Below are 72,089 nucleotides of genomic sequence, written 5' to 3' on the forward strand. Positions count from 1 at the left end.
CACGTCCGACGTGGGTTCCGTGGAACAGCAGAATGGGCCGCAAGGGGAAGAAAACAACTATTGAGGAACGAAACATCGTTGTCGCCCAATATCTGCAACACAAGTAGTATGCCGAAATTGCGAACATCACAGGACGAAGCCGAGCGACTGTGCAATCTATCATTAAGCGATATAAGGACAGACATGTAGTAATAGACAGTGAACGACACGGTCGTCCACAGAAGCTTACAACAACAGAGACCAGAATGCTACTAAGAATCATCAAGAGAAACCCGAAAACGACAGCGTCGGCACTATCCGCACATGTACATGACCACTTCCGAAAGGACATCGCCGCAAGGGCAGTTCGTACCATTCTCAATCTTTCGGGCTACAGAGCCAGGGGCCCTACATCAGCAAAAAGAACAGGAAGTGGCGAATGGAATTCGCGAAACAGCTTGTATCCAAGACAGCAGACTTCTGGGATACTGTATTGTTTAGTGATGAAAGCAAATTTAATATCGTGCACAATGATGGTAAGATCTTGGTCTGGAGAAGACCGAATACAGACCTCGACCGAAACAACATTCAACCCACGGTGAAGCGCGGCGGTGGTGGAGTGATGGTATGGAGCTGTATGTCAGCCTCCGGTGTCTGAAAATTAGTGTTTGTGGAAGGTACCATGGACAGATTTTTGTATATGAACATTCTCAAACAGAACTTACAACAGTGTGTTGATGCCTTGGGTCTTCCTAGAAATTATTACTTCCAACAGGACAATGATCCCAAACATACGGGCAAATTGTCCGGCTGTGGTTGCTCTACAACACTCCACACACTCTTAAAACACCAGCTCAGAGTCCGGACCTGAATCCCATCGAACACTTGTAGAGTGAGCTGGAAACACGAGTGAGAAAACACGACATCCTTGGCAAGGCCTCTTTGAAAGAGGCCCTCCTTCGAGAATGGGAAGGTACCACGTCGGAAATTACAAGAAAATTGGTCTATTCCATGCCACGGAGGTTGCGAGAAGTAATACATGCATACGAAATATTAAACATGTTCTGACTTTGTTAGAAGTACCATTTTCTGTTGGTGTATGAATACTTGACCCCCAGCGCAGTAGAGAACTTGGCAGACGTTTTTGTATTTTGTTTTGTAAAGCCTTGTTCATTCTCGTTCTATATACCAGCATAGCTGCTTTGGCGACTGGCCAATGTGTATAGTGCATATCCAATTAGTGTTTTTGGTTTCGTATTGACAATAAAGGCAGTTTACTTTTCCACGCTCTGTGTATGAATACTTATTTCCATTACTGTATTTCGGCAGTAAGATCAGAGCTGGTTCGGCAGTCTCGAAAAGACAGACATGTTGTCTGCATTGCTCGGTATCTGTTAAGAACTTAACTAGCGATCTCTCGTTATTTGGACTTCTAATTGAGAAAAATTTGTTAGTAAACACAGAGTTCATTGTTTTGCTTATTTTCTATGAAAGTGTGAAGAATGGAAATTATTTGTGTTTCATGAAGGGGACTATGATTTTGCAGTTTCTCGTATTCTGCTAATAAAAAGCGAGTGGCATCTCGTTTGAACAAATCAGTTCATACTTAACTACTTGTAGAAAACCAGTTGCTTGCTACAGTTTATTTCGGTCTCAAGATAACGGACTCACTACCTTCGAACTGTTTCCTGCACAGGGGACAACAACTACAGAAGACAGCACGTTGGCTAACACTATTCAGAACTTATGCATCCTTCTGCAAAGCCTCGTCGACAGTTTTGTAAAGGCCTCGACGCTACTGCTGTTATGGTAGGCCGAGTTTGTGAGTTCGTGAAATGACTTCTGGTGTAGTACACCGCTAAGACAATTTCTCCCTGCCACTATTTAAAACACTCCAACACGAGTGATTTCTTCTGCTAATTTCTTGCGATTTCTTACAACTACACTACTGGCCATTAAAATTGTTACACCACGAAGATGACGTGCTACAGACGCGAAACTTAACCGACAGGAAGAAGATGATATGATATAGAATGATTAACTTTTCAGAGCATTCACACAAGCTTGGTGCCGGTAGCGACACCTACAACTTGCTGACATAAGGAAAGTTTCCAACCGACTTTTCATACACAAACAGCAGTTGACCGGCGTTGCCTGGTGAAACGTTGTTGTGATGCCTCGTGTAAGGAGGAGAAATGCGTACCATCACGTTTCCGACTTTGATAAAGGTCGGATTGTAGCCTATCGCGATTGCGGTTTATCGTATCGCGACATTGCTGCTCGCGTTGGTCGAGATCCAATGACTGTTAGCAGAATATGGAATCGGTTGGTTCAGGAGGGTAATACGGAACGCCGTACTGGATCCCAACGGCCTCGTATCACTAGCAGTCGAGATGAAAGGCATCTTGGTTCTAGGCCACGTCTCGATCCCTGAGTCCAGAGATGGGGACGTTGGCAAGACAACAACCATCTGCACGAACAGTTCGACCACGTTTGCAGCAGTATGGACTATCAGCTCAGAGACCATCGCTGCGGTTACCCTTGACGCTGCATCACAGGCAAGAGCGCCTGCTATGGTCTGCTCAACGACGAACCTGGGTGTACGAATGGCAAAACGTCATTTTTTCGGGCGAATCCATGTTCTGTTTACAGCATCATGATGGTCGCATCCGTGTTTGGCAACATCGCGGTGAACTCACATTGGAAGCGTGTATTCGTCATCGCCATACCGCCGTACCACCCGGCGCGATGGTATGGGGTGCCATTGGTTATACGTCTCGGTCACCTCTTGTTCGCTTTGACGGCACTTTGAACAGTGGACGTTACATTTCAGATGTGTTACGACCCGTGGCTCTACCCTTCATTCGATCCCTGCGAAACCCTACATTTCAGCAGGATAATGCACGACCGCATGTTGCAGGTCCTGTACGGACCTTTCTGGATACAGAAAATGTTTGACTGCTGCCCTGGCCAGCACATTCTCCAGATCTCTCACCAACTGAAAACGTCTGGTGAATGGTGGCCGAGCAACTGGCTCGTCACAATACGCCAGTCACTACTATTGATGAACTGTGGTATCGTGTTGAAGCTGCATGGGCAGCTGTACCTGTACACGCCATCCAAGCTCCGTTTGACTCAATGCCCAGGCGTATCAAGGCCGTTATTACGGCCATAGGTGGTTGTTATGGGTACTGATTTCTCAGGATCTGTGCACCCAAATTGCGTGAAAATGTAATCACATATCAGTTCTAGTATAATACCCGTTTATCATCTGCATTTTTTCTCAGTGTAGCTATTTTCATGGCTAGTAGTGTACCATCCGCAGTGCTCATCGGTCCCTACTCGGCAGTACATCAGCTTTGCCTGGTCCTGGATTATCTGTGGTTGTTCCTTCGGATTTCCAGTTCACAATGATATCGTCGAAGCCGACTTGAGGAGTTTTACACTGATTAAAATGTTCGTGATGATGTGTTGTTCAGGTGATATCGAATGACTAGTCATTCCACGTTCGAAGTCAGGAAATCCTCCTGGCCCGATCGATCTGTTGTTTCAGTGCCTCTGCTGCCAAGACGACACACTCCACCTCCTTTATACCCAACGGGTGCGTCTCTAGTGACATCTGCAGACCAGTTGCACATCACATATCATTGTTTCGATGCTTTTGACAAGGTAATGCAGATGTAAATGCAGAAGTGTAGAAATTGTCGCAAGTGAATCTCGCGTTCTAAAAGAACGTGATAAAACTTGCATAGAACACTGGGACTATTAGCAGTTGACGCTTTTCTATATGTTACGTACTTAGAAGTCTGTTACGAAATGCAGCAAATCTTGTAGCTAATCAGTGAATGGTATAAAGACTGGCAGATGAATCTCAGAAACAAATAAAAAGTAATGCACGTAAACCGACTACATCATCATAAATCGGTCACTTTATCATTCACGGTCGTCACACATCGGGAAATTTGTGTACAGCGTGTGTGAAACTGGGACGACCATATAAATCTAACCGTGGTAGAGCCAGTTGTCACAGAGAGCTTTATCAGAAGAGTCGCAGCTAAGTAATATACCGCGAAGGAAGGCGATAGCAAAACGCACGTTCCACTGATTGAATTTTGTCCGTCGGTATTGGACTCTTACTCAGTAAGATTTTCGGTAGAGGTGGAGAATCAAAGTAGAGTTGCGCGATCATTCACATGTAAGTTTAATGAACATGGAGGGTCGCGAATTAAGAAACGTCAACTGGAGGCTTACAAAAAGTGAACTTTGTTTTGCACAGAGCCTTATTCTCGAAATTCCGAAAGTGCGCGTTCCATTAGTAATCAAGAACTGTATTACTGCTTTGGCTTACATCTTGCGTTATGACCATGAGGGTAGTGTTAGGGAAATTCGGATACTTACAGAAGGCTATCAAAATCGTTCTTTCCACGCATAGTTCGCAGAAGAAATAGGAAAGGAAGAAAATGAAACTGGCACCCAATGAACCCACTTTCATATGCTATGCGGTAGCTTGAGTAGAACAAATGTAGTTTTCTACTGCAAACTGGTTGTGTTTCGAGAGATATGTGAAGTTCTGTACTCGACGAAACGTAAAAATATAGCTGAATTACTGAATAGTAACTGCAGTTAGTCATGCCATACGACACGTAGGAGTAACAAAGCAAGGGAAAATTTGCTGATATAACACATGGCTAAGACTGGAATGTTCGCATGTGTGGGATTTTACCACCTACATCCATAATTTTCGAACTACTGTGAAGTGTGTGGCAGAGACGTCGTGCGTCACGGAGAGATTTACTACTGAAATTTCGAGAGAGTGATTTCCGGGAAGAATCGGACAACAGTTACTTCCTCCCATACAGACCTCGCGCAATGACTACGACGAGAAAGTTCGAAACATGAGATCCAATACAGAGGCTTACCGACTATCCTTCTTCCCACACGTCATCGCGAGTGGAACAGGGTAGGGGAGATCAGTTCCTAGTAACAGAAGTATCCTCCGCCTCACACCATTAGGTACAAGTATGTTGTAGATATAAATTCAGAGGATACTATTCCTTCCACTTACATATGGAGTACGAAGAGAATGGCTACTTAAACGACTCTGTGTGGCCGTAATTAATCTAATCCTGTCCTTATGATCTCTACGGAAGTGATAGGTAGGGTAATGTAGTGCTCAATGAATGCAGCATTTGTTTCTTCTGAGGCTATGATTTATTTGGTCTGTCTTTCTTTTCAGTACCGGTTTCGCTTTATGAGGCTATTTTCTTCATAATCCTAAATCGGTTGTGAAAAGAAAGAAAGATTAAAAAAGTAAAAGGCTAACTAGAAAAAATGCCACTTTCATTCAATAAATATTTTGCTGTGGCACCCTCCACGAAGAAGACGAATGTAGTATATTCCTAGATTCACCATTTAAAGCTACTTCTTAAAACTTTGTTAGCAGTCTTTCTCTGGACAGCTGGCTTCTATCTTCAAGTGTTTGCCAGTTCAGTTTCTTCAGTATCTCCGCGATACGCTCGCATTTTTCAAAAACTCTCTTGCCTTTCGTGCTGCCCTTGTCTACGTTAAGTTCAATATCCTCTCTTAGTTCTACTTGATACGGGTCCCACACACGTGAACGGTATACGAGGATGGGTGGCACGAGTGTTTTGTAAGCAGTCTCCTTTCTAGACTGACTGCACTTCGCTAGCACTCTGCAGATGAAATGAAGTCTGCCGCCTGCTCTACCTATGACTGAGCCTGTGTGATCGGTCCATTTCACATCCCTACAAACTGTTACATTCAGGTATTTCTATGAGCTGACTGTTCCAACTGGGAATCGTTGGTGTTGTGAGGTGCAAAGTTTCGTTTCTGAACATTTAAACCAAGTTGTGGAACTTTTCACTAATTTTAAATTTTATCAGGATCCCGACTGAATATTTGAGCAACTTGTTTTTCAGTCAGTACTTGGATTCTTCGGTTCAAACCACGCAACTCAGTAGCGGAAATGTAAGGTCTAGGATGGCCACAGACAATCTGTAAAAAGTTTCTGGTTACTGTTAACACTGTCTGCAAGATCGTTAATATAAAACGTGAGCTGCAAGTGCTCCAGCACACTTCACTAGGGCACAGCTGGAGTTACCAATGTTGGACATATAGCGTGCACTAAGAAGGATGGCGCGATGTGTTACACTCGTGACACTGTTCCACAAACATCTTTTAATATCCCTAAACTGGTGCACGCTCACTTAAACATACATATTGCTCGCATCACCAGAAAACGCAGGAACTTGTGGTCTACTGGTAAAGCACGTGCCTGCAAGCCGAGGGAACATGGGATCGAACCCCAGTCAGACCACGGATTTTTCACTCTACGTTTATTCTAACCTTCACCTTTCAACCTTTTCAAGAGACGTCAGGAACGACACATGGGTTGGCTTCCAAGCTAAACTATAAGTCCCCTTTCCCCGATAGAATTGTTGGGATGGGGACAGACAAGTCATTGGAGTGGTGGGCAATTAAAAGACTTGCACCAGGCGTTTGAGCCACAAGCAGAATCGTTTTATAAATGTACACACACATGTTTTAAGCAAGGAAACTGTTGTTGTTGTTGTTGTTGTTGTGGCCTTCAGTTCAGAGACTGGTTTGATGCAGCTCTCCATGCTACTCTATCCTGTGCAAGCTGCTTCATCTCCCAGTACGTACTGCAGCCTACATCCTTCCGAATCTGTTTAGTGTATTCATCTCTTGGTCTCCCTCTTCGATTTTTACCCTCCGCGCTGCCCTCCAATACTAAATTGGTGGTCTCTTGATGCCTCAGAACATGTCCTACCAACCGATCCCTTCTTATAGTCAAGTTGTGCCACAAATATCTCTTCTCCCCAATTCTATTCAATACCTCCTTATTAGTTATGTGATCTACTCATCTAATCATCAGCATTCTTCTGTAGCACCACATTTCGAAAGCTTCTATTCTCTTTTTGTCTAAACTATTTATCGTCCACGTTTCACTTCCATACATGGCTACACTCCATACAAATACTTTCAGAAAAAGACTTCCTGACACTTAAATCTATACTCGATGTTAACAAATTTCTCTTCTTCAGAAACGCTTTCCTCGCCATTGCCAGTCTACATTTTATAGCCCTCTACTTCGACCATCCTCAGTTATTTTGCTCCCCAAATAGCAAAACTCAACTAAAAAAACCGAAGAGGCTAATACACACTTCCCCGAAGGATATGTATGTTGCAATAAGAACTACCGTCTTGTACTCGTATGCATCTCTCGATGATCACCGGAGTGCCGAAGTAAATGAAAAACTTCTAGCAGATGTCTTCGGAATATGTTTGCTCCACTCCTAAATCAGATGTCTTATTTATATTTATGAAGGTATTTGGGACCGTATCAACAACTGGATTCTTCTGTTCAAACCTACGCAACTCAATAGCGGAAATGTAAGGTCTAGGATGACCACAGACAATGTCATTAAATGCATGATTGAAACTTTCAAACGGAAGATGACATGCGAGTGATGGCGCACTCACATCTTATATCTTCCTCGATGGTTCTTTAGCAAGCGCGTCAGTTACATACTGTATTCTTACATCTGTATTCTTAGTCTACCCCGCATCGGGAGGTTAGTAAACTGTCTCCAGAGTATGTTAAATTTTCACGGACGAATGAAGTTGTGCTACGGAAATACAAAGAGACACGGTACAACGAATTTCTGTACAAACTGTGAATGGACAAAATTTTGGCTCTTGCCGTTAACAGTACAGACTATGTAGTATATAATTTCCATTTCACTACTGAACGATATAACTGATGTCATCAGTATCGTTGATCAGTGTTGTACAGAAAACCCACCAAAAAGCCAGGCCTACGTTTCGTGGAGGCACCAGCACGCACGGTGTTGTATCGCAGCTGCTATCTTGATACACACATGTTGTTGATCTTGCAGCACGCCGCATTCAGCGTCAAAGAAGACAGATAGCGAAGAATCTTCTTATCTATGCTGCTGACGCAAGCCGCCGTGTGGTCTTGCGTGTGCTTCAGTACGAGACTTCCTGCACGCGCGCATAAGCTACTGCATCTACTAATAAACCTGTGACCTCTGTTTCCCAGCGTCTGTGTAGTGGAGAAAAATATAATCGGTTTGAAAGATCACACAGTACACTGAAACGAATGCCTTTCACTCTTAGCCGAAAATTCTGTGTGTAGGTTTTAAGTAAAAATGTGAAATAAAGTGCCTTATTGGGAATGGAACGAGGGTACCTGCTTTTCAGGGAACAGACCGTCGTTAGAGCACTGCTACCAACACATCACACAATTTCACCTTGTCTCATATGATCACTGCGGATTATACCGTTATTAAGAAAAACAGTAACACATCGTTGTTGTCGTAGATGGTTGATGGATGAGTTTTTCTGACGCTGATACTTGTTCTGCCTCCCAGTATGTGTAAGTCCCAAGGTCTGGGACTTAATCGATCCTAGGATTTTCCTGTCACTTATCGCTTCTTTCAGCTCTGAAAAAGATTAGCTAATGTGAACAGTCTCAGATTGCACTGTGGCTCGAAGTTCACGAGGTTTGTCGCTACGGCTTCGTTGCATAAAACGTCCTCGTTTTTATTGTCACGTGCCATCAAGATAAAATATGGAGCTTTCGACGCAATCCTCCAACGTCTTCGTCAGGAACAAATGACTGTCGCGCCTGCTGCTATGGTGACCATCTGTAGGCCATACACGGCTTGTGACTGGTCATTGTACATCATTATATCACGTCAGTTTCACAAACAAACAATGAATAATATTTGATGAAACTGAACTATTGTGCCACGCTTCTACATAATGAGCCGTCACAGAGACCTCTTCATTACAGAAGTAAGCTCTCCACTAATTTCATGGACCACTGGAGCCACGAAAAGGATGTTTCAAGAATTCTCGGAAAGACCTCTTGGACGGACCAAGCACACAGGATGGGTGAAGCGCATTGTCCGATTTCAGCGGACCGAGCTCTAATCCCCAGAGGGTTATTTTTTGTTAGGAAATAAATCCTTTTGGAACCTGCCGGACATGAATTATTATCTACCCCTGAATTACGCTCGTGGGTCATGATACGCAACGGACCGTTGCCAATGGTTAGTTACTTCGCTTCCAAACCCTTGAGTGTGCCTAACCAGGAAATAGGAACCCGGTACAAGCTGAAGCACCCTATCTAATTGCTTCTAGGACAACAAAAATTTTATTTTCATTTTTTCACGTAATTATTGACGGCATTTAAGAATATAAAATGATGTCATAATCTGCTCTTTGAGAGGTATAATATCATGTTAAAGCTTAACACAGTAGACAAGCATTACCATGGCTGAAGGAAGTGTAACTGCCGGCCCGCTAATACAAGGACTTTATTCATTTAGTATTTCAGAATGAGAGCACTTACCGACTTCCGACAAACTTTAAACATAATTTCCAACCCTTAAAAATCGTTTACTCGCTGACGCTCCCTGCAAAATGACGAAAGGAAATAAGTTTATCGTTTACTATCTTTTTGCTGTTATGAAGTCAGATTTCAGCATCAGACAATTTAATTTATCACTTCTTTACTACCGATTTTAGTGGCAACACACTTCGCGGAGAGTATCTGCATATATCTGTGCATGAAGATGCAAAATTATATCGTATTACTTTTAGTCCTATTCATGCAGCTACAAAGGTAGATCTCAGTCTCACCAGAAGAAAATTGAGATCCTGTTGTACATAACTTACCAACTCTACATAACCCTATCTTGGTTAGCTTAAACTTTCGAATTAATCTGGTAATTAGAAGACCTAATTTAACATGTCTTTTTATGATAACAGTCAGCTTCACTGGCTGCCGTTGTTTGAATTAAATATACGGTTATTCTACAATCATTAGAACTGCACCTTTCGGTCGTGCAGTCATTTACGGATGACTATAACCTGTCAAGCAGCCTTACTTGGGTTACGGCAGATTGTTATCATCCAGAAATTTGTGTTGGCTGTGAAGTGCATTGCAACTAAAGCATATCACGTCACATGGTGCAGTCACTATTACATATCTACTATGGACTAAAACAGCACTGGAGTTCGTTTGCCATCTCCGTAACGCTCTCGCGCCGACTCAACGATCCCGTGACGCAACGAGCAGCCCTTTGTTGAATCTTCTATTAATAAAATCTGGTAATCGTCCTAGACTAATGAACAATACCCAAGAATCGGTCGAACAAATGTTTCGTAAGCCACTTCTTTCGTGGATCAATACAGTTTCTTCAGATTCTTTTGATAAATCTCAGCTTTGCATCTACTTTTATGCAATTAGATTTATGTTGTCATTCCACTCTAGGACACTCCAGATGGTTACATTTACGTCTTTAACGGTTGTTTCTGTTTCCAATTATTTATAGCGAACAGTGTAAAATGATCAATTTATGCAGAATATGATACATTTACTTAGGTTCTGGCTCAACTGCCAGTCCTTGCACGAACTGTCGTTCTTCTGTAGGTCTTCCTGCGTTTCGCTATAGTCAACAGCATCTTCTAGGAAAAGGCTTCCACTACATCATTTACATCTATTGAAATTTTAACGCTGACTGTGGACACCCTCGAAGCTACCTTTACAGCTATCTGTTTCGTTCCGTTCAGTTAGATCGGTAGTCATTTGCCAATCCAGTCACAGATCTACCCCGGTGCTTGACAAGCTCATATTTTATTGACTAAACGGAAGTGCGGATCATACTGAACGGCGTCCGAAGGTCAAACAACAGGGTGTCAACCTTAGCGCCGTTGCGTGCGGTTCTCGGTATGTCGTGGACGAACAGAGCGATCTGAGTTTTGCAGACCTGAGTTTACGCTATCTATGTCGATGTTTAAAGAGGAGATTTCCGGTTTCTTAAAAGTCATAAGCCTTGGCCAGAAGGCATGTTCCATAACTCTAAAACATATTGTTGTCAGCGATTTTCGTCTGTGATCTTCTGTTTCCGTACCAGTATTGTTACTGATCGACTGAACAGATGCCTTCGATCCACTTACTAATTTTACGCATGATCAGAACTTCTTACGATTTTTAGTCAATTACTGATTAATCTTGGCCGGCCGCGGTGATCTAGCGGTTCTGGCGCTGCAGTCCGGAACCGCGGGACTGCTACGGTCGCAGGTTCGAATCCTGCCTCGGGCATGGGTGTGTGTGATGTCCTTAGGTTAGTTAGGTTTAAGTAGTTCTAAGTTCTAGGGGACTTATGACCTAAGATGTTGAGTCCCATAGTGCTCAGAGCCATTTGAACCATTTTTGATTAATTTTGTTGTCTCTGTTTGCTGGTAGGTCCTTAGTCAAATTACATATCCATCTGATATTTCGAATGGATGTATTTTGTTTACTTAGTGAAGGCGCGAAATCAAATCGAAGGTTTTATGGATGCTATGAAAAACAGTGTTACCTTGGCCCCTGCTGTCATCATTCGTTCACCAAGTTGTCAAGATTTACAAGCGATTTTTCTTCAGATACACGTCTTCATAGATAATCATATCTCCTTTCTATGTTTGCTGCTACTATCATCCGCATCGCTATTGATTTGCACTGATTTAAAAAATGCACTAACGAACTGTGCGACATAAACGAAAGTTGGTAGGCGTGTTTCTACACCTGAAAGGTGATGCCTATTCCAATTTTGCGCCAGTTGCATAACAATGACGCTAATTGCGTCACTATGAGGATGCAAATTAGATTTGCTTCAAATACACGCTGTAGCGGTCGTGAGCTTTAGTTACCTTTGAGACTGGGCTGTTGAGTTGGTGTCAGGCAACAATGCCTTTAAGGCGACAAAAAGGCCGTTAACAACACCTCACTGAGTTTCAAAAATGGTTCAAATGGCTCTGAGCACTATGGGACTCAACTGCTGTAGTCATCAGTCCCCTAAACTTAGAACTACTTAAACCTAACTAACCTAAGGACATCACACACATCCATGCCCGAGGCAGGATTCGAACCTGCGACCATAGCGGTCGTGCGGTTCCAGACTGTAGCGCCTTTAACCGCTCGGCCACTCCGGCCGGCTCACTGAGTTTGAACGAGGTCTTGTAAGACAGCTGTGAGAAGCTGGATATTCCCCCCCCCCCCCCCACCCCGCGTTATTGCAGAAAGACTTGGCAGGAATGTAGCCGCTGTACCTGATTCCTGGCAGTTGTGATCACAGAAATGTATGGCCGCAAGAAGACCGGGCTCCAGACGGCCATGTGGCACTACCGAGAAAGAAGACCGTCGTGTGCGGCGTATGGCTCTGGCTCTGGCTCTTCATACTGCATCTGCAGCAGCAAGTTGAACAGCAGTTGACGCCGCTGTGACGCAACGAAATATTACAAATCGGTTACATCAAGGACAGTCCTGAGCCGGACCCCCTATAGCGTGCGTTCCACTGACTCCAAACCACCGTCATTTGCAAGTTCTATGGCATCAAGCGAGAGCTCATTGGAGGGCAGGGTGAAGGTCTGTCGTGTTTTTGACGAAAGCTATTCCTGCCTAGATGCTGGTGATGGCCGATTGATGGTCGTGTGTTGGTTACAAGGAGGCGAGTTGAGCGCCTGCAACCAACCTCTCTGCGCGCTAGACTGGACCTATACTACACTGGACCTACACCTGAAATTATGGTCTGGGACGCGATTTCGTATGACAGTAGCAGCACTCTTGTGGTTATCCATCACTCCCTGACTACAAATGTGCACGTTAATGTGGTGATTCGACCCGTTCTGCTGCCATTCTTGAACAGCATTCCAGGGGATGTTTTCCAACAGGGTAATGGTCGCCCACATACCTTTGTTGAAACCCAACATGCTCCACAGAGTGTCGACATCTTGCCTTGGCCTGTTTATCATTAGATCTGTCTCCAATTTAGCACACTGGGGACATCACCGAACGACAACTTCGCGACATCCTAGAACAACAGTAATCGTCCCTGTATTGACAGACCAAGTGCAACAAGCATGAAAGTCCATCGCACAAACTGACATCCTTGACCTGTACAACATAATGCATGCACGTCTACATTCTTGCATTCAATTTTCTGGCGGTTAAATCGGTTAATAATGCACCAGTATTTCATATTTGCTATGGCTTACCTCGCTCTTACATTAACCCGTGATTTTGCAACGTTGATCACTTGAATATGTTACCTACACAGATGTATTCCCGAAATTTCATTATTCTGCAATAATTATTTTTTGGAGTTGCGATTTGTTTTTCCGTCTATGTGTATCACGCACTGTAGTGGACTTATAAAACGCCCCTGGGACACACCCGAGTGTATCATTATACAAGTCGAGACACGGATGATAAAAAGCACACTGAAGGAAAGAATAGAAGCTTTTGAAATTTTTTGTTAATAAGAATGCTGAAGAATAGACGGACAGATCGCACAACCAATGACTAGGTGCCGAATCAGTTTATACAGAAAACAACTTTATAGCACTTTTTGACTAAAAGAAATGGAAGGTTGATAATACATCCTCACCATCAAGGAATAGATAATTTAGAAACAGAGAGAAATGTGAAGCAATTCAAATTTTAGAATGAGAGCAAGGCTTTGATGCAGTAACAATTTTCACTTGGTATGTAGGTTGCAGTTAAGAATTGCAGAGAACAGACTGAAGTGGTGAGCTGTATCGAACCAGACTGCTGCAGCAACGACAAAAAATCTGACTGATTTTAAATGCCCTGGTTTCAAGTAGAATTTGTCTCTTGTGGCCATCAGTCTGAAGACTGGTTTGATGCAGCTCCCAAATCTAGTTTATCCTGTGCAAGCCTCTTCATCTGTACATAACGACTGCAACTTACATACGTTTGAACCTGCTTACTGAGTCACACCTTGGACTCTATCTACAGTATTTACTCTCACATTTTCCTCCATTGTCAAACTGACAAGTTCCTGCTGCTTCAGGACGTATTCTGCCAACCGGTCCTTCCTTCTAGTCGGGTTATGCCACAAATTTCTTTTCCCCACAGTTCGATTCAGTACCTTCCCATTCTTTGTCTGATCTACCCATCCAACATTCAGCATTCTTTTGTAGTCCTAGATGTCAAAAGCTTCTACTCTCTTCTTGTCTGAACTGTTTATTGTCCACATTTTACTTATGTGCAAGGCTCCACACCAGACGAGTACCTTCAAAAAATCTTTCCGGGCACAAAAAATTTATTTCTTTTGTTAAAAAATTTTGTTTTTCAGAAATGCTTTTCTTGTCGTTACCAGCCTGCATGTTATACCCTGTCTACTTCGACTGTCATAAGTTATTTTGTTGCTCAAACAACAAAATTCATCTACTACTTCTAGGTCTCATTTCCTAATCTAATTCACTCAGCATTGGCTGAATTAAATCCCACGTCATTTCTTTACTTCTGATGATGTTATTAACGTATTTTCTAGACACTGTCTATTCCGTTCAGCAGATCTTCCCGGTCTTTTGTTGTCTCTGATGAAGTTACAGTATAATTGGCGATCTCAACTTCCTTTTTCTTCTCACCGAACTTTAATTCTCTCTTCAAATTTCTTCTTTGTGTCCTATGATGCTTGCTCAGTTTAGCACTGAGTAACATCGTGACTAGGCTACTATAGCCCTGTCTCACTCCCTTTCAATTATTCCTTCCCTTTCGTTCCACTACAAGCTCTTCATCCCTTTATAAATTGAGTGCCGACATTCTGTATGTTTCCAGAATGAATATTTCAATCTGGGGCGGAGGCGGAGTGTGTGCTGATGTGAAACTCCCTAGCAGATTAAAACGGTATACCGGACCGACACTCGAACTGGTTGTTCTTAGTATTTTAATGTCCCTATAATACGTATGGATAAAAGTAACATCGCACTGCATTAATTTGGGATCATTGTTTCGAAGGTCCCGAGTTCGAGCCTCCATCTGGCACACAGTTTTAATCTGCCAGAAAGTTTCGATGTACAAGTTGTCTATTACATTACGTTCCCTATATTTCCATCAGAATTCGAAAGAGTACAACCCAGTCAACACTGTCAGAAGCTTTTTTTACACCTATAACTGCTAGCCCCTTTCAGCCTATCTTCTATGCTGCTTCATATGGTCAGTACTGCCTCAGGCTCAGGTTTTCCAGGATTTCTGCACAACACAAACTGATCATCCCCGAGGTCAGTATAAACTTTTTAATACCTATGATCGTTTATTTTGGACGTGTTTCTGTCATAAAGTCAGTATATTCAGTATTGGGATAAATAAATAAGCACAATGGCAGAGGAAATTTATTTTTAGAGATATAGTAAGTGTAAACAAGATGTCACAGTTGAAATACGACGCCTCAAAGAACTGAATGTGAGGACGCTGTGCCGGCAGTCGAAGTTGTCAGGTGCTGGCAGCTGACGGAAGTATCCAGAAGTGGAGACGTAGGGGTCGCTAGCCCGCCACACACAGGCCGATGAAGTTGATGGTTACCGCTGCAACACCAGAATATTGTGTCAGTACCAGAGCAACACTTATTGAAGGCTGCTTACATAACGCCTTGCTTTTGTTAAATGATAGATGATAGGTACTTTTAAAGAAAGACACTTTTAAATATAATCAATATAGAGAGAGGGGGAGAGGGTCAAATTTGGTTCAAAATGGTTTAAAGCACTATGGGACATCTGTAACATCTGAGGTCATCAGTCCCCTAGAACTTAGAACTACTTAAACCTTACTAACCTAAGGACATCACACACATTCATCCCCGAGGCAGGATTCGAACCTGCGACCGGAGCAGCAGCGCTGTTCCGGACTGAAGCACTTAGAACCGCTCGGGCACAACGGTCGGCGTCAAATTTTGGTCGGACAGGTAGTTAGTTACGGCCTTTTCAAGGCAGGATGCTGCCAAACACTTGTATCAATTTAGCGAAATAACGAAAAACCTAAATCCGGATGCTCCGATTGGAATATTAACCTTCAACTTTCCGAATACAAGGCTAGCACCTTAACGACTTTGAAGCTAAGTGTGCAGGGCATCCCTCCTAAGAGTCTACAAGCGCATTTTCTCTGATCTTTATGTAGATAATTGCAATTTTGTTTTTGCAATGTGTAGCTGGAGACAGGCCAACTAAATGCGGCTCATCACGTGTTTCATTAGATGCCCGTACAATGGAAGACGTCAGTTTGTTTCCAATTACAAACAAAATTATTTTTAAATCGGAAATTCACGTGCCCATGCGACAGAGCGGACCCACATTAGTCTATAGCGACATTCATTTTATCGATATTTGTTGACAGGAAGAGTAAAACAAGAAGAACAACAAGTACTCCAGCAGCGACCAAGCAGCGGTGCTACTGTATGCCGGTCAGGGCCAAGGTAGTGCCGTCATTGGTGGAGTACTGGTTATTCTTCGGGTTTTACTGTCCCTATCAATACATACCGATAAAACGAATTTCGCAATAGACTAATGTGGTTCCGCTCTATCGAATAAGAGCGTAAAACTCCGCTTTAAAAATCATTTTGCTTTGAAAGTGAAGCAAACGGACGCCTTCCGTTGACAATGAGCGTCGTATAGAAGACGTGATGAGTAATATTTGTCTGGACTGACTCCAGGTACACGCTGCGAAAACGAAACTGGAAATACGTAGCCGGCCGCTGTGACCGGTTGTAGGCGGTTCAGTCCGGAATCGCGCTGCTGCTACGGTCGCAGGTTCGAATCCTGCCTCGGGCCTTGATGTGTGTTATGTCCTTAGGTTAGTTAGGTTTAAGTAGTTCTAAGTCTAGGGGGCTGATGACCTCAGATGTTGAGTTCCATAGTCCTTAGAGCCATTTGAACCATTTTAAATACGTGCCGTAACTTATTACAAAGTCTGTCCATAAAACATCGAGGGGAAATAATCCCCGTCATGGGAAACAAATTTTGTCAGAGACAAAACGGTAGCTGACACACCCCGGTGATGCTAGAAGTCCTTTAGTATTCGTCGGTCCTAGAATGACGAGATTTCGCTAACTAGGAGGGGCTTTTGTAAACGGGTGTACTGCACACTACCTACCTCAATAGACTGATAGAGTGATTCCGGACAAGGAACCTTAACAATGTGTGTCTCTAAGAGGAGGTTTATGCGGAACTAAAATACAGGTAGCGGTTTTAACCGGCCGGTTTTCGCCATGGTAAACGGGTGTACTGCACACTACCTACACCAACAGACCGATTGAGTGATTCCGGACAAGGGACGTTAACAATGTGTGTCTCTAAGAGGAGGTTTATTCGGAACTAAAATACCGGTATCGGTGTTAACCGGCCGGTTTCCGCCATCCTCAAATGAATCCCGGCACCGAGCGACGGAGCGCCTGCGCGGTGCACTGTACTCACGGTGGCCGCAGCGGTTGGCGCACTCGAGGATCTGCGGGTTGTTGTAGGTGACGCCGTCGGAGCCGCAGACGGGGTTGTACTGCGGCGGCGCCGGGCAGTCGCAGCCGGCCACGCGGCCGAAGCTGTCCACCGGGACGCCGCCGCCGCCCGCCGCCGCAGCCGCCGTCGTGCTAGTCGTCGTGGGCGGCGTGGGCCGCGGCCGGGGCCGCACCTGCGGCCGCTGCGTCGCCTCCTGGTCCTGGTTCAGCCACCAGGGCGAGCCGTCCCACCTGTTCCAGAACTGCGCCTCCGACACGCTCGCCGACGCTGCAGACAAACCGCTGCTTACTAGCAACCACCGGTCAATTCGCCTTATGGCACAAGCCTGCCCGCTGTTTGCTACTTGATAGGCTTAGATTAGGGATCAGATTACATTAGTACTTGTTCCACAGGTCATGAACACGACACTTCGTAATGGTGTGTGACTTGTCAGGAAAGGTTACTTTACATGCCATAATTCACATTTCTTTACCTAAGTTTTTATTTTTAGTTCTAAGATAATTAATTTACATCAAAAAATCATGTCTTGAGTAGAAGGAGTTCTTATTCAGAAAGTCTTTTAACTTGTTTTTAAATGTTGGTTCACTCTCTGTCAGACTTTTGATTCTGTTTGGTAAGTGACCAAAAATCTTTGTGGCAGCGTAACACTCCTCTTTCTGTGCCAAAGTTAGATGTAACCCAAAGCTGTGAGTCCGCAGTTCGTGGTCGCGTGGTAGCCATCTCGCTTCCCGCGCCCGGGTTCGATTCCCGGCGGGGTCAGGGATATTCTCTGCCTCGTGATGACTGGGTGTTGTGTGATGTCCTTAGGTTGGTTAGGTTTAAGTAGTTCTAAGTTCTAGGGGACTAATGACCATAGATGTTAAGTCCCATAGTGCTCAGAGCCATTTGAAGCCAAAGCTGTGAAGAACAGCCTTTCACCTAGTATTGTAGCTGTGCACATTGCTATTCCTTTAGAATTGAGATGAGTTATTAATAGCAAATTTCGTATGAACTCGGGCTTCGCCGAGCGACTCCTCACTTGCCAGCATTAAAAAAATGTCTGTCTCAAAATTTCGTCCAGCGAGTACATCCCGCGTTCTGAGAATTCGCGCCAGTCCAGGTCACCCAACTTGAGGGCCGGAACTCAGTCACCCCAGGCGGCCACAACTGCAGGAACGGTTCCACCTGTCACTCCTGTTAGGTTGACTACAAGAACCTTTTCGTGTACCGTGGAGGTGCACCGTAGCTCATGGACCGAGTCTTTAAAAAAAACCTGGGGAGCAGCTCTCCTGCCCATCCCGCTGCAGTTTCTAGAGGTGTAAACTTCGCAAGATTCAATGTAGGGCAATTAACGTCTTTGGTGGCTAGTGCTTCCCGTTACCTTGGGAACAGCCTAGATTAGCCATCCGCGATCATCCGTCATCTTTAGACTTACTACGCACACCGCAGTTATAGTGGTTGCGACTCTAATACCTCTACGTCTGCCGGCCGAAGTGGCCGAGCGGTTCTAGGCGCTACAGTCTGCAACCGCGCGACCGCTACGGTCGCAGGTTCGAATCCTGCCTCGGGGATGAATGTGTGTGATTTCTTTAGGTTACTTCGGTTTAAGTAGTTCTAAGTTCTAGGGGACTGATGACCTCAGAAGTTAAGTCCAATAGTACTCAGAGCCATTTGAAACTCTACGTCTGCGCCGCAAGATATTGGCGCTGCAGATCTACATGTAGCATGGTAACCTGTTTTGAACAACCTTTGTTACTTTTAACGTAAGCGTAACACAAGGTTAGCTATTTTTGATACACTGATATCCGTTATTTCACTTCTGTGCTCCCTCTGGGGACTGGTTTTTATTCTGAATACCGTTTTTGTGCGTGAACTTGCTACTTTCAACTTGTTCTACAGCAACTCTATTGTTCGCCAGTGACTCTGTGAGTGATACTTTACGGAAACAATTCACAGAGTTACGTCTCTTTTATGTATGCATTTTTGAATATATAGTTCTCCAGATTATCATGACTTTTATTGTCTGTAGCTTTCCTACCGACTCTGTTGTAAATCAGTTCCCTACTAGGCCACGAAACACCTGCTGTTAGGATCAAAGTTCGACGCCTGGAGCAGAAGATCCGCAGGTCAGTCATTTACTAGGGAACAATTTTAGTCGGTGCTTCTTTGGTAATCTGTTACACTTACGTCCACCAACACCCGGACGCTACGCAGTTACTGGATGCCACCTGAGTAACAAATCTATATGGAACATATCGGCACTTCTAAAGCTACCCAAGTCAACTGTTGGTGATGTAAGTGTGAAGTGGAAACGTGAAGGAACAACCACAGCTAAACCATCACCAGGTAAACCTCTTGTGCTGACGGATACGGACCTTTAAAAAAAAAAAAAAAAAAAGAAAAAAAGAAAAAAAAAAGTTCAAATGGCTCTGAGCACTAAGGGACTTAACTTCTGAGATCATCAGTCCCCTAGAACTTAGAACTATTTAAAACTAACTAACCTAAGGACATCACACACATCCATGCCCGAGGCAGGATTCGAAACTGCGAGCTTAGCGGTCGCGCGGTTCCAGACTGTAGCGTCTAGAACCGCTCAGCCACTCCGGCCGGCGGACCGTCGACAATCACGGAGCGTGGCTGTAAAACATCGCTTGAAATCATAGCAACGATTCACCCGAAAGTTCCACAGCGCTGCCAGCAGTTCAGCTAATACTATTAATGTGCTTAAGAAGAAAAAGAATGGGGTACGGTGCTCGAGCAGCTCTTCATAAGCCACAAATTCCTGTGATCAGAGTTCAGTGTTCATCAGTGACAAGTGTATCATCAGGAGTGCCCCAGGGAAGTCTGATAGGACAGCTACTATTCTCTACATACACGGAAGCGCCAAATAAACTTGTATAGGAACTCGTATTCAAATACAGATATATGTAAAACAGGCAGAATATGGCGCTGCGACCGGCAACGCCTATATAAGACAACAAGTGTATGGGCAGTTTTTACATCGGTTACTGCTATTACAATAGCAGGTTATTAAGATTTAAGTGAGTTTGAACGTGGTGTTTCAGTCGGCGCACGAGCGATGGCACACAGCATCTCTAGGTAGGGATGAAGTGGAGGTTTTCCCGTACGACCATTTCACGAGTGCACCGTGAATAAAGGAATCAAATCTCCGACATCGCTGGGGCGGTAAAAAGATCTTGCAAGAACGGGACCGATGACAACTGAAAAGAATCGTTGAGCGTGACAGAAATGCAACCCTTCCGCACATCGCTGCAGATTTCTATGCTGGGCCTTCAACAAGTGTCAGCGTGCGAACCATTCAACGAAACATCACCGATACGGGCTTTCGGAGCCGAAGGCCCACTGATGTACCCTTGATGACTCCACGGCACGAAGCTTTACGCCTCGCCTGGGCACATCAACACCGACGTTGGACTGTTGATGACTGGAAACATGTTGTCTGGTCGAACGAGTCTCGTATCAAATTGTATCGAGCGGATGGACGTATATGGGTGTGGAGACAACATCAGGAATCCATGGACCCTGCTTGTGAGCACGGGACTGTCCAAGCTGGTAGATACTCTGTAATAGTGTGGGGTGTGTGCAGTTGGAGTGAAAAGGGGCCCCTGATACGTCTAGATACGACTCTGTCAGGTTAAACGAACGTAAGAATCCTGTCTTATCACCTGCATCCATTCGTGTTCATTGTGCATTCCGACGGACTTGGGCAATTCCAGCAGGACAATGCGACACACACTCTTCTCAGTTTAAACGCTTCCTCTGCCCACCGAGCTCCCCGAACATGAACAAAATTGAGCATATCTGGGATGCCTTGCAACGTGTTGTTCTGAAGAGATCTCCACCCCGTCGTACTCTTAAGGATTTATGGACAGCCCTGCAGGATTCATGGTGTCAGTTGCCTCCAGCACAACTTCAGACATTAGCCGAGTCCATGCCACGTCGTGTTGCGGCATTTCTGCGTGCTCACGGGGGCCCTACACGATATTACTCAGGTGTACCAGATTCTTCGGCTCTTCAATGTTCATAAATGATCTGACGGAGAGGGTGACAGCAATCTGTGGTTGTTTGTTGATGATGCTCTGGTGAACGGGATAGAATCTTCGTTGAGTGACTGTAGAAGGATACAAGATGACAAAGACTAAATTTATAGCTGGCGTAATAAATTACAGCTAGCTCTAAATGTAGAGTTAAACGTAAGATAATGCAGATGAATAGGAAAAACAATCGCGATGTGTTCGAATGCAGCATCAACTTTAGGGAAGTGCGTTTATCTGTAAACGAGACCGTGTACAGAACACTAGTGCGACCCGTTGTGTTCCAGTGCTGCTCGAGTGCTTGGGATCCCCACCAGGTCGAATTAAGAGGAAACTTCGTAGCAATTCAGAGACCGGCTACTAGATTTATTACCATTGGTTTGGATAACATGCAAGTACTACGGGGATGCTTCGGGATCCGCAGGAAAAAATTTTGAGAACCGGCTTTTGAAGTTGACTGCAGAAAGATTCTACAGCCACGACCGTACATTTCACGAAAGGACCAGAAAAATAAGCTTAGACAAATTAGGGTTCGTATGGAGGCAAAAAAAAGTCATTCTTCCCTCGCTCTACGAGTATTTGCGAGGTTGCTTGCGGAGTATCTAAGTAGATGTAGATGTAGATGGAGATGGAGGCGACGTTTGAGGTGGTATGAACAGCGTCGCCACTGGACAGTGAATTATTGGAAAAGGGGGACTTGGAGTGATTAACCAATAAAACCAGTGGTAAGCGAATGGAATGGCTTAGGTTTGGCAAATGCACGTAGAACGTTACCCACCATCTTGTATAGCGCCAACTGAATTACGCAGGAGGTGGAGTTACGATATGGGGGTATTTTTGTTGGTTAGCGTGTCATCCCCTAATTAGGCTTAAGAAAATGCTATATGAGCAAGGATATGAACACATTTTACAGCGTTATGCACTCCTTACAGTAGAGGGACAGTTCGGAGATGATGATTATACCAGCATGGCGATGCATCCTGTCATTAAGCAGTAATTGTGAGACAATAGTGTGTGGACAAGAACATTCCTGAAATGGGCTGGCCAACCCTGAATCCCGACCAAAACTCAATGGAATACCTTTGGGATCTGTTAGAACGTCTCTCTCTTTTCAGATCCCTTTGTCGAGCATCACTACCTTCTCTACTTTCGGCTCTTCAGGAAGAATGGGGCTGCCATTCCTCCACAGACATTCAGATAGCTCACTGACAGTTCCTTAACAGAGTTCAAGCCTTCATAGAGGCAAACGATGGTCAAATGCTTAATGTTAATGTCCGCTACTAGGTGTCGCGATACATTTGATCAGCGTAGGCTACAGGAATTTTATAAAACTCTAGGGTGTAGCTTCGTAACATATAATTTCTGGGTTCCTTCAGTACGCTATTGTTGTCACCAGTTCCCAGTGGAGGGAGGCTTTTCCCAGCCCGGAGACAATGCGTGAGACTCCGTCTAATCGTTCTAAGTGGGTCGTAGTTGGGGAATACTGCGATGGCTTAGTAGTCAGTGATTTTTCCATGGTGGCACTTATTTGCCAGAAACTGTTGGAAATACGCTTTGAAGACCTTCGGCGCAAAACAGCTGCGTACGGACTTGCGCTAGTAGTGGGAACGAGAAACGACTGGAATTCTGTAGCTGAGGCTGAGTGGCTGAAGGAGTTGATGGTTAAAAATAAATTTCAAGGAGTGACCACGAGCTCGCAAAATCCCGCAGTTGATCGGCAGCTTGTAACCGCTGGGCAGTCATCCGTAAACTGCTCACGACTGTAGTGTCAGGTTGCAACTCCAGCCGTGTCTTTTGAGGCGAACACCTTCCGCTAATTTAACAGAAATGTACCTCAGTTCCGATTGTGGAAGACAATGAACATCGTTCCTACTTGTAGGTTACCCCAATTAATTAGGAAATGAGGAAAGTGGGCAGTTGACACAACTCTAATTGAGACACCTTAAAGTTTAACACTAGGATATGTTCTCCTAGAATTTACATACAGCAGGGGGTAGCGTTCACTGACAACATAAATTACTGGCATACAAAAATGGTAACGAGTGAATACAGAAATCAACATAATTATCAGACGAACTTGAATGACGCCTGGATATTAAGCGCGGGAAAAAGTTGAATCCCTGTGAGAAATCTAATGTATTACAAAGAGAGCTGAACCCATGAGGCAGCGATCGAGATAACGATAGATGGTCGTTGCGATGACTGCTTGTAGAAAAGTGTAGTCTCGCTCAACAACGCTACGTAGTCCGCGCGTCTACTGGGAAAGGTGGCGAGTATATGTGATCGACGTTTCTGTCCTCTGTTAAACAGAATGAGCAGACAAACTTTAATTTGACCGAAGGCGGTCAGGATTCTTCTTGCTGCAACAGGTGGTCCAAAAATCTGGCAAAACTGGGGTTGGGGCAGCTGCGCTCTGGTGTTTCATGGCGTTGGAGCGTCCGCCCGCCGGCACGCTTCCTACCTCCAAAAATAGGACTCATACCAATTCCATGGAGGGGCAGTGGTCGAGGACTGCCTGCCGGGACTTAGAGAACAGAAAACATATTTTGTCCCCGGAGGTTTCCCAACCTGCCTTGACTATGCCTCCTCAAGCAAGTGGAAGAACTGTTTGAATTTTGGTCTGAATTTATTGGTTGTCGCTGTCTTAAGCTTTTAGTCAATTCTCTCAAAATGGTCGCATCCGACGTTAGATTCCGGAATACTGTTCCTCATCATGTCAGGAATCAACATATTACGCGCTCTTCGAATTTTCGATCAGAGGTAAACTTTTAACCAGGATTCGGACACTTAAAAATAAAATTTATAACGTGATAACAAGTTCACCAATGAACCATCAAGAATATATCCGGACTGGACAAGCATATGTATTGATTATTAATTACTTGGGATTTGTTTCTTTGTTACTGGCCTCTGGTGAACACACAAGTGCGCGGCCAGACGCAAGACGAGCCTTGCTACGCCCGATGCGTTGCAGGAGTCATGGTAATAGCAGGCGGGTCGTTGGCCCTCGGTGAACGGTCTCATGTGCAAGATCGGCAGCGAGAGAGCCTCACGATAAATTGTTTTTATCAGTAAAGAGTCAACGGCCGTGTCGAGGTTGATACACCAGTTCCTTCAGATAAGCAACGTCGGGTGCGGGCAGTGCTTAGACAGCCGCTGGTTCGGGTACGCCGCATTCTCCTAACAGTTTTACCACTGCCTTTTACGGCAGTGGAGACGGGAGAGGCGATGGCGTAAGATCTTTGTGCCAACGTCCTGGATTATGGCTCAAATGGCTCCGAGCACTATGGGACTTAACATCTGAGGTCATCAGTCCCCTAGAACTTAGAACTACTGAAACCTAACTAACCTAAGGACATCACACACATCCATGCCCGAGGCAGGATTCGAACCTGCGACCGTAGGGGTCGAGCGGTTCCAGACTGAAGCGCCTAGAACCGCTCGGCCACACAAGCCGGCGTCCTGGATTAATTTTTAAACCTCTCCGCAGTGTTCCAAGAAGGGAGGGAAAGCGACACTGTTGATTGTGATCAATCAGTAAGATGGGGACGTGAAGCTCGGTGGTCGCCTTGGTGCTATTCGCGAGGAATAGACCATATGCCGGTACCCAACACTAAGAACACTCCGCACTCGCACGCACGCACACACAGATACAAACACACACACACACAGACAGACATTACAGTCACCTACATTAACAGATAAACTTCGGCACACAACTCTTAGCGAAAGAAAAGTGCCTTCGGGTGCAAATGCTGGGGAATGCCTTTCCACTCAGGCGACTGAACCTCCCTTCGAGGTCTCCCAGCTATTAATGCCACACGTCTCTACTTTACTTATCAGTGAAGAAAGCTTTGAAACAATTCGCAGGAGCGTTTCCGTGTGCTCCCAGTTTCTAGGTTAATCTTACACTTTAGTGTGCAAACATGTACTCGGAAGAAGAGTCAATTAGCTAGCTGGTTTAATAGACGACGCGGACTTGGCGAGGTCTAATAGAAGCGAATAAATTACATCTATTCCCTTGGAAACTAGAAATGTTGCGTTTTGTTAGTGTCCTGTTCCTTTTCACCTTGGAACTCTTGTCCTGTTTTGCTTATCGAGTTGATAATCTGTGGTACCTGCATGTGGAACTAGAATCTGGTTGGAAGATATGTGGTGGCTGTCTGCGGTGCGCGTTTTCCGATCTAGTGGTCGAATCTGATGGTCTCTGGAAAGTAGTTAGATTGTTACAGGGCACTCATCAGCCGTATAGGAGTATAGACCATTTTAACCCCGTCTCGTGGTTCAAAGCGAAGCTGTGCGACGCTTATTTACACTGCTTTAACTGTACAGCAGAGGAGAGGGTTCCATAACATCCAGCACATATACAGGGTAGTCATAAGCAATCTGAAAAGTTTGTAAAGAAGTTGTATGGTAGATTGTGTTGAGGAATTCTTGTTAAGAAAACTGTTCGATACGTTGCGCCGTTTCCGACTGGATAATGCACTGAAGTTAGCCAGTCAGGCCGTTGCGGGCGCGAATTCAAGCCCAACGAGTCTTCGTTTGGTTTCCTAAAACCGAACAAGAGAAGGATACAGAAACAGGACGTAGTACGGTAGTAACGACCGAATCTGAACCAAATGCTCCCGACCGCTACGGTCGCAGGTTCGAATCCTGCCTCGGGCATGGATCTGTGTGATGTCCTTAGGTTAGTTAGGTTTAAGTAGTTCTAAGTTCTAGGGGACTGATGACCTTAGACGTTAAGTCCCATAGTGCTCAGAGCCATTTGAACCAAATGCTGAGCAGTCTCGTGTGCTGTCATCTACGCTATGAGAACAACTGTCTCTAATTGTATCTGGCGGGCCACTTGAATTTGTGCGGGCAACGACCTGATAGGCGGACTTCTAAGACAATTTTCTCGGAAAAGGCGCAGCGTATAGATTTCTTTTCTTAGCAATTATTTCTCGTCACAAGCAACCGTGCAATACCCTTAGATGCTTTCCAGTCTGCAACTGACCATCCTATAAATCGAGTCACGTGGGAAAAACTAAGTAAACTGTTTGTATTTCAAAAGTAATCCCTCTGTGAAAACGGTGAGTGTCTTAATGGAAAAATATTTATGTTCCCTAAGAAATCATTATTGTACGTAGGTGTGCACCTATTCGTCCGAAGCAAATCTACGGACACGAACTTCTTTCTTCGAGCCTCCAAAAATATAGAAATTGCATGGGGAGAGATAGGAACAGTATGGTGCATGTGCAAGGGCTTCCCAACGAAACTCCTCAAGTGTAATCGAAACAACTGCGGCAACATGTCGGCGGGCAGACCACATTTCTGAAAAATTACATTTAATATCGTGTTGAGAGAAATACATTGTCACATCTACAACATGTCTAAGTGGCAACTTAAATTCTGGTAAACAAAGCAACTTTGTTCAAAAAGCATATGTATTGTTTGGGCCTCATTGTACGGATTACAAATATTTCATGATTTGCTATTAAAGTATCTAATATATTATCCAGCTTACCATTTTGCCTAGACCATGAATTTCGGAAGAAGAAGAACATTTATCGACTTCTACCGTATACTTTGGCGTCATTTTCACAGCAATAGGAGGAACGGGTAAAGCATAAGTGAAAATAAAACGGAAACGATTTTCTCATCAGCCTTTCAGTGCCCAGATCACGCTCGAGTTTTACAACTGTACAGCAGAGTACAAAATTTTTTGCGTTAGTTCTGATATAGTTCATTTCATTCTCGTCCAGAAATCTGAAACAACCGATGTAATAGATTCATGTGAGGACATACCCTAATTGGAAAGTGACTTCTCTCATAATCTAGTGACACTTTGTGGCCACCATGACAATAAATGAGGTGCAACGGCAAACTCTAACATCTGTAGCTCAAAATCCAGTGTATACAGAAAACGCTAGTAAATAGCACGAAGCAAGAACGTAGCACCGAGCGAGGTGGCGCAGTGGTAGCACAATGTACTCGCATTCGGGAGGACGACCGTTCAATCACGCGTCCAGCCATTCAGATTTAGGTTTCCCGTGATTTCCCTAAATCGCTCCAGGCAAATGCCGGGATGGTTCCTTTGAAAGGGCACTGCCGACTTCCTTCCCTGTAGTTCCCTAATCCGATGAGACCGATGACCTCGCTGTTTGGTCTCTTCCCCCAAAACAACCCAACCCAGCCAACTCAGGAATGTGGGTTAAAGCGTACTGCACATGTCATCAACATCAAACCGAAATAATCATGTGATTTATGTATAACACCGTTTGCATATATATTGAATTAAGGCTGAGTCTTTAATATTACACCTGTTTACTCATTTAGTTATTAGTAACGTTAAAGACGCGTAATGGTTGCTCCTATGGATGCAAATCAAAATTCACGAAAGGAGGAAAAGGCATTTTTGATAGACAGTTCCACAAAGAGCAACGTTGTAAATTGAAAATACTGAGACACAATCTAATAAAGAGTTAATATCGTGAGGACTAATTTCTATGTAGCTGTACGGCCAGACGTTTCCGAGATAAGTGCTTGACTACAAAAATTCTGTTCTGCGGCTCTGTATGTTCTCTCCATAGATATTCTTGCTCTTTGGTAAACACACAGACATTTGTTACTAGACAGGCAATACTGTATTCAGCACCACTGATGTCACTGAAGCCAGAACTTTAGAATAGAAATATGGTGGCCAGTGCAAAGGACTTGTAAACAGTCGTTTATTTACTGACAAAACAATCGTAAGAAATCGGGATGGACTGGTATAACTATGTTACCTTTAGAGTTTTGACAAAATGGTTAATAGATGCGTCGTGCTTGGTTGTAATTTCTCGTACAGCAGGTGGAAGATACAAGGAAAGGAACGTGTCACTATGTAAGAATAGCTAAAAATATCTTGCGTATTTTTGCTTTCGGCTGTATGTAATTCTAAGTATTTACATCACAGTTTGTCTTATCTGAAATATCGGCAGTGATTAAATAGTTTATGTACATTTTAGCGGGTTTCATAGTTGTAGAATTAACAGACGTAACTTAATGATGTGTTTTTAACCAGTTTCGATCAACTTTGGCTTGTCTTCGAAAAATATGCTCGTTAAAAAATTGCTCCTGTAAGTAGAATGTACTATTTGTCGTTGATAACAAGTTTCTTTATTCATTTGAGTGTTCTTTCGAAAACTGAGGTCTTCTGTAAACGTGCGTATATGCTGTTTGGTGTCTTTCGCCTAATACAATTCTACAGTGTATGTGTTAACCTCACTAGTACGCAAATATTTGCTCAAATACAGAATTTGATCAGACCATCTCGTAAAGGCTACAATGTCACTTTATTCTAGAAAATCGTAGCAGTACCATACACAAACTTGCTGACACCGCCATCTTACCTCATCAAACGTCAGGTTCCCTAAAAGATACATTTTTGCCAGTCTATTAATGTGTGTCTGTGGGTAAACAGCCTTGTCTAGAGTGAATCTGCTAATTCGTTTACCTCTGCAACAAGTGACTGGAAAAACAGAGATAGTTGTGGGCTTCTGTTTTCACATTTAACAGGACAATTTTCGATGCATGGGAAAATGAAACTATTTTAGACCTTAATGTTGTGTAACACTCGTAACAAGCACGTTCTGTCTTCAAGGCACAACTGAAATATGTGAAAATTCCAATTGTGAATAAGTATACTCGTATTCGTGGGGCGCAAATACAAGTCGAAAAGTTACGCTTGTGGAGCTTATGGCAGGATAGAAGAGTGTACTGAATTTTCTGCCAATAAACGATAAGAAAATCTGTCATATTCTGCAGAATAAAATATTTCTGTAACGACATTGGCTTACTTAATGGCTGTATTGTGTAGTACCAATAAACTGTTTATAAAACTGGTGACTGTAGGTTTTCCAGAAGAGCTCATTGTTGAGTGAATTAATTAAGGCCTTATCCCCGCCTCATATAGACGGATTTACTGTTGTTGGTTCCTAGTAATGTATAACAGTGGTTTTGTGTTGTCTACGAGTCGCAAAGCCACTCAGAATAAATTTCTGACGAATTTATTGCACACGCTGGTACCTAGTCGACCAAATGTAACATTTAACGGTAAGCTGGACCATAGAGTTCTTTATATCGACTATGTACAGTCTCACCAGCGATTCAAACTGATGTTAAATTGGTTTGTGGATTCAGACAAATTAAGCAATTCTGTAACGTAAACTAGGTAATTAGTAGCTATCGAATTAATTCTCTCCGTTCGTTTATAACCTCAAGTTTCTGTTTAGCTGGGCCACTTCATGGAATAGATTGTAACAAGTACAAAACCAAAAATGCAATAACCCACTGTTTCATACACATACTGTCTGACTGTTGCTTGGGACAATAGGTGCCTCTATCTATATATTGTACCTTAAATTGCTGCAATCCGATGGTTCTGTTAAAAGTTTTCGGGAAATTTTACTATGTTGTAAGACAAAAGTCGAAAAACTAAACACACCTCACATTTATTTTTTGGGAACTCCTCTGACTCAGTATCATTTCGCCCGATAATTAGCTGGAAAGTTCTGAGGCTCTATAACTGATCGAATTTCCAGAAGTCCGCTTAACCTTTTGGAGTAAAAAATTTGTAAATGTAAATTATTGAAAAGCATTTCAGTATATGCAATAACTTAATGGCTGTGTATAGTTACATCTATAACTAATTAATTTGTGCGTGCATCTTGCAGTTATAAGAGGAACGTATACAAATTAGAATTTCTCGTAACACATTCCAATACTTGCTCAAATACGAAAAGGTATATGCAGATTCTGATTGACTCGGACACTGATGACGCACGACAAATTTTCAGACCTTTAGTGTAACTTGGAAAATCTTAAGAAGTAGTAATAAACTAAACTACATGCTTACTGAGTTTAATTTATAATAAGCTCTAGCTGTTCTACGAAATGAAAATTACGCACAGCGTGGTATGCGCTTTGATTCTCTGCAGTTTCTACGGTTGGTAACGTCCACTTCATTACGAAAGATTTGTTGCTGGCAAGGTGTGGAGGGGACGAGTAGAGCTGTCATTTTCTCGAGTCGATCACTTTCTTTATCTTGGATTTCCCATTCGCTAAGAATTTAAGGAAAATTGAAGCCACGTGTTTGAGGTCTGTCACGTAACGTAACCTGTCTTATTTAGTTCATTTGTTACCCTGTTCATAACATATTTGATTGATAGTCTTACAGAAAGTCAATGTAGACGTTGTTTCTTGACGAACTTGTCGACCAGTGTTCATGTGCTTAACGCTCTGTTGACGCACAGGTACGCCAAAATAAAGCGTCATCAGTACCATTTGAAAATGGCACAGAAGCCGAAACTCGGCTGTAACGATTTTGATAAATTTTTAATTTTGATAAACGTTTACAGCCACGGTGGTGTCATGGCTTTAACTTTCAGCCAGTTCTGACAGTAACAGAAATTTATAGCTCGAAACTTTGGTACATATGAACTTTTCTTTCCACGAAAAGCGCAAACACGCTCGTAAACCTCCTTCACAATCGTTGCGGTCTTGTATGATTAGGTGCACGGTTAACATGACGATTATCTGATATTACAACAGGATCAAGACAACACAGAAACCAGTGTCTAGTATACCTCTCTCCACACCTCCTTTGACAATTCGTTAACAATTTTGTTATAACCGCTACACACACACACACACGACAATATGGAACTAAATTCACATACCTATCGATAAGCGTTGTTTAATGAAGCAGCCTAGCTTACAGATAACTAGTTCGCAATTTCCCTGAGTTACCGAGGACCACAATTCACTGTTGTAGGGAACGGTTTATTAGCACCATGTTCACTACACTGAACTAGCGTGGCACTTGACTGGGAAAAAGGTGCAGACCGAATTTATAAAATCGTTCGCGGGTCATACGGGTAGGACTGTAAACGTATTTCACTGACATCATTATGTGTACAATTATGAAACGTATTTTGTGCTTGCGTGGGATGACTTTTCTGGAATCTGAACTGCTACTAAGAAACAACATATATCTCACAAGCTCTGATCGTGTGAAATAAAATAGTTCATTAATGAGACCCAGAAAGCTTCACATATCGTAGCTGACGTTTAGGTCATGTTTGCTGACTTCAAGACAGTGTTAGGTGCAATTTCACACCTTTTTTCGCGCGAACTAAACAAAATACCTGCATACGGAATACCTGCATACGGAATACCCGAACGGAGGTGCGGTTGGGCTGAAGCATTCCTAACCAACAGAATTCAGCATCTTCTAAAGTTGTATTCCACAGCCTGTATAAATTATAGAAATATTATCCGGCAGGTGCTGTCTCCCCCGCTACCGATCAGGATACCTGCGCTATTGGTCTCCGAATTTGGCGTGTTGACGCCTACACGGTATCTATCTTCTTAGACTTACATAGGAGGCTTCGGTGACAGCCCTGCCCGGCAGTGCTTTCGCCCCACCTGAAGATGGCGATCATTTGCGCAGATGAGATGTGAATATTTCACAGCGGCATCCGACACCTTGTCCGAGAAGCGTAGCTACAGTAACACTATATTTGCTGTATGACAAAACCCATATTTCTGGATCAGGCGTAAAGCATAAGCAGCTTAGGATGGCACAAAAGATTTTTTCGAGAGACCACAATTTTTGTGACCACTGCCGGGAGAATCGCTGTATTCAACACTCAAGTTCATTAAATTTAATAATCCAACTGAACTCACTTGCGAACATTTTGAGTGGGCTTTAGCGCTCATTAGTTAGCAGTCAGATTTCAAAAAGCTCACGGCAAAAACGAACACTCGACAAAAAATATAAAAAAAGTACTTTCTTATTTCTTGCTGTACAACAAACTGTGGGTCCCCCTGTAAAAGGCTGGATAAATCACTTGAAGAATCGGAAGAAGGCAAAGGCGTACTAGGACTATGCCTAGGAAATCATTGTAGTGTTACAAACAGTCTTCGGATTGATAGCTTTTAATGAAATATTATTCAATGACGTCGGTTTAAAAAGGAGGTGTAGGACTCGCGCATTGAGGGTTCCTAACGACTTAATTATGGTTCAAAATGGTTCAAATGGCTCTGAGCACTATGTGACTTAGCATCTGTGGTCATCAGTCCCCTAGAACGTAGAACTACTTAAACCTAACTAATCTAAGGACATCACACACATCCATTCCCGAGGCAGGATTCGAACCTGCGACCGTAGCGGTCACGCGGTTCCAGACTGAAGCGTCTAGAACCGCACGGCCACACCGGTCGGCACTTAATTACGCCTGTTGTCGATATCGATACTGACAAGATAGTGATCTCGGGAACTCCAACAACGTACAAAAATCTCTACAGTAGTTCCTGAGACTAGCCCAGACTTACAGAAAGAAGGGAGCAGTGGACTTCAGTTTAGGTCTGTAGAGAGAGAAAATTCAATAAAACATATTTTATTTACTTACTACAACATTTCATTTTTGCATGCAGTAATGTTCGTCTAGTATGCTTTTGGCGGACGATCAATGCAACTGCGTGTCCAAATGTCAAAAAAAATTTTTTTATTTCAAATGTTTTTAGTTTACTTGTGATGTGAAACCTTGCTTCTTGCCTAATTTCATGATTCTCAGTCAACAGGGAGTACGTAGCAGATTTTCAGAGTGAGTTTGAGAGTATCAAAACACATGTGACATAAATGTCCGTATTTTTTGGCTGTGTTGACTTAGAAGCTTACAATCTCGACACCTCCAAGGGACCACAGACCTAAATATGTGACATAAATGGAACATGAAGCGTTTACCCGTTACTGAGAAGAAGTCTTCTTAACAGTCGGACCGTCAGACAGACAAATGGACAAAAAGCCATCCTGTAAGGGTCCGTTTTTACCGATTGAAGAGCAGAACCCTAAAAAATGTTTGTTCACTGCGGAAGTAAATATGTTTCATCCCTAACGATAATTATTGTACGCTAAGCACTCCTAAACGCTCCATAAATCTGCAGTCCTCAAAGCTAACGTCAATGATCTACATCTACATCTACATCCATACTCCGCAAGCCACCTGACGGTGTGTGGCGGAGGGTACCTTGAGTACCTCTATCGGTTCTCCCTTGTATTCCAGTCTCGTATTGTTCGTGGAAAGAAGGATTGTCGGTATGCCTCTGTGTGGGCTCTAATCCCTCTGATTTTATCCTCATGGTCTCTTCGCGAGGTATACGTAGGAGGGAGCAATATAATGCTTGACTCCTCGGTGAAGGTATGTTCTCGAAACGTCAGCAAAAGCCCGTACCCAGCTACTAAGCATCTCTCTTGCAGAGTCTTCCACTGGAGTTTGTCATCTCCGTAACGCTTTCGCGATTACTAAATGATCCTGTAACGAAGCGCGCTGCTCTCCGTTGGATCTTCTCTATCTCTTCTATCAACCGTAACTGGTACGGATCCCACACCGGCGGGATGTATTCAAGCAGTGGGCGAATAAGCGTACTGTAACCTACTTCCTTTGTTTTCGGATTGCATTTCCTTAGGATTCTTCCAATGAATCTCAGTCTGGCATCTGCTTTACCGACGATGAACTTCATATGATCAATCAATTTTAAATCACTCCTAATGCGTACTCCCAGATAATTTATGGAATTAACTGCTTCCAGTTGCTGACCTGCTATATTGTAGCTAAATGATAAGGGATCTTTCTTTCTATGTATTCGCAGCACATTACACTTGTCTACATTGAGATACAATTGCCATTCCCTGCACCATGCGTCAATTCGCTGCAGATCCTGCTGCATTTCAATACAATTTTCCATTGTTACAACCTCTCGATATAGCACAGCATCATCCGCAAAAAGCCTCAGTAAACTTCCGATGTCATCCACAAGGTCATCTATGTATATTGTGAATAGCAACGGTCCTACGACACTCCCCTGCGGCACACCTGAAATCACTCTTACTTCGGAAGACTTCTCTCCATTGAGAATGACATTCTGCGTTCTGTTATCTAGGAACTCTTCAATCCAATCACACACTTGGTCTCATAGTCCATAAGCTCTTACTTTGTTCATTAAACGACTGTGGGGAACTGTATCGAACGCCTTGCGGAAGTCAAGAAACACGGCATCTACCTGGGAACACGTGTCTATGGCCCTCTGAGTCTCGTGGACAAATAGCGCGAGCTGGGTTTCACGCGATCGTCTTTTTCGAAACCCATGCTGGTTCCTACAGAGTAGTTTTCTAGCCTCCAGAAAAGTCATTATACTCGAACATAATACGTGTTCCAAAATTCTACAACTGATCGACGTTAGAGATATAGGTCTATAGTTCTGAACATCTGCTCGACGTCCCTTCTTGAAAACGGGGATGACCTGAGCTCTTTTCCAATCCTTTGGAACGCTACGCTCTTCTAGAGACCTACGGTACGCCGCTGCAAGAAAGGGGGCAAGTTCCTTCGCGCCTGCCACAGCGTATGTGCCACGATGTGTGTTATCGGGGATAAGTACCAGCGTTAACGTCGTGGAGACGCCTGGACTTACCGGCGATGAGCAGCAGCAGGCAGAGAGCGGCTGTCGTCATGTCTGCGCAGCGTGTGTCCTGCTCCTGGCGCGGAAGCCCTCTGCCCCCTTATATCGCAGACGCCGCCGCCACACGACTCACCTCGCGTGTCGACACTTCCCCTCCCGCTGTTCGGCGCCTTCCGATGCTCCTTCTTGTGCTCTGACGCAACGGCTTTTCCTGGTACGGTAGCTGAATCGCTCCGTCTGCGCTTCTTTTACACTCTGTGACCTTGCTGGAGCCTTAATGGAAACGACGGCCATGTTCCACCGGAGCAATGCCTTCTTGGCCTTCCACGAGGTTGGGAGCACCATTTCTGCAACCCAAAAGTATTTCTTCACCTGTTAACTTCTAGTCATAATATACACTACTGGCCATTAAAATTGCTACACCACGAAGGTGATGTGCTACAGACGCGAAATTTAATCAGCAGGAAGAGGATACTGTGATATGCAAATGATTAGCTCTTCAGAGCATTCACACAAGGTTGGCGCCGGTGGCGACACCTACAACGTGCTGACATGAGGAAAGTTTCCAACCGATTTCTCACACACAAACAGAAGTTGATCGGCGTTGCCTGGTGAAACGTTGTTGTGATGCCTCGTGTAAGGAGGAGAAATGCGTACCGCCACGTTTCCGACTTTGATAAAGGACGCATTGTAGCCTACCGCGATTGCGGTTTATCGTATCGCGACATTGCTGTTCGCATTGGTCGAGACCCTATGACTGTTAGCAGAATATGGAATGGGTGGGTTTAGGAGGGTAATACGGAACGCCGTGCTCGATCCCAACGGCCTCGTATCACTAGCAGTCGAGATGACAGGCATCCTATCCGCATGGCTGTAACGGATCGTGCAGCCACGTCTAGATCCCTGAGTCAACAGATGGGGCCGTTTGTAAGACAACAACCATCTGCACGAACAGTTCGACGACGTTTGTAGCAGCATGGACTATCAGCTCGGAGACCATGGCTGCGGTTACCCTTGACGCTGCATCACAGACAGGGGCGCCTACGATGGTGTAGTCAAAGACGAACCTGGGTGCACGAATGGCTAAACGTCATTTTTTCGGATGAATCCAGGTTCTGTTTACAGCACAATGATGGTCGCATCCGTGTTTGGCGACATCGCGGTGAACGCACATTGGAAGCGTGTATTCGTCGTCGCCATACTGGCGTATCACCCTGCGTGATAGCATGATAGTAGGGGGGTGCCATTGGTTACACGTCTCGGTCACCTCTTGTTCGCATTGACGGCACTTTGAACAGTGGACGTTACATTTCAGATGTGTTACGACCCGTGTCTCTACCCTTCATTCGATCGCTGCGAAACCTTACATTTCAGCAGGATAATGCACGACCCCAGGTGTATCAAGGTCGTTATTAAGGCCAGAGGTGGTTGTTATGGGTACTGAATTCTCAGGATCTATGCACCCAAATTGCGTGAAAGTGTAATCACATGTCAATTCTAGTATAATATATGTGTCCAATGAATACCCGTTTATCATCTGCATTTCTTCTTGGTGTAGCAATTTTAATGGCCAGTAGTGTATTTTGAAAACATATGAAGACCTTAAAAAAACTGGATCCATGGGAAACAAGATATACCATAAAATTAATGAAACAGATCAATAAAGAAGAAAGGGGTAAAGTTAAATTTAAATGTAATGCAAACATCTGACTAAATTACACATTATAATGAACCATAGTATTAGGTTGGGGCATAATTTCGTATCGTTTTTGTTTGGATACTGACATTCCGTTTGCTATGGATTTATTTATCGACGGTCGACCAGTTCTTCGCCCCAAAACCACGGAATCGAAAAGTTACCTCAGCGTTGACATAGTGTTCTACACAGTGAAGGATAATATATTATTGATGAATAAATTCTGTGTTGTGTGTATCTGTTGCGTTTATTAAACTTATGGAAAAACGCTGCGAACATATGCACCAACCTAATACAAACTAGAAGTGGTGGTGGTAAGTTACAATGGGGCCAAACTGCTGAGATTATCGGTCCCTAGGCTTAGACAATACATAAACTAACTACGCTACCCGAGGGACGACTCAAAACATCTGACGGGGGATCCGCGTGAGCCGTGGCAAGGCGCCCAAGACCGCGCGGCTACCCCACGAGGCAAACTAGAAGTCAATCAAGCAGATGATTAAGGACAGCTGCAAGCAATATATTATATAGAACTGAGGGAATTGAAGACAGTTTGTAAAAAATTGGAGAACTTAAGATCACCAGGACTAGATAAAACGAATATCAAATTCATTAAACACAGAGGATTTCTTTAAGAATTAAGAATGCTACCTCTTTTTGAGCAGTTGTGTTAAGAATATGAGATACGGGAGGAGTGGAAATAGCAAAAGTTATCCCAGTATAAAAGAAAGGTGAAAGTAGTAATACGTATAACTACAGCGGTATAAGTATTCTGAATATTGCACACGAAATGTACAGCAAAATAATAAATGAAAGGCTACGAAAAATTTCGGATGTAATTTTAATAGCGTAGCAAGCACGTTTCCGAATGGGAAGATCATGTATAGACGATATTTTCGAACTGAAACAGATAACTCAGAAAGAAACGAGATTTTAATCTGGAAACTCATCCAGTATTTGTGGGTTATGAAGAAGCGTTTGACACAATTCACAGAAATAAGCTACAAGGAATAATACAAAAAAGATGAATCCCTGAACATGTTATCCAAGTCATTAAAAGCCTGTATATGAACATAGAAGTAGCATTTAAACCGGTAAAGATATAATACGTGAAATACAAACGAATCAAGGAATAAAACAAGAGCGTAGATTATAACCAACATTATATAGGTGCCGTGATCCGTAGCTATGGAAATGGAAATGAGCGTTTGGCGTCAGTGGCCGGGAGGCCCCTCGCGGGGCAGGTCCGGCCGCCTTGGCGCAGGTCTTATTACATTCGGCGCCACATTGGGCGACCTGCACGCCGGATGGGGATGAAATGATGATGAACACAACACAACACCCAGTCCCTGAGCGGAGAAAATCTCCGACCCAGCCGGGAATCGAACCCGGGCCCGGAGGACGGCAATCCGTCACGCTGACCACTCAGCTACTGGGGCAGACATCCGTAGCTATTGAAGGAATAAACATATTAACACCATGATATTCACGGATGGTCAAGTTACCACACAAGACAGCGAAAACAAATTTCAAATGGTATCACATAATCTAAATGCGATAAGTGAAAACTACAATATGATTATATCTATAAATAAAACAGGTAGCCCATTTCAAGCATTTAGAATGTGACATACTATATACAAAAAAACTAATACTTATCTGTGTTTATGTGGCTCAATAAGGAGAATGAAATAAACACTCTAATAAGTACAAAATATGGAGTGATAATAAGTGGAAGAAAGATGAAAGTAAAGAGATGTGGCAGAATTGAGAACAGCGAGAAACTTAACACCAGGATTGGTGACCACGAAGTAGATGAAGTGCTAACTAGGCACCAAAACAATCCATGACGGACGGAGCAAGGAGGACATCAAAAGCAGAATAGCACTGATAAAAAGCGTATACCTGGCCAAGAGAAGTCTGCTAGTATCAAGCATAGGTCTTAATTTGAGGAATAAATTTATAAGAATGTACGCTTGGAGCACAGCATTGTGAGACTTGGACTGTGGGAAAACAGAAGCAGAAGAGAATCTAAGCATTTGAGATGTGGTGCTACGGAAGAGTTTTGAAACTTAGATGGACTGTTAAGGAAAGGAATGAAGAGATCGTCCTTAGAATCGGCGACAAGGAGAAAGGACAGGATGAGAAATCATCCGTTACGAGTCGGCAATTGCGGAACACTGCCTGAATACAGGACATCGCATGATTTATGAAAAGACGGAAGTTTTATCCCTGGCATCATCTTTCTGGGACTGCATCAGTAAGGAAGCAATACACATCCGAACAGCCAATAATCTCATCAACTAGGATACGGGATTTCAACTGAGCACAGCCTGGAACCCTGCATTGGCTGTTATTAAATCACGACGCGAAAATCAAGATTCTTCGCTAGCAGGCCCGTCATAACACTGGCCTAGTACTGCCGTTGGTGAGTAACGTCTGGCCACACTGTTGACAAACGCAGCGTACAGCGCACGCGCAGGAGAGCCGCTCTGCGATTCTCACTCACTCAACTGTTTATCTCTGGGGCCATCTGCCAGGTGTGAGGGCAAGGTAAGCAGCGTGGCTGCTGTTCCTGCATGGACCTCTCTTTTGTATTTGTTGGCCTAACTGCTTGGATTGTCCTCAGGATTGTCTCGACGGCATAATACGCCTAAGAAATCCGGATTTTGGGCCATGAATTGGTACGTTCTCTCATTGGTGGGGTTCTCTCCGAGCTCCAGGAATTGCTGGTATGCTGGATGCTGTTGCACTTCCGGAAGCACTTTCCCAGCCACTGCGCCTCGTTCTGAGACCACAAAGATGTGTTCCCAGTCCGTGGGCGTGAAGACGGGGTGCTGGTTGATGATGGTCAGGTCCTTCCTCGATACCAGTCCTCTAAGAGCATTGTTGTTCCTCACTGGTCCGTAGGGCTGGTGCAGAAGGGCCGGTTTCGTCCTGTCGGGTGGAGTAAATGGATAGGGGTTGTCCAGGTGCGGGTATGTCCCGTCACGAAGAGACGCGGCGACCTTCTGCAGCACAGGCTGCACGCCGTACTCCGTAGGGAGCGGCAGGCATTCAGTCTCTGCCGCAGCAAGTGGGGGTGTCTCAGTGTGCGTCTCCTCGTCGTGTGCCCGCGGCTCGACCTCCCCGTCAGGAGGGAGAGCAGGCTGCTCCTCTTCGATGCCCATGGGTGCCTCTACGCCGCCCGTCACGTCAACTGGCGGCGCTGGTGGCTCCGTCTGGGTGGAGGCGTCGACCCCCGCTGGCCGACTCGCAGTGGAGCTGGCGGTGGGGGTAGGTGTCTTCCTGAGGACCTGCAGCTCCTCACGCAGCTGTTGCAGCTGGCGGTGAACAGCCACGAGTTCCTCCCTCATGGCGGCCCTCTCGGCCGCGAGGGCGCTGTGGAAGGCGGCCACTGCGTCGTCCGTGGCGGCTTCGTGACGGCACGGTCCACCTCCCCCGCGGGAACGGTGGGGTGGGACGTCCGTCTCGACGCCAGGTACCTCTGCAGGGCGTGGGGTGGCCATCTTGCTTCTGTAGCCCCGCACGTAGGCGCAGCTGCCCGAGTTTGCGGCGTGGGCACCGCCGCAATTCACGCACTTGGCAGCCGCGTCGCGGGGCTTGGTGCAGTTGCGTGTGTCGTGTGCCTCAGCACACTTGAGACACGCTAATGTGCCCCTGCACACTTTTGCAATGTGCCCCATCCTTTGGCACTTGAAGCATTGCTGCTCAGTGCGCTTCTTCTTGTGGCGCCGTCTGCGTCCGCGATCCTTGCCGATCGCATCGACCAGTTCCAGCGCGGCCGCAGTCTTGCCGCCCTTCCTGCGTCCGGCCATGTCCGATCGTCAGCGTGTGGAGTTGCGTGCGCGCCGGCTTCTTCTGCTGCCTCGTGTGCAACGTGCCTGTGCGCTCCGTCCGAAGCCTTCCGCGCTCACTCGGCGTCTGAGTAGTGGAGTGAGTGGAGTGCTCTGCGATTCTCGGCACAGGGAGTTTAAATAGGTACGGCAAATCACCGCGCCTGCGCGATTTCCGCGGCTGTGCATTGTTCTAAAAAAGGGGGGGGGGGCTCGGTGTGCGCATACCGTCAGTCGTACCTAGCCACGAGCAACGTTAAACCACCTGAAGATGTCGGACACTTGCTCCGAGGAAATACTGTGGAATTTGCACAACGTGATCCCGCGGCAAACCCGTGAAGACTATTTACCATATGGATCTTGTGTGGATACCATTTGAGAATGGTTCGAAGCACCTTCCGCACAGTGGGCCACTGGATGTTCAACTGTTGTGACACAGCAAGCGCACTGCCTGACGATCGGGAATTGCGCGCAGCGTTATCTGCCACAGCAACAGCGATTTCATCAACCACCTGCGGTCCAACCGGTCCTCAGCCTCTTCCCGGAGTAACGCCCAGTTCTCCCGTAGATTCGAACTTTTTCATCATGCTCCGCACAGCAGATGGACAAAGAGGACACTTCCGTAATCGTTTCAGCCGGAGGTATTCTCGAAGTGCAACTGCAGCATTACTGTTGTTTTGATAATCGAGCTTCAACAATAACGCCCTGCTCTTTTGTCGAAGATCATGTTGGCACGTCAACAAGTGCACTGGGAACTGGTCAGGCGTGTCAGACTATGAATGACGATGACTGATCACGACAGCTTGTGGTTATACACTCCTGGAAATGGAAAAAAGAGCACATTGACACCGGTGTGTCAGACCCACCATACTTGCTCCGGACACTGCGAGAGGGCTGTACAAGCAATGATCACACGCACGGCACAGCGGACACACCAGGAACCGCGGTGTTGGCCGTCGAATGGCGCTAGCTGCGCAGCATTTGTGCACCGCCGCCGTCAGTGTCAGCCAGTTTGTGCCGTGGCATACGGAGCTCCATCGCAGTCTTTAACACTGGTAGCACTCCGCGACAGCGTGGACGTGAACCGTATGTGCAGTTGACGGACTTTGACCGAGGGCGTATAGTGGGCATGCGGGAGGCCGGGTGGACGTACCGCCGAATTGCTCAACACGTGGGGCGTGAGGTCTCCACAGTACATCGATGTTGTCGCCAGTGGTCGGCGGAAGGTGCACGTGCCCGTCGACCTGGGACCCGACCGCAGCGACGCACGGATGCACGCCAAGACCGTAGGATCCTACGCAGTACCGTAGGGGACCGCACCGCCACTTCCCAGCAAATTAGGGACACTGTTGCTCCTGGGGTATCGGCGAGGACCATTCGCAACCGTCTCCATGAAGCTGGGCTACGGTCCCGCACACCGTTAGGCCGTCTTCCGCTCACGCCCCAACATCGTGCAGCCCGCCTCCAGTGGTGTCGCGACAGGCGTGAATGGAGGGACGAATGGAGACGTGTCGTCTTCAGCGATGAGAGTCGCTTCTGCCTTGGTGCCAATGAGGGTCGTATTCGTGTTTGGCGCCGTGCAGGTGAGCGCCACAATCAGGACTGCATACGACCGAGGCACACAGGGCCAACACCCGGCATCATGGTGTGGGGAGCGATCTCCTACACTGGCCGTACACCACTGGTGATCGTCGAGGGGACACTGAATAGTGCACGGTACATCCAAACCGTCATCGAACCCATCGTTCTACCATTCCTAGACCGGCAAGGGAACTTGCTGTTCCAACAGGACAATGCACGTCCGCATGTATCCCGTGCCACCCAACGTGCTCTAGAAGGTGTAAGTCAACTACCCTGACCAGCAAGATCTCCGGATCTGTCCCCCATTGAGCATGTTTGGGACTGGATGAAGCGTCGTCTCACGCGGTCTGCACGTCCAGCACGAACGCTGGTCCAACTGAGGCGCCAGGTGGAAATGGCATGGCAAGCCGTTCCACAGGACTACATCCAGCATCTCTACGATCGTCTCCATGGGAGAATAGCAGCCTGCATTGCTGCGATAGGTGGATATACACTGTACTAGTGCCGACATTGTGCATGCTCTGTTGCCTGTGTCTATGTGCCTGTGGTTCTGTCAGTGTGATCATGTGATGTATCTGACCCCAGGAATGTGTCAATAAAGTTTCCCCTTCCTGGGACAATGAATTCACGGTGTTCTTATTTCAATTTCCAGGAGTGTAGTTGGAAATGGACGGTGGTGTTGTGATGCATTGAAATCATGCACCCCATACTCTGGACATTGATGCCACTAAGTCTGATACTCGTACGGTAATTACATTCCGTGTTGTAATGTGTTAAATACGGAAAGTTTAATTATAACCACCCGGTGCTATCACGTGTAGCTATGGGACATTCTTCCGCGACTTAGAGTAATGTGTTCCAGTAGAGTTATTTGTTCTTTTTGTCAGTCTACAATTTATTGCAATCACTGGAGCTACATACAATCGATAGCTTCGGAGGGAAAAATCTTTGTTCATAATACGCTAAATTTTCACGTAATAGTGGTGGATTCTGTTGTAACAGAAGAGACACTTTCGGCTCCACAATAAAATTACTTGAAATTATCTGTCTCTGTTCATACGAGCCATTTGAATTATACAGGGGGAAAATTAATAAAACCGACAAACTACAGGGACGGATTCCTGACTACAAATGGAGGAAAAAATGTCCTACGAACATGTGTCCGGAAATGTACGGCGTGCGTGCAACGAAAACAAATCTCCTCGGAACACAATAAAAAAAGCTTCATCGCACCCACATCACAATAAATGTAGTCTTCGTGGCATGCAATGCGCGCGTTCACACATCGTATCGTGGACTGCTGCATTATTTCGAACGTTCCTGCCTCTCTCCGAATAGCATCAGAAACATAGAACCCGATCCTCCAAATCTCTTGATCCTCCTAGTCTAGTGTACGCACAGTCCACCGCCTCCCTGCACGTTCGTCTGAAAGGACCAATGATCACTAAACGCCCTAAAAGGGCTTGAAGTGTTATGTGATGTAATTGGTGTCTATGAGGTTACTTGTTTTGGTATAGCCTTGCTGCCTCTCGCCAGTTTCCATCTGCTTGGCGTTACGCAAATACCATCTAGGCTTGTTCCCGGCATGAATAACGGACCATTCTCCTGCGTACACTATGCTGCACCAATCACACAGCCTGCAACATACACTCCTGGAAACTGAAATAAGAACACCGTGAATTCATTGTCTCAGGAAGGGGAAACTTTATTGACACATTCCTGGGGTCAGATACATCACATGATCACACTGACAGAACCACAGGCACATAGACACAGGCAACAGAGCATGCACAATGTCGGCACTAGTACAGTGTATATCCACCTTTCGCAGCAATGCAGGCTGCTATTCTCCCATGGAGACGATCGTAGAGATGCTGGATGTAGTCCTGTGGAACGGCTTGCCATGCCATTTCCACCTGGCGCCTCAGTTGGACCAGCGTTCGTGCTGGATGTGCAGACCGCGTGAGACGACGCTTCATCCAGTCCCAAACATGCTCAATGGGGGACAGATCCGGAGATCTTGCTGGCCAGGGTAGTTGACTTACACCTTCTAGAGCACGTTGGGTGGCACGGGATACATGCGGACGTGCATTGTCCTGTTGGAACAGCAAGTTCCCTTGCCGGTCTAGGAATGGTAGAACGATGGGTTCGATGACGGTTTGGATGTACCGTGCACTATTCAGTGTCCCCTCGACGATCACCAGTGGTGTACAGCCAGTGTAGGAGATCTCTCCCCACACCATGATGCCGGGTGTTGGCCCTGTGTGCCTCGGTCGTATGCAGTCCTGATTGTGGCGCTCACCTGCACGGCGCCAAACACGCATACGACCATCATTGGCACCAAGGCAGAAGCGACTCTCATCGCTGAAGACGACACGTCTCCATTCGTCCCTCCATTCACGCCTGTCGCGACACCACTGGAGGCGGGCTGCACGATGTTGGGGCGTGAGCGGAAGACAGCCTAACGGTGTGCGGGACCGTAGCCCAGCTTCATGGAGACGGTTGCGAATGGTCCTCGCCGATACCCCAGGAGCAACAGTGTCCCTAATTTGCTGGGAAGTGGCGGTACGGTCCCCTACGGCACTGCGTAGGGTCCTACGGTCTTGGCGTGCATCCGTGCGTCGCTGCGGTCCGGTCCCAGGTCGACGGGCACGTGCCCCTTCGCCGACCACTGGCGACAACATCGATGTACTGTGGAGACCTCACGCCCTACGTGTTGAGCAATTCGGCGGTACGTCCACCCGGCCTCCCGCATGCCCACTATACGCCCTCGCTCAAAGTCCGTCAACTGCACATACGGTTCACGTTCACGCTGTCGCGGCATGCTACCAGTGTTAAAGACTGCGATGGAGCTCCGTATGCCACGGCAAACTGGCTGACACTGACGGCGGCGGTGCACAAATGCTGCGCAGCTAGCGCCATTCGACGGCCAACACCGCGGTTCCTGGTGTGTCCGCTGTGCCGTGCGTGTGATCATTGCTTGTACAGCCCTCTCGCAGTGTCCGGAGCAAGTATGGTGGGTCTGACACACCGGTGTCAATGTGTTCTTTTTTCCATTTCCAGGAGTGTACAAGGAACACACCTCACTTGGTCAGAGGGACTTCCATTCGTCAGCCCTGCGTACGGTGACAACGCTGCATTTCCGAACACATGTTCACCCTGTATTTGTACCAGCATGCATGCTGTGATTCAAGATTTCATACGTGCACTGACATCGGTGGTACAAATATTGTTGATTCCACTCGAGCCGGTCACTGTGGCCGAGCGGTTTTAAGCGCTTTAGTCTGGAACCGCGCTGCTGCTACGGTCGCAGGTTCGAATCCTGGCTCGGGCATGGATGTGTGTGATGTTCTTAGGTTAGTTAGGTTTAAGTAGTTCTAAGTTCTCGGGGACTGATGACATCAGCTGTTAAGTCCCATAGTGCTCAGAGCCATTTGATTCCACTGGAGGCACACGCAACTTCGTGTCGTTGCGGAGCACCAGTAATGGAACAATAGTTTACTAGACTCCAACGGCAGAACTTGTAAAGGCTTGGCCCTGTGCATTTATACTGATTTTGCACACGAAATTAAGATGCAAAGTAATTCATTGCATATTAATAATAAGGGTATAATGGAATTAATAATGGTATTTGTTTACTTTTCACAGAATCGACTTCGTTTTTCAGATGGTATGAAAAACTATGTTAAACGCTTCTTACGAATTTTGCGCTTCGCTTCTGGTGCGGACTCACCTCTACAGCAACTATGGAAGTATATGTACTCAAGAAAACATGGTTACTTAGGTAATTTACATACACATACCGCTTGTATATGAGAGGAATCACATCAAAAATACTATTTAGTAAGGTTTGTAGTTTACTACCCGTTAAGTACAGTGAGTTCTTGTATAAAATTCGACACACGTTTCACTTAAATGTATTATTTATTTAGACGAAGAATAAGAGGTGTATTAACTGAATGAAGACTGAAAAATGAAAATGCTCTGTGAAAGATAACTAGTTACATGGAATTATTAATTGGAAAAGTTTAAGTGATAAGAAGATTGTGATACATAGCGTTCTAAAACCCAATGCTGTGAAACTGTCTTTCAGCGTGCCGAGAAAAAAATTAATAAATTTTCTACATACTGACGACTACAATAAACACACACATAAAAAAAAAGCTTTGCATCAACTCGGTTCCGAGAGTTCCCGAACCTGTACAGAAAATTGGAATAGAGATCAACATAAATATCATTTCCGCCCTTTTTATTGCTCATGAAAACCACACACTGTATGTTGTACCACCAGACAGCGAAACATTCAGAGGTGGTGGTCCAGCTTTCTGTACACACCGATACCTCTAATACGCAGTAGCACGTCCTCTTGCATTGATGGCATACTATCCACAAGTTCATCAAGGTACTGTTGGTCCAGATTCTCCTTCTCCTCAACGGCGATTTGGCGTAGATCCCTCAGAGTAGTTGGTGGGTAGCGTCGTCCATAAACAGTCCTTTTCAATCCATCCCACGCATGTTCGATAGGGTTCACGTCTGGAGAACATGCTCGCCGCTCTAGTCGAGCGATGTCGCTATCCTGAAGGAAGTCATTCATAAGATGTGCGCGATAGGTGCACGATTTGTCGTCCTTGAAGACGAATGCCTCGCCAATATGCTGCCAATATGGTTGCAATATCGGTCGGAGGATAGCATTCACGTATCGTACAGCCGTTGCGGTACCTTTCATGACCACCAGCGGCGTACGTCGGCCCCACATAAAGCCACCCCAAAACAGCAGGGAATCTCCACCTTGCTGCACTCGCTGGACAGTGTGTTTAAGGCGTTCAGCCTGACCGCGTTGCCTCCAAAAAAGTCTCCTGCGATTGTCTGGTTGAAGGCATATGCGACACTCATCGGTGAAGGCAACGTGATGCCAATCCTGAGCGGTCCATTCGGCATGTTGTTGGGCCCATCTGTACCGCGCTGCATGGTGTCGTGTTTGCAAAGATGGACCTCGCCATGGACGTCGGGAGTGAAGTTGCGCATCAAGTAGCCTATTGCGCACAGTTTGAGTCGTAACACTACGCCCTGTGGCTGCACGAAAAGCGTTATTCAACGTGATTTCGTTGCTGTCAGCGTTCCTCCGAGCCATAATCCGTAGGTAGCGGCCATCCACTGCAGTAGCAGCCCTTGGGCAGCCTGAGAGAGACATGTCATCGACAGTTCCTTTCTCTCTGTATCTCCTCCATGTCCGAACAACAACGCTTTGGTTCACTTAGAGATGCCTGGACACTTCTCTTGTTGAGGGCCCTTCCTGACACAGAGTAACAATGCGGACGCCATCGAACCGCGGTATTGACCGTCTAGGTATGGTTGAACTACAGACAACACGAGCCGCGTACCTCCTTCCTGGAACTGATGGGCTGTCGGACCCCCTCCGTCTAATAGACTCTGCTCGTGCATTGTTGTTGACATCTTTGGGCGGGTTTAGTGACATCTCTGAACTGTCAAAGGGACTGTGTGATATAATATCCACAGTCAACGTCTATCTTCCCGAGTTCTGGGAACCCGGGTGATGCAAAACTTTCGTTGAGGTGTGTATAAATATAGTTTTGGTTTCAGTTCCTTTCTCTAAATCTAAAATCAAACCTCATGAAGACCACCAGCTGTCGACCGCCCGCAGTGTCATCCTCTGCCATGTGGCATCGTGAGGATGCAGTGTGGCTGAGCATGCGGTCAGCACACGTCGCTATCGGCCGTTGTCGGCTTTCCAGACGTTTTATTCGAGCTCCTGAGCAGCCTCCACGAGGCTAATCGCACCCCGTTCCATTCGTCCCATCAAGGAAAAATACGTGGCAGTACCGGTACTCGAACCCTGGTCATAAGGGTCAGATGCGCTCACGACTTTTTTTCCGATCTGTTGCTTCGTCGTTTTTCGTCGCTGACTGTGTACAGATGTCACATGATAGATTTCAGATTTCTTAGATGAGCCCTTCACTGATGTTTTTACTACCGTATACGCACAGATACCGTGCCGGCGCCCACTTGGCTGCAGAGGTGGACTCCCTAAATCGCGACAGTGAAAATTATTTGACAGTTCTGCTTATAAGAGGGTAGATGACATATATGAGGTTATTAACATTTTTAAACGTCTTTCTATAGTGAATGAACTTAAAAAATGATCTAAAAACATAATTAACATATTTTCAGTGACAGAATTTTTATTCCTACTTCTAACAAACAAATCTCGAGTGATAACATAAAAAAGTTAAAAGTAAAGAAACTGATGCTGTATGTCCAGTATCTCCACATTAGATGATGATTGATTAATTCAGTCTTGGGAATAGTTGAATGTTATAAATAACTTGTTACCTAACGGTTTTGACAAGAAATCAATTACTGTTAAATCCACAACTGAAATATGTATATTAGAAAACAATCATCGGACTGATTTCAATAGAGAACATAAACATTAGGAATGAACCACAGCATGGTATAACCAAGCGTTGATTCACGAGCACCCAACAGCGAACATCGTGACTCGCATGAAAGTAACACTAAATGAACAAAGAAAAGTCTCTGGTTTTGCTAATCGACGTTTGAAAGGTCTTTTTTTGTGGGGTCTTATTTGTGGAAAAGAAAGAGCAACAAGTTGAATTCTTAACTTAAAATGTACATTTCTGAAGCAAATGTGTACTGAGAATACCAGTTGGTAAAGTATTGTTCTCTCAGTGGAGGACAATGACAGCAGTTTCCATCATTCTACAATAGGAGAATTATATTCTGTAAGCAGTAAGCGTTGACAGGACGATGTAGCCAGAAGACGTCACACTCATCTGTTCGTTACAGTTCAGTTACTTACGTAACGCAAGATTCTTCTCAGAAGTCTCGATCACTACCTGATTGTTATCCATTGTCGTCTGACCTGCTCGAAGTTTCGGATCCTGTTGATGAACAAAACATTAGCAATCAACGGTGTCTGGATTCCCTGCTACTCATGTTTACAGTAATGACTTGGCAGTCAATATTAAAAGTAATGTCAGACATTTTGGAGGTGGTGCTGATATACATGATGAACTAATATATGAGAAAAAGCTCTGCACATATTCACTCAACCCTCGATAAGATTTGGAAGTAGCGCAAATACTATGAATTTGCTTTAAATGTTCAGAAATGTATAACAATGCATTCCACAAATGTCGTATATTATACTTGCAGTGTCAGTGAGTCACAACCGTAAATAGTCAACTCGTACAAATTTCTGGGGGGAGGGGGGTAACAATACATAGGGATATGAAATAGAATGAACAAAAAGGAGCTGTTGGTAAGTACAGTTGGTGGCAGGCTGAGTTCACTGGTTGGATACTGGCAAAAGGAACACAGTATGCGAATGAGACTGCTTACTGAAAGCTCCTGGGACCCATCCTGAACTATTGCTCAAGTGCTTGGACCCATAGCAAATGGGGCTAAGGAGGGAAAATCAACACACACTAAGAATGGTGGCACGAACGGTTACAGAGTCATTTCACTCGTGAAAGAAATCAGGGGGGTGGTGAAAAACCGGATTTGGTAGGCATTTGAGGATAGAAATCAACTGTTCTTCGGGGGCCTAATTACAAAGTTTCAAGAACAGTACTAAACGAGGAATCAAGAACTACGATAACAACACTTTCGTAGAGACTTTGAGGACAAGATTAGACTAACTACTACTCATAAGAGGTATTTAGGCAGTCCAGTGTGCTCTCTGTCTGCATACTGGTAGGAGTTATCCCAGGTGTGGAACGAGTTCTTCCAGATGACGTGAACAGCACAGTCTGCAACAGACTGCAGGTAGTGACTGTTGTCAATATCAGCAATGTGTGTCGCCTTGGATCGGATGAGATTCTCTCTGGTTTCGGGCGGCTAACTGAAGTCATGAAGAATGTCAGTCTTGCTTGTGAGATGAAAGCAGAGCTCATCATCTGTAGCATCGGCGACAGAACCGATTGCGGATCTTTGGTGCAGAGTCGAGTGGAGAGGCTCAGACGGTTCTGCGACAGTGTAGATTGCAGATTTCTCGATTTATGCCATGGGGTGGTCGGGCTTCAGGTTCTGCTTAGTAGGTGAGGGTCCACTACACACAGGAATTGGCTACTAGGATAGCGCGGCCTGTATGGAGGGGACTGGGAGGGTTTTTATGTTAGAGGATCTCGGGGACACACAAAAAGGTCTCAGAGGGTGCAGGTCGAACACAGGAAGAGGATAGGCATAACAACAATCCGTACTGTAAATCGTCGTAGCGATTATAGGAACGAACCAGAGCTGCAAGCGCTAATGGAAAGCACTGAAGCTCAAATCGTTGTAGGCACAGAAAGATGGCTAAAGCCGGAGATAAGTTCAGTCGAAATTTTTGCAAATGACCTAACGGCTTCATAAAGGATAGATTAAATGCAGTTGATGATGGAGTGTTCGTTGCTGTTACATGTAGTTTATCTCGTAGCGAAACTGAAGTGGAGACTTCCTGTGGGTTAGTATGGGTAGAGGCTGTACTTGAAAATGGGAGTAAGTTAATAGTTGGTTCCCCTTAACCTGCCCTCAGACTCAGGTGAATCAGTTGCTGAATAATTCAAAGGAAACTTGAGTTCCATCTCAAATAGCAGTTCAGAAATGAAACTTCCTGACAGATTAAAATTGTATGCCGGACCGAGACTCTAACTCGGGATCTTTTGCGTTTCGCGGGAAAGTGCTCTAATCAACCCAAGCACGACTCACGACCCGTCCTCACAGCTTCAATTCTGCCAGTACCTCGTCTCCTACCTTCCAAACTTCTCGAGTTCGAGCCTCGGTCCGGCACACAGTTTTAATCTGTCAAGAATATTCATATTAGCGCATACTCCACTGCAGAATGAAAATCTCATTCTGGAGTTCAGAAATGGTTTGGAAAAAATGCCTGTATGATGCAAAAATGGCAATTGTCTTTGAATAAGGAAAAGTGTAAAGTCATCCACATGATAACGATTTAAAGTATGTCAATTCAACTAAATACCTAGGAATTGAAGTTACGTGCAACTTACATTTGAACGATGATATAGATAATGTTGTGTGGACGAAGATCAAAGGTTGGGTTTTATTGGCAGAATAGTTAGAAGATTCGACAGGTCTACTAAAAAGACTGCGCTTGTCCGTCTTCTGCTAGAGTACTGGTGTGTTGTTTGGGGTCCTTACCAAATTGAATTGTCGGCGGATATCGAAAAATTTAATATAAGGACTGCTTGTTTTGTATTATCGCGAAACAGGCAGGAGAGTGTCACGGATATGATAAGCGAGTTGAGGTGCCAATCATTAATATAAAGAAGTTTTTCGTTGCGGCGAGATTATTTCACGAAATGTGAATCACCATCTTTGTTCTCTGAATGTGAAGATATTTTATCGTCGCCAGCGTTCAGAGGGACAAATCACCATCGTAATAAAATAAGAGAAATCAGAACTCGTACACAAAGATTTAAGTGTTCATTTTTCCCATGCGCTGTTAGAGAGTGGAACGTCAGAGAAATAGCCTGAAGGTGTTTCGAACAACCCTCTGAAAGGCACTTAAGTCATTTCAGAGTAACCATGAAGATGTAGATGTAGCTTCATTTAATTTCAGGATGTCTTCTCTCAGTAGAATTTCCGAACTAGCACTGGTTGTCTCAGTAGCTTCCCTTCTTGCGTTGTTCTCATATTTTGTCATCTTTGGGACGAAATCTAAACCGTTATCTTTCCAATCTTGAAATTCCTCTTTAAAAATTTTGGAAAACATGTACCATCTTTTCTTAGCGGGCGCTTTTTCTTCATTTATCCACTCGTTTCTTAATCCGTGTATCTGCTTCATCAGGTGGGCAAGGATGTTGCTGTTCACTCATGAATCTGACATTTGCAATTTTTACTCCTTGCAGAATTCAACACAATCAGTTCGTATACCTACCATATTTTCTGTGCACCCGGTAGCGATAACCATCCTTGAGAACTTACGGCTTCCCTTTCGTTGTTGTAACTATTTCCGTTTCTCATAGTGATAGAACACAAGTAGCTGAGGCCTACGAAACTCATGGGCACTGCCTGACTACCGGCCACAATACATCGGCTGCTGTAAATCAGCCGTGGGGAAAGGCTCTGGTCGGAGATCACACGGTGCAAAACTGCTTGGTCGGAAATAACACTGTCCTGTGGCATCTACAAAGGTTTGGAAATCGTTCGTGCCCTCCAGTAGAGAAACAAATAAGCCGTGGATAAATAAGGGAATTTAAATTACAAGAGGAGGAGGGAAAATTATGTAAGGGCTAGAGTAAGTCAAGATCCGACGTTACTTGCTCACTAGAAAAATTCTGTAGTATTTTAAGGGCAGTCATTAAAATGTCCAGAAGTATGCATGTTCTGACAGAAATAAATAATGTACATAATATGATTAAAACTATGTGGGACAATGTCAAACGAGAGACAAGTCATCCAGTCAGTGTACAAGACTCTATAATAATTAAACTAAATGACAATGTTGTGGTTGATAATTCACAAGCTGTAAGTACTTTTAACAGTCGCTTTCTAAACGTAGCAGCAAATATAGAATTACATGGTTCAGTTGAAGAAGCACGAGAATATATTAAAAATCTCATTCCACAAAAATTTAAGCAACAGGAAGTAGCATTACTATTCTTCACAGACATCGATACGACTACAAAAATCCTAAAAAACAAAATCTCTTGCGGGGTTAATGGAATTTCAAACAGAATAATGGAAAGTCGTACCAAATTAAAAGAAAAGTGATATATGCACTGCATCACTGCCACAGGGAATTTTTCCAGACGGTTAAAATATGCAATTCTTAAACTGCTTCATAAGAAAGGAGACAAGTCAGACGTAACCAATTATCGTCCAGTTTCCTTACTGACGTCTTTTTCCTAGATATCTGAAAAAGTGATGCAGTCAAGAGTAGTCGCACACTTAAGCGCAAACAATTTACTTAGCATATCACAGTTTAGATTCCAGAAGTTTTGCTCGGCTGAGAATGCTATTCATACACTGACTCATAGTGTAAATCATATTACTCGCTTAGGAAATCTCAAGTCTTATGGAATTGATGACTTTACACACTGCTGGTTTGAATCATACTTAACAAACACAGTGCAAAAGTCTGTGCTGAATAATTCAGACAACGTCAGCAAGATAGAAAATTGGAAAAAAGTCGTAAAGGATGCTCTACAGGGTTCAATTTTGGCTCCACTCCCATTCCTTAAGTATATGAATGACCTTCCACTCAATGTCCAACAAGCAAAATTGCTACTTTTTGCAGACGATACAAATGTTATAATAATTCCCATCAAAGAGAAAGGAATAGAAGAGTTGGAAAACGATATTATCCAAAGAATTTTTAAATGGTTCTCTGAAAATGGACTTACCTACATTTTGAAAAAGCAAACTATATTCACTCCTGTATAAGAAATAGAGTCGTACAGACAATTTATGCAGCACGTGAGCAGGAGTCAGTAAGTAGGGCAGACCGTTCAAAAATTTCTGAACGTACATTTTGATGAAAACTTGAACTGGTAGAAACATATTACTGAGCTCCGAAACAAGTAAGTTCAACTACATTTGTTCTTCGTACAATTGCTAATCTTGGAAACAAGCATATCAATCTCCTAAAATATTTTGCATATTTCCACTCAATGGTGTCTTGCAGAATAATTTTCTAGGTTAACTCACCACTTAGAAAGAACGTATTTATTGCAAAAATTGAATAGTGAGTGTGATATGTGGTGTTCACCCACGGATGTCATGAACGTAACTCTTCAAGGAGCTAGGTATTTTAATTGCTCCGTCACAATACACATATTCGCTGCTGAAATTCGTCGTAAAGAACCCATCATAAGTTGAGGAGAACATACCTGCAACAACTAGAGGGAAAAATGATCTTTATTCCCTATTGTCAAAACTGTCAGTGTCTCAGAAAAGAGTTAAATATACAGCAAGAAAAATCTGTGATCATTTGCCTAATAACATAAAATGTCTGATGGGTAGCGAAGCAAGTTTTAAATCTAATTTACAATAATTTCTTCTGAACGACCTCCTCTGTTCCACTGACGAATTTCTACTCAAAAACTGGTAACTACTTAAGAAAAAAAAATGTAGTTGCACGAGTAGGACTAAAGATAATGTGTTCATTAATGTTAACACTAATGATGCGTGCATATCCTGAAAACAGACTCATCCCACAAGACTTACATACAAGAACCATTCAAGTTACGCTGGAAAAAGTAATTAACTACCGGAAAACCATGGTCGGAAAATCCACGTAGTCCATCACAGTGGTTTTCCGACTACGGATGCAGTTGTAGATTTGAGCTACAAGAGGAGGAGCTGTATTAGTCGACAGTCACCTGACCTCCACAATATCACAGTGATAAGCTTGGTGGTACATGAATCTAATGAGGATGTTGAATTTTACGGCGCTCCTCGGTGCTACGACGGCAGCAAGGGACCGTTTTAGATAAAAATTCGATTATTTTTCGACATATTGCCCATATACATTGCCTAAAGTTTTCTATTTTGGAGGATCTCAAAAACACCCACCTATAGCTCCCTTAATCTTGGACTCAAACCTTTTTCCGACATGCAGCGTATCTCAGGAGGAATAGTCGGTATTCAGAAAATAGGAGGACAGACCATCTGAAACCAAGAAAGTCAAGTAAACATGGATTAAAACGCATACCTGAGGCGCTATGAGCCCTTCATCATCTGCGATATTGTGAAACGAATCTGTTATATTGCAAGCTCTTCGCTTTCCATGTTTTGGGTGGAGGTATTGTGGACAAAAACAAGAAGAAATGGTCCAGTAAACATGGGTTCTAAAGCGGATACCTTAAGAGCTATGAGAACTTTTTCGTCCTCACTACTGTGAAACCAATATCCTGAACCGAACAAGCGCTCATAGCTCTTAAGATACGCATTTTAGGCTGCATGTTTACTGGATTTTTTTGCTTCGAACGATCGTTCGAGACTTATCCTTGAATACTGGTTGTTCCTCCTGGGACAACCTGTATGTAATCCTAATCCTTACAAGCCTGGTTGCTTGCGTATAGCAATGGCAGTTGTAGTCTTCAGTGTAGTTTGTTTTTTGTTGTTTTATATCATTTTTAGTTCCTCTGCACTTACTGAATGTTTGCAATATGCAAGTGGCGGTGTCGCTGTCCTCCGTCATGTCGAGGAATGAAATTTTCTGCATGTTCTCGCAGTTGTCCAGGAAGCTATATCTACAACATATCCAGTTACTTGATTTCCGTAAACGTTTCCTTCTGCAAGAAAAAGAACGTTCCTGTTGTAACTGAATCCTGTATGTTATGAGACGTAAATGTCGGCGCATAACTCATCAGAAACACACGAGGTATGGCTAACTGTCGGATGGTACGGTGAGTAGACTTGTGGGGAGCGCAGTTAAGTCCTTTCTAACGAGCACACGAGGGCAACCCGTGGATTTCCCCTCGCACGAACAGCCAGAAACTGCTGGTGTCATCGCCTAAAGCCGTCCTCTCATCGGCTGTGGAAACGGACGTAAACGAGGAGCTGGTGACGTCACAACGTGGAATTCCACGTTCCACTACAATGCAGAGCGCGAAACGAAGAATCTGGCGTGTCAGATTTTTGCCTCGAGGAGAGGCAGGTGGGCAATGACATGCGACATCGTTTTTACGTCACAAACGGAAGGAATCGCCATATTGAATTGAGTTAAGCTACGTCTTTGCTGTGTTTTCTTTATCACAGAGTTCGTGGAATGAATATAAGCTGGTTCAAAGAATCTGCAAAATGAGGAGCTCTCGAAAAAGCGGCATTCTAGCTCTAATTTGTTATAATAAAATGACAGTAAATTACATATCGCTAGGTACAGGCTTACTGTTGTTGAATGCTTTTAATGTTGTAATTTCTTTTCTACTAAATTATACTGTTTCAATGCTACGACACAAGGATGTGGCACAATTTTCATATTAAGTCACAAACACTGGTAATTGTAGATACAGGCTTTACACTGAGGCCCAGATGTGACGTCGAAGCTGCAGCGCTCTTGTTAGCACTGTGAACTGTGAAGATAAGGATAGCAGGTTCGTGTCCACTGCTTCTAATTTTTTTTTAAATTCTGTTTTCTAAACTTTCTGGCTCTTTCATATTCATTAGTAGAAGTATAATCTCAAAAGCCATCTTATTTATTATAAAAATACATTTGCTGCAATTCTTGTTGCAAAGGGATTATTTCGTCAATGGCTAGAAATCTTACGTGACTACCAATATATGTTAAAAAGTAAACACAAGTTACGAAGCTTTTGCTATTATACGAGGGCAGTTCAATAAGTAATGCAACACATTTTTTTTCTGAAACAGGGGTTGTTTTATTCAGCATTGAAATACACCAGGTTATTCCCCAATCTTTTAGCTACACAACACTATTTTTCAACGTAATCTCCATTCAATGCTACGGCCTTACGCTACCTTGAAATGAGGGCCTGTATGCCTGCACGGTACCATACCACTGGTCGATGTCGGAGCCAACGTCGTACTGCATCAATAACTTCTTCATCATCCGCATAGTGCCTCCCACGGATTGCGTCCTTCATTGGGCCAAACATATGGAAATCCGACGGTGCGAGATCGGGGCTGTAGGGTGCATGAGGAAGAACAGTCCACTGAAGTTTTGTGAGCTCCTCTCGGGTGCGAAGACTTGTGTGAGGTCTTGCGTTGTCATGAAGAAGGAGAAGTTGGTTCAGATTTTTGTGCCTACGAACACGCTGAAGTCGTTTCTTCAATTTCTGAAGAGTAGCACAATACACTTCAGAGTTGATCGTTTGACCATGGGGAAGGACATCGAACAGAATAACCCCTTCAGCGTCCCAGAAGACTGTAACCATGACTTTACCGGCTGAGGGTATGGCTTTAAACTTTTTCTTGGTAGGGGAGTGGGTGTGGCGCCACTCCATTGATTGCCGTTTTGTTTCAGGTTCGAAGTGATGAACCCATGTTTCATCGCCTGTAACAATCTTTGACAAGAAATTGTCACCCTCAGCCACATGACGAGCAAGCAATTCCGCACAGATGGTTCTCCTTTGCTCTTTATGGTGTTCGGTTAGACAACGAGGGACCCAGCGGGAACAAACCTTTGAATATCCCTACTGGTGAACAATTGTGACAGCACTACCAACAGAGATGTCAAGTTGAGCCCTGAGTTGTTTGATGGTGATCCGTCGATCATCTCGAACGAGTGTGTTCGCACGCTCCGCCATTGCAGGAGTCACATCTGTGCACGGCCGGCCCGCACGCGGGAGATCAGACAGTCTTGCTTGACCTTGCGGCGATGATGACACACGCTTTGCCCAACGACTCACCGTGCTTTTGTCCACTGCCAGATCACCGTAGACATTCTGCAAGCGCCTATGAATACCTGAGATGCCCTGGTTTTCCGCCAGAAGAAACTCCATCACTGCCCATTGTTTGCAACGCACATCCGTTACAGACGCCATTTTAACAGCTCCGAACAGCGCTGCCACCTGTCGGAAGTCAATGAAACTATACGAGACGAAGCGGGAATGTTTGAAAATATTCCACAAGAAATTTCCGGTTTTATCAACCAAAATTGGCCGAGAAAAAAAATGTGTTGCATTACTTATTGAACTGCCCTCGTATATATATATATATATATATATATTGGAGTGCCTCATGTTTGTATCGTATCATGCAGGGAAATGTCTTTATCTGTGATGGTGAGCAGCTTTAAAAAAACCTCCTCTTCCATTCCCATGAAATTACGGAACGAACCTCGATGTTGAAATCCATGTGATGAATTACGTTATTTCAAAGTGTTGGTAATCGTTGCAACATCGAGAACATGGGTATTAAGCATGCGTAAACTTGAAACGTCCCCTTAGGCAAAATTTATACAAGACTGTGCTTAAACTGACACACAATATTTTTAGCGCAACGCAATCTGACTTTCAAAAATCCCGACAAAAGAATGGCCCTGACTAACATTAACCTATACCTTTCACAAATTACTCGAACTACTGCAATACGGCGAGCGCCACTACTGCCAGCTAAATAACAGATTCAAACTACGGAAGGCACTAACTACTAGTAGGCATAGTTAGCAAATGAAAGATTTTAATAGAGAACAAACAATGTATTTACCTTAATTGTCATAATATATATAGCAGTTTATGACATCCATTTTTACAAATTTCAAAACTCCGCCATTTCTCTCCCCACATCCACCACTGCTGGCGGCTCACCTCCAACTGCGCAACGCTACGCACTGTTCACATCCAGCTGCCGCTGCCCAACACTACAATGGCTGACAACAATGCAAACTGGCCACAGACTACACACAGCACAGCCAGTGATTTTCATACAGAGCGCTACGTAACGTTGCCAATAAGAAAACATAAACAGCCTACTTACATAGCCTATTTACATAGCGCCCATGCTCCCCACAAAAAATTTTACAAATTGTTTTGGGCAGTGGCCAATAATGATTTGATAAAATTTTTCATAATTACAATAACAAAGATATCAAATGCACACACTTATTGATACAATGTTGGTCAAAAGCTAAAATTTTCTCACAGTCCATAAAGATAGTCCTGATCATTCATCGTAATAGTAATTACAGTTTTTTATACAAAGTCTCATTAGTAAAAGAAATTGCACACAGAAGTAGTGGATTTCCATGCAGTCTTGAAGAAGTAGTGTTGTCCTTCCAACGGAAAGACAATGCTGACTCTTGACATGCAGACAGGTAATGGGCCACAACAGAGCAAACCCACAGCAGAGTCATTCGACGTTTTGAAGAAGATTGGTAGGTAGGTAATCACAGAGCAGACCCAGTGGAGTCCTGGTAGAGAGTATGGTATTGGTGGGTCATCAGAGATGCAGACCCACTGTAGTCCTTGTAGAGATGGCCAGCAGCCATCTGTTGTGACTGTGCGGGTGCACAATCACCATTGAAGAGTCTTGCAGTTAATATAACAAGTCCATAACCACCACTTGTGCACGCACAAAGTTTTTGGAATTGTCCTTAGAAGTCTTGCAGACAATATAGCAAGTCCATAAACCACCACTCGTCCACTCAAGAAATTTTTTGGAATTGTCCTTAGAACCAGCAATGCTGTTATCCAGTCCCTTGCTGAATTATCAACACACGTGCAAACACTAACAGTCCCAACTTCTCACATATTGTGCATTACTATGACCAACAGAAATGTGTGCAGTAAAATGAATGCTTACAAGTTACTTAATTTGATGAACTGGTGTCAATTACAATATTATAACATGAGAATACAATTACAAAGGTACAAAATACATCATTAAAGAACATAACAATACAGATAACATTTGTAGTACAAGCTTTACAAAAGAATCGAAATAACATATACATCAGTGTTACAGTAATTATAACAGAAGTTCATACATAAAAGATCAGAATAACTTTTGAAACATCAACTTTACACATGAGCATTAAAACAAAACAGAATAAATAATGTCTATGCATATTTACAAGGTAAATAACATATTATTAATGCCAATTATATTTGAGGACAACAGTATTCCTCATCATAGTAAATATAGCTTAGTATTAGAAGAAGAAAAACTTCTATGAAACTACACAGAGACAGGAAGAAAACAAATACACAAGGGTACACAAACATATAGTGGGATAACACAAAAGGAAAGGACAGGGTTCGTTTTCAGTGTAACATCTGGTACTGCAGTCCAACCCAAAACTTCATTCCATAGATCTTTCGTCTTATTTTGATATTTGCTCCAGCCAAAAAAATCCTATCCAAGCATGCTTTCTGTATTTTTCTTGTATAACCTCTCAGTGCATTTCTTCAAATTCATCGCAACTCATTCTCTTATAGGCTACCCCCTCTTAAGCTAACTTAAATCTACTGAGCTCAGATGCTAAACTAAGGGACGAGGCAATGCAGCAGCACAAAACAATTAACACAAACATCAATGACAAAAAATTTAAATAGGCAAAGCAATTGCAGTACTACAACTAATATAAGGCACTGTGCAGCAAACAAGAAAAATAAATCAGTAGTAAAACTAGCTTAACAGAGTAATACAAAGTGAAATTTAGTAGCACTATGCCTGGCAAACAGCCACAGCAAATGCTATAACTTATACCTAAACATGACAAAGCTCAAGCAGAAAAAATATTACACTAAAGACAACAATGCAGACAAGGGAAATGTATATTCACATCTTAATGTCTGTGTAATTAAAGTGGTGCACCACAAAAACTAATTCTACAAAAAATTACCAAGTACTTGAAAAGAAAATTATATATGCAGTTATTGTTATCAGTCCCTTCTTATTGTTCTTTCCATTCCAAAAGCTCCTTTTTTGAAGAATGTGGATCATAAAATAATTATTTACAGGGTGTTTCAAAAATGACCGGTATATTTGAAACGGCAATAAAAACTAAACGAGCAGCGATAGAAATACACCGTTTGTTGCAATATGCTTGGGACAACAGTACATTTTCAGGCAGACAAACTTTCGAAATTACAGTAGTTACAATTTTCAACAACAGATGGCGCTGCAGTCTGGGAAACTCTATAGTACGATATTTTCCACATATCCACCATGCGTAGCAATAATATGGCGTAGTCTCTGAATGAAATTACCCGAAACCTTTGACAACGTGTCTGGCGGAATGGCTTCACATGCAGATGAGATGTACTGCTTCAGCTGTTCAATTGTTTCTGGATTCTGGCGGTACACCTGGTCTTTCAAGTGTCCCCACAGAAAGAAGTCACAGGGGTTCATGTCTGGCGAATAGGGAGGCCAATCCACGCCGCCTCCTGTATGTTTCGGATAGCCCAAAGCAATCACACGATCATCGAAATATTCATTCAGGAAATTAAAGACGTCGGCCGTGCGATGTGGCCAGGCACCATCTTGCATAAACCACAAGGTGTTCGCAGTGTCGTCTAAGGCAGTTTGTACCGCCACAAATTCACGAAGAATGTCCAGATAGCGTGATGCAGTAATCGTTTCGGATCTGAAAAATGGGCCAATGATTCCTTTGGAAGAAATGGCGGCCCAGACCAGTACTTTTTGAGGATGCAGGCACAATGGGACTGCAACATGGGGCTTTTCGGTTCCCCATATGCGCCAGTTCTGTTTATTGACGAAGCCGTCCAGGTAAAAATAAGCTTCGTCAGTAAACCAAATGCTGCCCACATGCATATCGCCGTCATCAATCCTGTGCACTATATCGTTAGCGAATGTCTCTCGTGCAGCAATGGTAGCGGCGCTGAGGGGTTGCCGCGTTTGAATTTTGTATGGATAGAGGTGTAAACTCTGGCGCATGAGACGATACGTGGACATTGGCGTCATTTGGACCGCAGCTGCAAAACGGCGAACGGAAACCCGAGGCCGCTGTTGGATCACCTGCTGCACTAGCTGCGTGTTGCCCTCTGTGGTTACCATACGCGGTCGCCCTACCTTTCCAGCACGTTCATCCGTCACGTTCCCAGTCCGTTGAAATTTTTCAAACAGATCCTTTATTGTATCGCTTTTCGGTCCTTTGGTTACATTAAACCTCCGTTGAAAACTTCGTCTTGTTGCAACAACACTGTGTTCTAGGCGGTGGAATTCCAACACCAGAAAAATCCTCTGTTCTAAGGAATAAACCATGTTGTCTACAGCACACTTGCACGTTGTGAACAGCACACGCTTACAGCAGAAAGACGACGTACAGAATGGCGCACCCACAGACTGCGTTGTCTTCTATATCTTTCACACCACTTGCAGCGCCATCTGTTGTTGAAAATTGTAACTACTGTAATTTCGAAAGTTTGTCCGCCTGAAAATGTACTGTTGCCCCAAGCATATTGCAACAAACGGTGTAGTTCTATCGCTTCTCGTTTAGTTTTTATTGCCGTTTCAAATATACCGGTCATTTTTGAAACGCCCTGTAATAGATCTGTTGACAGAAAGTGTTTACATTAGCAAATGCATCTAAGTTTATTTTATAAAACTAATGCTGCAACACAGCTGGAAACCAGATATTAAACAAAATGAGCAATTTCTCAACTACAAAGACAATAGATGTAAAATGTTTCTAATCATTTCATTAGGCATTTTAGTAAATATCATAAATTACGAGCTCCACAGTATGCTTTCAACAAGGAAATGTCAATAGCGAGGACAATGGCCTCCCCTTTCTTTTTTTCTACCTGTGCCTCTGACGAGGCACTCACTAATAACTTGTTCTCCCGGCGTCTGACACAGCTGGGTGCCCACGACGCATTACGTGCAGGTGGTCACTTAACTTTCTTACGGAAATATTTACGACAGCAGTTTCCGCTACAGTGACAGTCTCATATACAAAATTTCACGGGTCGAGAATTTGCGTTGCAAATGTGTAGAAACAAAATCTTATGAATATAACAGTGTCCAAAAAATTTTTTGCCGGCATTGTGATATATTTACGCATTTACACACATTTCATAACTCTTACAGTATGACTCTTGGTTTCCAACAACCTTTTTCAAAAATCAGAGTGCCTAACCACTACTCCTTATTCCTTACCTTGTTACACATATACATATTCGTCGACATTCTTCAATATTTCATCATTATAAATATGTAGCATAATCAAATTCCTCATATAACATCGGCTTATTGATCATAAACATACCTCAACAGCATAATACACATCATCGTCGTAAAAATAACATCATAACACCTCAGTCAAATCTCAAAAAAGTCGTAGCTTTCTGCAATAATTTCAAACCATAAAAAATATTCTCTGCTCATGTCCTAGCTACGGCAGCTGCGTCATCAGTTTCATAAGTACGTTTTGTGGCTGCCAGCGGTATGAGTCATTGCCTATTGTCTCTCTGTTGGCGTGCGTCGTTATTGGGATTTGGAGACCTAACTTCTACAAATTCACTGTGACGAGAGGGCCCTGCTCTGTTTAAATCCCGCCAGTTCTGATGCAGTTCAGGTCTGTCGTTACGATCATATCGTCTGTCGTCATGTCGGTAGATTCCATAGTTTCTTTCTTGACGGTCACGTGGTGGAGAATTTCTCCCTGAGTCGTAACTGCGCGCTGGACCGTTGCGTCTAAAGTTATTCTGTCTTCCTTGATAATAATTATTTTGGTTCCCATATTGTCTGTTTCTCTGATTGTCTCTGTGCTAGTCATTACCGCGGAGAGGTGATCTTTCCCTGTAATTATTACTACTCTGCCAACAGTTGTCATACGGGTGGTGTCTGTTTTGGTCACGATTTACGTTATAAGAATAGCCTTGTCGTGTATTATTTCTGTCATCGCGGAATTGTGACAGATGTGACCTGTAATTGTTGTACTCCTGTTTTCGCGTTCCGCAATTGTCAGTGTCAATTTCTAGTTCTTGTAACAGTCCCTGAAAAGCTTCAATGTCGTCTTTGCAGCGTCCTGCTAAAATAATATGTCTCAAATGTTCAGGCAGTTTGATTAAGCAAATGCAGATGCGTTCTGAGGGGCTGTATGGGTTTGACAGGTACTGATTCTTGTGCAACATGTCTTCAAAATATTTCACAAGACTGGAAAATTCAGATTGTTCGAAATGTTTCATCATTATGATGCTATGCTTTACTCGGTCTTGTGTAGCTTGAGACCAATATGCTGAGAGGAAGGCATGATAAAATTCACCTTCACTGTGACAATCATGAATGACCGATCGCATTCTTACAGCTGGTCCATTCTCCAAGTAGCCACACATAAATTCTAACCTGTGCTCCAATGACCAGTTGGGAGGAAAACAATGAGAAAATTGATGAAGCCATGCTTGTGGATGAATGTCGTTGCCAGAATTCTTAAATGTTTTGAATTTACGTGTAGTAATGAACAGCTTATAGTCGAAATCATCGTGTCGGCGAGTCGCACATCGCTCATTGTTAATTCGTTTCGGCGGTTCCATCTCAAAATCCAATGTGCCTTACCAATTTCTTTCATAATTTCCGAAGTGTCCTGTGTTATTATTTTGTGGTTGTTCCATATTTCTATGTCCCTCTTCCCGTACGGGGCGCGAGTGTCCTCTGAAATATGTAATTCTTGTATTACCTGCGTCAACTGATCTTGTACTTCCCGGATTTCTCTTTTGTACTGTGTATTGATTTGATTTTGATTTTGTTTGAATTTTCTAATTTGTTCATACTCTTCTGTGTCAGTGAAGGCTACGGGTCTTGTGTCATTCAGATCATCATCTACCTTTGTAGATAAGTTAGTGACCTGATCCGAAAGTTCGGCTACTTTCTCCGATAGTGAACACATTTCCTCAGTGTGTTTTTCTGAACCAAGTTTCAGAGTGTCCATTTGTGTTGAAATCGAATCTACTGTGTCCTTTAAGTTTTCCTGAGTTTTTGCAAGTTGCGTAACCGAATCGGAAGATGCAACTGAGTCAATTTTAGCCCACAAGGTCTCATGATTTTCATGAACAATGGTTTGCAGTTCTTTTATAGCTGCTTCGTGATTCTGTAATGCATTTTCATGCCGCGAAAAATTAGGTTGAAAATGCTCACAAATTTGTGTTTTTGCGTCATTACAGACTTTTTGACATTTCGATTCAGTGTTATGTAACTCAGTAGTTAAATCTTCACGTGTTTGTTCAAGCGTGATGTGAAGATTTTGTTCCATTGCGTCTAACTGTTGCTGTGTTTGTCTCTGGTGTTGTTCCATTGTGTCTAACTGTTGCTGTGTTTGTCTCTGGTGTTGTTCCATTGTGTCTAACTTTTGAAGCCATTGTCCCATTTGTCTCTGATTTTGTTCCATTTGTTGCATTAATTGCAATAATAATGTATTAGTGTCTGGAATCTGTTTCTCTATGCTTTTTGGCAGTGCATTTTCACCGGCAACATTCACATTTTGACAAGCAGAAAATGTGTCTTGACTCATTTGAGAAAACGGTGAGGACGCAAAACCTGAATCTACAGTATTTGCAAAATTGTGTCCTATCATTTCGGATTCCTGAGGCGAGCTGTTGCCGAGCGATCGATCGATAATGCTTCCCTGTTCACTAATTGTTTCACTGCCTACGCCATTGTTTGCCACCCGCTCCATTTCCCTATGCACAGTTACCAAATTACTATGTTGAACATTAGTTAATTCATTACATGGTGGCGCTAACACACTACTTTCGTCTTCACTGTCATTTCTCAGTTTACTTTGGAGCCTAGTATTACGTTTTTCACACGACATTATTGTCACAATATTTCACACAACAACACAGAAAAACACAATTTGAAGAGCAAAAATATGGGAATACATTAACATAGCACTGAAAATAATATCTAGTTAATTGCAAGCGCAGCTGCGAAATACTTGGTGCAAATCTACATGCATGCCACAACTGTTTTACTGTACAAAAATGAAAGACTGCAACTACAAAGGAGATTCTCAATACAATTATGCACTAGCAATAAACAAAATCTACACTAATTACACAAACTACAAGAAAAAATCAGAAGATTCCAGTGAGGTATCCTTGGCTAAGGGTCGAAATACGTAACGTCCCCTTAGAAGAATTGTATACGAGACTGTGCTTGAACTGACACACAATATCTTTAGCGCAACGCAATCTGACTTTCTAAAATCCCTACAAAAGAATGGCACTGACTAACATTAACCTATACCTTTCACAAATCACTTGCCTCACAAAAATCTCCGTTACTCGAACTACTGCAATACGGCGAGCGCCACTACTGCCAGCTAAATAACAGATTAAAACTACGGAAGGCACTAACTACTAGTAGGCATAGTTAGCAAATGAAAGATTTTAATAGAGAACAAACAATGTATTTACCTTAATTGTCATAATATATATAGCAGTTTATGACATCCATTTTTACAAATTTCAAAACTCCGCCATTTCTCTCCCCACATCCACCACTGCTGGCGGCTCACCTCCAACTGCGCAATGCTACGCGCTGTTCACATCCAGCTGCCGCTGCCCAACACTACAATGGCTGACAACAATGCAAAATTGCCACAGACTACACACAGCACAGCCAGTGATTTTCATACAGAGCGCTACGTAACGTTGCCAATAAGAAAACATAAACAGCCTACTTACATAGCCTACTTACATAGCCCCCATGCTCCCCACAAAAAATTTTACAAATTGTTTTGGGCAGTGGCCAATAATGATTTGATAAAATTTTTCTTAATTACAATAACAAAGATATCAAATGCACACACTTATTGATACAATGTTGGTCAAAAGCTAAAATTTTCTCACAGTCCATAAAGATAGTCCTGATCATTCATCATAATAGTAATTACAGTTTTTTTACACAAAGTCTCATTAGTAAAAGAAATTGCACACAGAAGTAGTGGATTTCCATGCAGTCTTGAAGAAGTAGTGTTGTCCTTCCAACGGAAAGACAATGCTGACTCTTGACATGCAGACAGGTAATGGGCCACAACAGAGCAAACCCACAGCAGAGTCATTCGACGTTTTGAAGAAGATTGGTAGGTAGGTAATCACAGAGCAGACCCAGTGGAGTCCTGGTAGAGAGTATGGTATTGGTGGGTCATCAGAGATGCAGACCCACTGTAGTCCTTGTAGAGATGGCCAGCAGCCATCTGTTGTGACTGTGCGGGTGCACAATCACCATTGAAGAGTCTTGCAGTTAATATAACAAGTCCATAACCACCACTTGTGCACGCACAAAGTTTTTGGAATTGTCCTTAGAAGTCTTGCAGACAATATAGCAAGTCCATAAACCACCACTCGTCCACTCAAGAAATTTTTTGGAATTGTCCTTAGAACCAGCAATGCTGTTATCCAGTCCCTTGCTGAATTATCAACACACGTGCAAACACTAACAGTCCCAACTTCTCACATATTGTGCATTACTATGACCAACAGAAATGTGTGCAGTAAAATGAATGCTTACAAGTTACTTAATTTGATGAACTGGTGTCAATTACAATATTATAACATGAGAATACAATTACAAAGGTACAAAATACATCATTAAAGAACATAACAATACAGATAACATTTGTAGTACAAGCTTTACAAAAGAATCGAAATAACATATACATCAGTGTTACAGTAATTATAACAGAAGTTCATACATAAAAGATCAGAATAACTTTTGAAACATCAACTTTACACATGAGCATTAAAACAAAACAGAATAAATAATGTCTATGCGTATTTACAAGGTAAATAACATATTATTAATGCCAATTAATTCCTCATCATAGTGAATATAGCTTAGTATTAGAAGAAGAAAAACTTCTATGAAACTACACAGAGACAGGAAGAAAACAAATGCACAAGGGTACACAAACATATAGTGGGATAACACAAAAGGAAAGGACAGGGTTCGTTTTCAGTGTAACATCTGGTACTGCAGTCCAACCCAAAACTTCATTCCATAGATCTTTCGTCTTATTTTGATATTTGCTCCAGCCAAAAAAATCCTATCCAAGCATGCTTTCTGTATTTTTCTTGTATAACCTCTCAGTGCATTTCTTCAAATTCATCGCAACTCATTCTCTTATAGGCTACCCCCTCTTAAGCTAACTTAAATCTACTGAGCTCAGATGCTAAACTAAGGGACGAGGCAATGCAGCAGCACAAAACAATTAACACAAACATCAATGACAAAAAATTTAAATAGGCAAAGCAATTGCAGTACTACAACTAATATAAGGCACTGTGCAGCAAACAAGAAAAATAAATCAGTAGTAAAACTAGCTTAACAGAGTAATACAAAGTGAAATTTAGTAGCACTATGCCTGGCAAACAGCCACAGCAAATGCTATAACTTATACCTAAACATGACAAAGCTCAAGCAGAAAAAATATTACACTAAAGACAACAATGCAGACAAGGGAAATGTATATTCACATCTTAATGTCTGTGTAATTAAAGTGGTGCACCACAAAAACTAATTCTACAAAAAATTACCAAGTACTTGAAAAGAAAATTATATATGCAGTTATTGTTATCAGTCCCTTCTTATTGTTCTTTCCATTCCAAAAGCTCCTTTTTTGAAGAATGTGGATCATAAAATAATTATTTAATAGATCTGTTGACAGGAAGTGTTCACATTAGCAAATGCATCTAAGTTTATTTTATAAAACTAATGCTGCAACACAGCTGGAAACCAGATATTAAACAAAATGAGCAATTTCTCAACTACAAAGACAATAGATGTAAAATGTTTCTAATCATTTCATTAGGCATTTTAGTAAATATCATAAATTACGAGCTCCACAGTATGCTTTCAACAAGGAAATGTCAATAGCGAGGACAATGGCCTCCCCTTTCTTTTTTTCTACCTGTGCCTCTGACGAGGCACTCACTAATAACTTGTTCTCCCGGCGTCTGACACAGCTGGGTGCCCACGACGCATTACGTGCAGGTGGTCACTTAACTTTCTTACGGAAATATTTACGACAGCAGTTTCCGCTACAGTGACAGTCTCATATACAAAATTTCACGGGTCGAGAATTTGCGTTGCAAATGTGTAGAAACAAAATCTTATGAATATAACAGTGTCCAAAAAATTTTTTGCCGGCATTGTGATATATTTACGCATTTACACACATTTCATAACTCTTACAGTATGACTCTTGGTTTCCAACAACCTTTTTCACAAATCAGAGTGCCTAACCACTACTCCTTATTCCTTACCTTGTTACACATATACATATTCGTCGACATTCTTCAATATTTCATCATTATAAATATGTAGCATAATCAAATTCCTCATATAACATCGGCTTATTGATCATAAACATACCTCAACAGCATAATACACATCGTCGTCGTAAAAATAACATCATAACACCTCAGTCAAATCTCAAAAAAGTCGTAGCTTTCTGCAATAATTTCAAACCATAAAAAATATTCTCTGCTCATGTCCTAGCTACGGCAGCTGCGTCATCAGTTTCATAAGTACGTTTTGTGGCTGCCAGCGGTATGAGTCATTGCCTATTGTCTCTCTGTTGGCGTGCGTCGTTATTGGGATTTGGAGACCTAACTTCTACAAATTCACTGTGACGAGAGGGCCCTGCTCTGTTTAAATCCCGCCAGTTCTGATGCAGTTCAGGTCTGTCGTTACGATCATATCGTCTGTCGTCATGTCGGTAGATTCCATAGTTTCTTTCTTGACGGTCACGTGGTGGAGAATTTCTCCCTGAGTCGTAACTGCGCGCTGGACCGTTGCATCTAAAGTTATTCTGTCTTCCTTGATAATAATTATTTTGGTTCCCATATTGTCTGTTTCTCTGATTGTCTCTGTGATAGTCATTACTGCGGAGAGGTGATCTTTCCCTGTAATTATTACTACTCTGCCAACAGTTGTCATACGGGTGAGGTCTGTTTTGGTCACGGTTTACGTTATAAGAATAGCCTTGTCGTGTATTATTTCTGTCATCGCGGAATTGTGACAGATGTGACCTGTAATTGTTGTACTCCTGTTTTCGCGTTCCGCAATTGTCAGTGTCAATTTCTAGTTCTTGTAACAGTCCCTGAAAAGCTTCAATGTCGTCTTTGCAGCGTCCTGCTAAAATAATATGTCTCAAATGTTCAGGCAGTTTGATTAAGCAAATGCGGATGAGTTCTGAGGGGCTGTATGGGTTTGACAGGTACTGATTCTTGTGCAACATGTCTTCAAAATATTTCACAAGACTGGAAAATTCAGATTGTTCGAAATGTTTCATCATTATGATGCTATGCTTTACTCGGTCTTGTGTAGCTTGAGACCAATATGCTGAGAGGAAGGCATGATAAAATTCACCTTCACTGTGACAATCATGAATGACTGATCGCATTCTTACAGCTGGTCCATTCTCCAAGTAGCCACACATAAATTCTAACCTGTGCTCCAATGACCAGTTGGGAGGAAAACAATGAGAAAATTGATGAAGCCATGCTTGTGGATGAATGTCGTTGCCAGAATTCTTAAATGTTTTGAATTTACGTGTAGTAATGAACAGCTTATAGTCGAAATCATCGTGTCGGCGAGTCGCACATCGCTCATTGTTAATTCGTTTCGGCGGTTCCATCTCAAAATCCAATGTGCCTTGCCAATTTCTTTCATAATTTCCGAAGTGTCCTGTGTTATTATTTTGTGGTTGTTCCATATTTCTATGTCCCTCTTCCCGTACGGGGCGCGAGTGTCCTCTGAAATATGTAATTCTTGTATTACCTGCGTCAACTGATCTTGTACTTCCCGGATTTCTCTTTTGTACTGTGTATTGATTTGATTTTGATTTTGTTTGAATTTTCTAATTTGTTCATACTCTTCTGTGTCAGTGAAGGCTACGGGTCTTGTGTCATTCAGATCATCATCTACCTTTGTAGATAAGTTAGTGACCTGATCCGAAAGTTCGGCTACTTTCTCCGATAGTGAACACATTTCCTCAGTGTGTTTTTCTGAACCAAGTTTCAGAGTGTCCATTTGTGTTGAAATCGAATCTACTGTGTCCTTTAAGTTTTCCTGAGTTTTTGCAAGCTGCGTAACCGAATCGGAAGATGCAACTGAGTCAATTTAAGCCCACAAGGTCTCATGATTTTCTTGAACAATGGTTTGCAGTTCTTTTATGGCTGCTTCGTGATTCTGTAATGCATTTTCATGCCGCGAAAAAATAGGTTGAAAATGCTCACAAATTTGTGTTTTTGCGTCATTACAGACTTTTTGACATTTCGATTCAGTGTTATGTAACTCAGTAGTTAAATCTTCACGTGTTTGTTCAAGCGTGATGTGAAGATTTTGTTCCATTGCGTCTAACTGTTGCTGTGTTTGTCTCTGGTGTTGTTCCATTGTGTCTAACTGTTGCTGTGTTTGTCTCTGGTGTTGTTCCATTGTGTCTAACTTTTGAAGCCATTGTCCCATTTGTCTCTGATTTTGTTCCATTTGTTGCATTAATTGCAATAATAATGTATTAGTGTCTGGAATCTGTTTCTCTATGCTTTTTGGCAGTGCATTTTCACCGGCAACATTCACATTTTGACAAGCAGAAAATGTGTCTTGACTCATTTGAGAAAACGGTGAGGACGCAAAACCTGAATCTACAGTATTTGCAAAATTGTGTCCTATCATTTCGGATTCCTGAGGCGAGCTGTTGCCGAGCGATCGATCGATAATGCTTCCCTGTTCACTAATTGTTTCACTGCCTACGCCATTGTTTGCCGCCCGCTCCATTTCCCTATGCACAGTTACCAAATTACTATGTTGAACATTAGTTAATTCATTACATGGTGGCGCTAACACACTACTTTCGTCTTCACTGTCATTTCTCAGTTTACTTTGGAGCCTAGTATTACGTTTTTCACACGACATTATTGTCACAATATTTCACACAACAACACAGAAAAACACAATTTGAAGAGCAAAAATATGGGAATACATTAACATAGCACTGAAAATAATATCTAGTTAATTGCAAGCGCAGCTGCGAAATACTTGGTGCAAATCTACATTCATGCCACAACTGTTTTACTGTACAAAAATGATAGACTGCAACTACAAAGGAGATTCTCAATACAATTATGCACTAGCAATAAACAAAATCTACACTAATTACACAAACTACAAGAAAAAATCAGAAGATTCCAGTGAGGTATCCTTGGCTAAGGGTCGAAATACGTAACGTCCCCTTAGAAGAATTGTATACGAGACTGTGCTTGAACTGACACACAATATCTTTAGCGCAACGCAATCTGACTTTCTAAAATCCCTACAAAAGAATGGCACTGACTAACATTAACCTATACCTTTCACAAATCACTTGCCTCACAAAAATCTCCGTTACTCGAACTACTGCAATACGGCGAGCGCCACTACTGCCAGCTAAATAACAGATTAAAACTACGGAAGGCACTAACTACTAGTAGGCATAGTTAGCAAATGAAAGATTTTAATAGAGAACAAACAATGTATTTACCTTAATTGTCATAATATATATAGCAGTTTATGACATCCATTTTTACAAATTTCAAAACTCCGCCATTTCTCTCCCCACATCCACCACTGCTGGCGGCTCACCTCCAACTGCGCAATGCTACGCGCTGTTCACATCCAGCTGCCGCTGCCCAACACTACAATGGCTGACAACAATGCAAA

At 43.5% G+C, this 72,089-nt stretch overlaps 1 protein-coding gene across 1 annotated transcript; it reads right to left on the reverse strand.

The window, feature by feature from the left end:
* Nucleotides 1–15,218: 15,218 nt before the first annotated feature.
* LOC126092130 (uncharacterized) lies at nucleotides 15,219–35,007 on the reverse strand. The gene is made up of 3 exons (XM_049907579.1): nucleotides 34,872–35,007; nucleotides 17,305–17,610; nucleotides 15,219–15,423 (listed from the first exon to the last, which is right to left on the reverse strand). The coding sequence occupies exons 1-3, from the start codon at nucleotides 34,909–34,911 to the stop codon at nucleotides 15,383–15,385; spliced, it is 387 nt and encodes a 128-aa protein (XP_049763536.1). The 5' UTR covers nucleotides 34,912–35,007; the 3' UTR covers nucleotides 15,219–15,382.
* Nucleotides 35,008–72,089: the final 37,082 nt, after the last annotated feature.

This window comes from Schistocerca cancellata, chromosome 1 (assembly GCF_023864275.1).
Source record: "Schistocerca cancellata isolate TAMUIC-IGC-003103 chromosome 1, iqSchCanc2.1, whole genome shotgun sequence".
Classification (NCBI taxonomy): domain Eukaryota; kingdom Metazoa; phylum Arthropoda; class Insecta; order Orthoptera; family Acrididae; genus Schistocerca; species Schistocerca cancellata.

Bases quoted from the DNA above. Each gene is read 5' to 3' on its own strand.
- LOC126092130 (XM_049907579.1), bottom strand. From the start codon at position 34,911: ATGACGACAGCCGCTCTCTGCCTGCTGCTGCTCATCGCCG. The intron at 17,611-34,871 runs GTAAGTCCAGGC...GTTTGTCTGCAG, and splicing joins CCTGCTGCTGCTCATCGCCG to CGTCGGCGAGCGTGTCGGAG. The intron at 15,424-17,304 runs GTGAGTACAGTG...CTGGTGTTGCAG, and splicing joins CGCCAACCGCTGCGGCCACC to CGGTAACCATCAACTTCATC.